Source organism: Channa argus, chromosome 5, assembly GCF_033026475.1.
Source record: "Channa argus isolate prfri chromosome 5, Channa argus male v1.0, whole genome shotgun sequence".
Taxonomy (NCBI): domain Eukaryota; kingdom Metazoa; phylum Chordata; class Actinopteri; order Anabantiformes; family Channidae; genus Channa; species Channa argus.
In genome coordinates, this window is record NC_090201.1 from 10118425 (window position 1) to 10188312 (window position 69888).

Sequence of the window (69888 nt, forward strand, 5' to 3'; positions counted from 1 at the left end):
AAGAATATCCCCATTTATATTATGAATATATTTGTGACATAACTTAATAAATTGTTTATTCTTTTTCATTAAGAAGTTGTTCGTTTTGACTGACGCTTGCACGATGCCCGCTGCACCACAATTTAACTATTTTAAAGGCTTTTGCAAAGCAGAAGTATATATGAGAAGCTGTGTTTAAAAGCATAATGCTATTATACTTGTTTCTCAATTGCTTGTCTATTTTATTATGGCGTTTACTTAGACGTAGCAGAAAAAAAGCTAAACGTAATCAGGCCTGTTAGATCATGTTATAAAAAAATAGAAAGTATGGATCAACTTAAGGACAGCATGATTAAAATTTGGATTGTGCGTGTTGGAATGTTATTGGCATCCAAAGTCTTTGTCTGCCCCCCACAGCATAATACCAAGACTGACAGTCTACTGTTCACTGTTCTTCACTGATCCTGCACATTTCAGCCTCGCAGAGCCGGTGAATTAAAACGTGTCACTTGTTATTTGGAGGAATGCATCGCTACAGCTGTTGCCTATTGCTTTGAAACAAGTAACCTAGATTTTGTTGGCGCCAGAGAAGTAAGGGATGGGGGGATTGGGGGGGGGGGGGGGGGGGGGGGGGTCGATGGGGAGGACAGCCAGTTGTGCGAACTTCAAGACACAGCAATAAATACTAAAGATTGGCTATCTGGGGTAAACTGCTTGTAAACAATCCACTAGAGTGTCAGAGTGTCATTAGGGGGTGTTCAGGGTGCACAATGAGCCAGTTTACACCTTATAGTGGAGAAGACACGCTGCTAGAGTATCCACGAGCCAATCCACATAGAAACCTGTTATATTCCAAACCAACGAAAAAGTAAAAAAAAAAAAAAAATCAAAAGTAATTTTGTGACATCAGGAAGACTTAAATAACCAGATACATGGAAATTACAGGGCCCTCCACAGCAGATTTACAGGCTTTCTATTGACTTTCCTGCTATTCAGGCAGGGGTTAAATTGGAGTAAAATAATTGCTGTAATGAGCAAAGGCAATCTTCCGCAGACTTCGGCCGGCTCCAGCGAGGCTGTAGCTCCAGGCAAGGCGGAACTTTTATCATTCCTAAAATGTCAGCAGGGGACTGGGACGGGCAACACTTCTCCTCACTGCGCTGTGATTTCCTGCTCTGCGCTGACGAGCTGCTGTCCGAAAGCAGCCACTACAAGTTAGGATTTCTCTTTTTAAGGACCAGCTTCCAAGTCTTACTTTGATAACACTCATGCAATTTGATACAATTCTGTATTTGAGTATAAAGGCACATTTAATTTTACAATCTATTCCACGCTGAATGCTGAGCGAATCATCGCCTTGGTTTTTATTGGATGTATTTTCCCCTGACAATCTCTGCTCCATTTTATCCGTGAGGCATGAATTAATATGTAATCCCCGACAATAAAGAGAAATCACACGGATCAGCGCTCGGTCTGAAAAGAAGAGAAACTTGACACAAAAGAGTTCACGGGATCCGTCCATTCTTCCCAACTCTTTCAGTCTTTTGTCCCCTCAGCTCTGTCGCCAGGAGCTAAACAGACAACAAAACTCACTTGTTTATATCATGCCAAAGATCACAGGAAGCTGTTCGACTCTGTAGTCGAACCCCTCAATCCCCGAGAAAAGAAAATGGGTTAGAAGTCGCCTTTACTACAGCTTAGATGGATTGCTGTTAAAGGAGAGCAGTCAGCGGATTGTTAATACGCCTTTAACCTTCACTCCCTGATTCCCCCAAAGACAAGGTCCCTCACCAAAATGTTTATTTATTTTATTTATGTTTTTATTAGCCTGCAGAAAATGTCAACTCGTCTAACACACAGGTCCACTGCAGCCAGATGTTCATGATAAACTTTAATACATACGTGTGTATGTGTGTGTTTGGACCCACCACGCTATTTAGCCAGATGTTAATTACAAACCTAAACACATTTTTGACTAATAATTGCTTCCCTTATGATGATAACGGGAGGGAGCTGTCAACTTTTCTTTTACCAAAAGATGTAGGTAACATTACAAAACCGTATGATCCTTTCACTAATACAGCTCTAGGACAGTTAGTATTTTACCACAAATTAATATTATATTATATACTATATTTGATATTTATTCAAATAAGTTTTGTTAATGTTGTTAACAAATTGGCAAAGGGTTTAACAGGTTTGCACATTTTATTAGACTTGTATTGTAAAATATATATATATGTTGCTCTTACTAATCACTGTCATTTTATTTAATATTGTACACAGGGCGTTGTTATAGAAAAAAACAAATTTTAACAGGATCTTTTTTAAAAGGCTAATATCCCTTGACTAAAGAAATAATATTACTTAATAATTATATTATAACCCATTGAAATGCGGGGGGAGATGTTTGACGTTACACCATCCTCAAATCAAATTTATTGAAAACCTGTTACAGGCCAAATACTTTCAAATACTACACTACCACCTTCTGTTCAGAATCGGAGTAACATAACACAAGCTCTTATCATTAGAATACAAATAATAATTGAAATAATAAAATATACAGGCTATAAATTTGGAACCTATGAAACTTAAATTGAGCTTTGGACGCCAACCTCACACTAATCTGGAGCGTAATTCCTCATTTATACTTCGAGTTCAGCCTGTACTTGGTGCTCTTTTAAACCCTGAAGGTAGATTAAATTTACACAGCGAGAGAAATTAAGAATGGGAAGAGGGGGTATAGGTAACTAAGTACATTTACTCAAGTACTGCACTTATGTACAAATTTGTAGCACTTGTACTTTGCTGGTGTTATTCCGTTTTAGGCTACTTTTACTTTGATTTTAGCAATTTTCACTTTTGAGAGTATGTTGAATACATGTCAAAACCAGCCAATGCAGAACTATTGTTTGGAATACTTTCACCACTTATAATCTTAAGTAAATTTTAAACCATATAGTTTTGAACAATTAATTTTCTATATTAATAAAACATAATAATAACTTTCTCAAGTAGGGGAGGCTTCACTGAGCTGTGAAAGTTTTAGGATGCTCTGAATTTATTTCTTCACGAAGATTTTTTTTTAATATAATCTGTTTGTTTTAAGCTAAACTAAGCCTAAGGCTGTTTGATTTATAATTTATTAGGCGTTTTATGCGTTTTTTATAATATCTCAACTTTGATCTAAATACCATATTGCGGTTGGACGCAAGAATAATGTTAAATATTTTCTTTCCCATATAGACTTATGCACTAAATATAGTCTAATTGAAATATGTCACATTGTATTAACCTGGACACCGTTGGTACGATACGCAGTCCAGTCATTCCCAACTACATGCTGTGAATATTTTTAATAGTGCAACATAAAAGTTGTAAATCAAGAGTCAGTCGCAGCAACGACAGCCTTCATCACCAATTCCTTGCGGCTGCCCATAACAAAAAAGACCTATAAATACAGAGGGTATAAGGAAATATTATAACGTTTAAAATGCAACAATCTCGGCCAAGAATATCGGCATGTATGATAAGTGGAAATCTTATAGTAGAAGTCAGCATCAGTTAAGAAAGTACTTCATAATATTGCTGAGTCTCAGGTAGCATGACGGCAACAGGCCCGTACTTGCAGATAATCATAACAGAAAATGCACTGACAACTTAGCAGTTGTTAATCATCACATATTTACTGAAGTGTCTGACCCGGATCTGTCCAATCAACTCGAGTTAATATGAAGGTGTGGCCTACAAGCGTCGCCTGGACCGTGAAGTGATTTATTATTACGCACTGATTTGCTCAGACGTGGCTTGTTGTGTCCACAAGAGGGCAGTGGTGTCAGCGCTCGTGACCAAACTGTGGCCACTAATGGTTACACATTTCCGATGAAAAATAACAGCAAATTCAACACGTTATTATTAGTATTCAGCCCATCTGCTATAGGAAGACCTCTGGCGACGCTCTATTGGATAATGACTTCAACGTTTTAATCAATGGGGCAATTTTGCATTTATAAGGTACATTTATTGTTGACAGGAGGGGCTGCTGCGGTCCAACGTGAGGATTTAGGGTTGAACACAACGCAAGTCTCCATCCATAGCCACATTAACCGAGCAGCGTAATTACAACAAGACAGGAGAGTGTGCCAATCATCTATTGGAAATTAAGGGGAAACATTTTCCTACGTGAACTAATGAGGCAACATTTCTTTTAAGATCCAATAAAAGTGCTAAATGTGATGGAAAATTGCCTGAAACCCTCGTAAACAAAGCTGATTCGCGAGCTGCATCACCTACCCTTTAATGTAAATAGGTTTCTGATCTGTAATTTACGAGGTCATTTATTTCAACAAAGCAGAGAATGATTACTGTCACCCTTCGGCTAAGTTGCTGTGTTTTATTGTGCAGCATTTTTGCATTTTTTGGGCAGTGTCACAGAACAGAAAATTGTTAAATTACCTGAGCGCCTGCGGTTCTCATTTTGCCTTAATGATAGAAAATCAGGCGGGTAGCCGAGGCCCACTAATGATAATCAATAAGCGCAGCAATTAAGTTTTATGACCGCACTGTGGGTAGATTTCTTAACGAGCCACATGCTGCTGACATGTTCGGTTTTCTAGGGTTAGTTAATTAGCACCGAGAGCTTTCAGGTCTGATGGTGTCAGAAGTGCAGCAACTTGACTCTTGGCACAAAAAGAAGAACATGCTTATTGCAACACAGACCAATTTAAACGTGGGCTGCTGGCTGTAAACTGATTATAGAATGATTAGTCGATGCTGTAAGATCAAAAACATCTTCTGTAAGTGAGTAATGGAGCTGTAATTATCTTTCAGCTCATCTTAGTGTTTGACATTGTGAATTGCACCCTTAGGGTTCTGGGTAAGATACAATTATAGCTACAACTTCGTCAAATCTTTGATGAATACATAGTTTACTGCTTTAGACACTTAATTTGTTTGGAGCTTACTAACTTTCACTAATAGAATAATGTCTAGAGGTCAAAAGTAGCCCGGTTGAATTAACTCAGTTTTGACTGATTTGATAAAAATCACACTCAAGATCGTCATTCCCAGCAATTAAATAAAAAAAGAAAAAAAGGAAATAAATACATTTTTTAAATCATCAGTATCCTTTTATAAAACCCTGTTTAACTGTGCAATAACTTTGTAATCATGTCAAGTGGTAGCTATTAACACAACAGGGAACGTTTTGAAATAGTTTTGAAGAACTGTCTGTCTGTCTGTCAGGGAAATGTTAGATGGAAAAGCAAACCTCGTCCGATGTGGCAATGTGGAACTAAGGCAAAAGCCGCCATCTTGTGGCGGATGACGGACTCTACAGTGAATTGATGACAACTGCATGAACTCTTTATTAATGACTGATGTTACTGATGTAGGAACAGCACAGCTCCTGCATAACTGGTCTTTCAGCAACCGTCAAGACAACTGAAAGCAGCTGAAATCCACTTCAGTTTTCCAACATCCTGCACAGTGTAATCTTTTCCTGCTGTTTGTGCAAATGTGGTTCTGTTGTATTCATGTGTCACAGTTAAGTCATACGAGTGGAACAATATGTTAAATCAACTGCATTTGTTTGTCCCCATTGGGACAGGGGTTGAAATTCTACATACAGAGGATAGGAAGGAGCTGACAAGATCAGCCTAAAATAGCTGTCTTCTAAAAGATACCTGAAAATGACACAGTTTAATGCCGACAGTCTCACTGGCCAGTTTAACCACGTGGTGCAGCTTGTTCTTGTCCCCTAAAGAGAGATTCCCAAACAAAGAAATGATGACAAAAGGTTAAAAAAGACTTTGTAGCATGCACAATACAAGGACAACTAAACTAAAATTGAACAGCTGAACTGAATTTAGGCTTTATTAATATGATCTTCCTCACCAGTGCTTTTCTACTGTGGCATGTGAAAAATGGCACACATTGAAAAGACTTGTGTGAGCATGTCCAAAATGCCAAGCAATTTAATTCACAGTTGAAATGACTAACAACATTGGCAGTGGCAGGTTTAGGCAATTAAAACAAGTCTTACACAGCCAGGATCTGGCTCCCTGCGAAAAACAATTCCAATTAAAGAAACATAAAAATAGAAATTGTAAAATTAATGTGAAGGCCCCATCAGGTTTCCCACTCTTTTCATAGACTGATGTTCCAGGAAAATTCCGGAACATTTTTAGCAACATAATATCAGATGTGCACAACAATCCAAGAGTCCTGTATATCATTTTGAAGTCTAATAAGTTTTCCAGTACACAGTCAAAGTGAAGAAGGACTCGTCCTTTCGCAGATAATACACAGCTGAGGTTTCAGCATCATGCTGTAAGTCTAGGATTAGGCCGCGCTAAGAGACACAAAAGCTGGGTGAGGAACCTGTGTGCAGAATTAGTGCTGGTAAAAACTAACAAACAAACAAAAAACTATTTCTTTTTCCTCCCTTTCTCACTACTGCACATAAAAGTTGACAAAGGTTAGGATGCATTGCATTATTTATGCAAGCATCCCGAGTTTATTTAGCTAAAACCTTTGAACAATTGGTGCTTGAAGTTTTGGGAATCCTTTAGAATTTATTCTAATTTCTGCATAAATGGTACTTAAAATATGTCCATGCAGATTCTAAAACTAGAAGAAGGGAACCCAATCAAACAAACCAGGTCAAAATTTACACTTTATTTATTGTGGAAAACTGTCCAGTATTAAATGTGTACTACAATTAAACCGTATGATTATCAGCTCTGGACATGAGCTTATGGTGAAGAGTCGGTTGGCTTCCACGTAAAACCTCCTGCTTCACGTCTCTCCACAGCATTTCTACGAGGCTACGCTCAGCACTTCTTCTGTTTTAACTTTTCTTTGGTACAATGTTTTGGGTCATTGTATTGCTGCTTTCCATTGACCTTCAATTCAGATTTATACCATAAGGTTTTCTTATACAATATGCTTCTACAACTCAGAATTAATATCTGTACCTGTTATTGCCAAGTTATTAATATCTGTACCAGTTATCTGTACCAGTTATTGATGTGATCTTTGTTGCAGAGTCCAAAATTCTCCTGTAACCCTCTCCAGACCGGTGAGCATAACTAGTCCTTTTCTAGGCTTTGCAGAAATCTTCCTTGCTCAAGCTACTAAACACTGCTGTCAAGATAAAACTTTTATCAACATTTGAGCAAATTTTTTATAAATCATTTCTAAGGGGTTCACAAACTTTTGTACACTGTATGTGTTAATGTGTGGATTAGCAATTAGAGGACAGTAACAAGGCTTAATTGAAGGGGCTACCAGCCTGATCTCAAATTGCCAAAAATGCTGATGCACTATACACTTCACCACAAAAACTACTTTTGTCATCGTCTAAATTGCACTGAAATCACAACAATAAGTGGATGAAAATCAATTGCTTATTATTATTAAAGGCAAAACCTACATTGAAGTTTAGCTTACAGACACACACAATGTTCAACACACAATCCTGACACATCAACAGGCAATACAGATTGCTACATCTCACTCTAACCAAGAATGGAGCCTATTCCTAATGAAAAGCTATAACTAACATCAAGTAGACGACACAATAATGTCAAAATTATTTTCCCTTACAGCACTAGGGCTGGAAAAAATGTTTCCAGGTTTTTCAGGATGAAGGGGACCACGTCAAACAGCAAATAAACTCAACAACAAACCCTCATTGAGCAAACAGGAAGAGTTGCCAAGTCCCTGCTAGCAGCAGCAGAAGCTTTTCTTGTCAAAAATTGGCTGATTGCACAGTGGGAAAAGTTTTCGGTCACATGTAATTTCAGGTGTTCACACTGTACTAACATGAATATGAATATAAATACCTGAGGCAAATTTCCTTTCTCATCTAAATATATCAACTTTTATTTTTTTACAAGATCAATTGTACTAAAGTAAGGTAACTTTTTGGGCAATACAGCAAATGTTAGGAGTTTGCTCTCTTGTGTCAAACTTAAACATAACATCTGTCTTCATATAAAAGTATGATTATACATTTGTATATTAACAGTCCTGAATTAAACCAAACATACTGAACATCAGACGTGTCACCCTGAGAGATTGGAATACTTTGTCCACTGGCCAAAAATATATAAATACATTTCCAGGAAATAATTGTAAAAAATTCAAAGCAAATTTTGTAACATATTTAAGTGACTGAAACAAATTACAGAAAATCACACATTTCAATGTAGGACACTGCAGAACTCATTTTACAATCACCAGGCAGCAGCAGGGGCTATTAAAAAAAAAAGAAAAGAAAAAAGAAAATCAGGAAGACAGATGTTTTTCCTGCTTGTTTTACTATTTCTGCCCCATCCACTGCTCATTCAGAAGCTGCAAGATTACTGCAAGATTATTGGATTGAGTGACCCTGCATCTGCTCATCACTTTCAAAATAACTGCAACAGGACCATGTTCTGATTTATCAAAAGGGACAAAGTTTTTGGTCTGTAGAATGGAAACAGACAGTGGGGACTGTGGCTTGTGTAAAACTAGACTGTACAGTCATTCTCTTAAAGCACAAGTACTAGTTTATTTTGGTTTGATAAACAAAGGCTACTCAAAATAAAGTATTTTGTCTGATACAAAGAGCAAAATCGTGTTAGTGTCAGTTAAATCTATAAGTCAATCTACAGTTGAAGCTATTGATTCTGCTAGTTTCCCAGTGACAACCAGGAGACATGTTGGATATCATTTCAGAGAATAAATGAACAAATATAAGAAAACCTGATACATGAGGAGAATATTTCATAACTTGAGACATATGTTTCATACAATCACAGAAAACGATAATAACAGACCACTACAATTCTGTATAATGTTGTAAAAATGTGTCTAAAATGTTTCTGATATATTTCTTTATGGTGTATTCTGAGGGAACATACTGTACAGCAATGTGTCAGTAAGCAATGCACAGACACTACTCACGTAACATTTTCGACCACCCTTCAAATGTTTGCAGAATGTTGTATAGTGCTCTTTAAGACATGTTAGTCAGACCATGGGTTATGGCAACTCAACATATTTCTCTTAATGACACACGCATCTTAGATCTGCCCTGGTAAATAAGCAGCGGTTCCAGCCTGCTCACAGGCATTGCTTATTCGTTTATTATTTCAGGGTTTTCGTTGGCATGGTTGGCATTCAGCAAATTTCCTGTGGAAATTTCTGGCTGGAATGTCACCACACATGTTCACTGACATGAGTCTGCAGCTAACACAGAGCCAACTAGGTGTGACATGAATCAGCACAGTGTGTCCTCATTACAAGGTGAAAATTAACAGAATTAATAGATGTATTGGTGTGTGCATTCTACATAATGGTGATGTTTTTTTATGAATGTAACAGACCAGACAGATGTCTGTAGCTCATCTCTCCTCTTGCAGAAGCTGAAGTCTGTCCTCTGCATAGTACGGGCGACTGTGTCCTGTGTCAATACCCTCACAGTCATCCGTTAAAAACACCACGTCCTGCCAATACAAAAAAACAAAGCCAATCAAGCCCGACAACAACAATGTTGAAGTCAAAAACACTGCAGACCTTTGAGATGCTCTCACCCGATAACAAATTGTGGTGATTATGGTGTACAAGTTCCGGACTTTTCGTTTCAGCAACAGCATTCCGGGACGATCCCTGCAGTGCTGGCTGGGATGGTTCAGCACCACATAGAGGAAGTCACGGAGTTTGGTGGTGATGCATGAGTTCTGGAAAGATAAAGCAAATCAAACCATGTGCCACTTAAACTATTCCCAAATTAATGTTTATTTTAACCCGCAACATTCTCAACTTGTAATAAATACTCTCAAACATTTTACTTTTGCATGACATACTTTGGCTATTAAAGCATTATTTGCATCTCATACATGTCACAAACAGGTCACTTTCTCACAGAAACAAATAAATCAAACTGCAATTCTGAAAGTGAAGGGGAAAAGGTTTGTTAGCAAGAAAAAGTGATAAACATTCCCAGTTCCCAGGAGAACAGCGCCCCCGTGTTTCTCATACGCGTCACCCATTGTGTTATACTTACGTGAACGTCGAGGAAGATCGTGGGCAGGACCTCAGCACACGTTTTCTGCAACTCAACAAACATCATCGTTAAAATATGTAATGTGCGATGCAAAAACTGGTTGACATAAACGTGCCTGCGACTTGTGACAACGCAATAAACGCCAAGGTGCGTACCGTGCGGTCGTAAGTGTGCAATTTATCCAGCAGGATCATGATTTCTTTACTCAGGCCCAGCGCTCTGGAGTAGCAGGTCGGTGGCGCGCAGTCCGACAGCCACACAAAGCTGAAGAAACACAGGAGAGTGACGAGCCCCAGCCTCATGTCGGACGGCAGCACTGCTCTTTCCAGCTGCTTGCACAGTCAACACGGTTTCAAAGCGTAAAGAGGAGGACCGGCTGCACTTTTATGGATTGAGGGGTAGAAAAAATAAAACGATGGACGATGACGTGGGAGCTCAGCAAGAGGGAAAACATATTTGGGGTCTGCTGGGTTTTGGAGATCAAATCAGTAATTTTTGGTTTGTCAATTCCTAAATCCTTCGGAGCCACGCCACTGTGCAAACAAAAGAAAGGCGACATGCAGGAAAGGTTTGATTTGTAGACTTGAGGTTCATCAGGGGAAACTGTTGATCTTATCAGCTTTAACTGGCGCACATGAAGAAACCTACAAGTCATATATCTCGACTGTAGACAGAACAGTCAAGTACAGTCCATCGAAAATCTGAAACTGTATCTGCGGGTTTGGCTCAGTTTGGGATGTTTTAGATCTGCCAACTATTCAATTCAGAAAGATTAGAAAGGTTTACTTTGGGTTGTTCTTTCCCCCAATAAACCAATTGTTGATTTATAGGCTTTGACAAGATTTTTAACTCACCAGCCCCCAAGCTAGTTTAAGACGGGATCAAGGAAAAAATACTTGCTCTGAGTCTATTACTTGTGTATGACCTGCATATGACTCTGGCTAATAACAATTTGAAGCAAGCAGAAGTAATGGAAACATTTAAAGTCAGCTGCCTTTACTTGAAAATAAAGACATATGCTACATGCAATTTACAGTAAATGTTCTATTTTTTTTTTTACATGGTCCTGGTTATTTTATGTACCATCATGATAAAACTTTTTGTCTCAAGGTAGATTTGTTGGAGCCACGGAGGCTTTTTTCAGATTAAGAAAATTCTTCTTTCTTCTCTGGGGGACATTCATATTCTCACATGATTCATGCTCTTCCCGAAACACAAACAACCTTCCTCCACTAGCAGTGCTGCCCGGCCCACCACTGGCAGAGGCTGAAGTTGTGTATTCATCTGGTGTGTTGTGTAATCTTTCATTTACTGTGTCCGTGACTATGTCTTTTGCAGCATCAAAAACCGTATTTTCAGTCATAGCTGTTTTATAAATAGGCCGCTGTGCTTTGGTAAAACGATCCTGCTTTCCTTTCTCTTCAACTAGTGGTGCTTCCTCCCTTGGAACCAAGAGACAGGACCCTGGGAGCAGTTTTTCCATCAGAGTTTTCCTCCTTTCCTGGACTCTGTGTGATTTGGAGGACAAAGGAGCTGTTGTTAGTGGGACTGCAGTATTAAAGAGCTTACTACATGCATGTGCTCAGTGTAGCCCAGCCATGTAATTCCTATGATGAAAGATGCATTTCACTTGAATAAAGGATCTGTCTATGATGATGACCATTGGACTTCAAATAAGTCTTCACATAAAGTCTTCTATTGTAACAACAGCAATAGGTAGAACTGTAATGAACTCACCGCTCTCTGTCCACAGTGCAGCTTGGCATATTTAGCATATTTTTATGCACCACGTCCTCTCTCAATTTGACAGGAAGAAGTTGATTAGACCCCGCTGTGCACCTGGTCAAAACATCATCAAATTATTACAAGGCTGATAGAATAACTGCAGACAAGTCAGGGATGTCTATCTGATCCACCATACAGTTTTATGAGTACAGATAGATTTAAATAGCACTGTCTTGTTCAATTAAACATTTAGCATCTGTAACATACAAAAGCTGTAAACTGATCAATTCACACAAAGCAAAAATAAGTGTTAAGTACACATATGAAATTTAATTGCATTCAAGGCTTCTTTAATGAGCTGCAGCTTTAAAAGATGTAACACATGCTACTTCTGAGCACATTCACCTATATGTTTTCAAATGTAAAGTGAATGGTCAAACTGAGAACACAGAGATGAAAAAATGTCAAAGCCACCATAGAGCAGAAATACCACAAATAGTAAGTGGGTGGCGCAAAAACTGTAGCAACTGACCTTTGGTGTTTTTATTGAGATAACATATAAATGTGACTTTATTTTAAGTTCAATATTTGAATTTAGCACGACAGTATCAATGAAAAATTGAACATAATTGCTAACATTCATAGACCACTTACTTTGTTGCTTGACTTGGGCAAGTAATTAGTCAACTTTTATCCAAATATGCTTTGTGTTATCATTAAAATACCATTAATGCTATAAAATTTCAGCAGATTGAAGAACAAAGGTGTTCTTTGCTTTGCACAAATTGATGAGTTTACAGCTTTTGTACACACACATTTACTTAATTGTGTTGTCTCTAAAGTGTATCATTTCACTCTGTTCCTGTTGTCATATGTCTGCCTCATCATTATTCAAATTATTTACTAAGGGATTTCCTATATCAAAAGCTCGTTCCATTAAACGCAGCTGATCAAATCTAACACTTTGAAAGCTCCTTTTACAAAAAAAGAGCTCACATCCCATTGTTTACATGAAGTGCTTTGAGTAAGATTTAAAACTTTCTGCAAACAAAGAAAGCAGAAACAAACGAGCTGAAAAAAGAAAAGAAAAACACATTTTTGAATATTGATTCAACCTGAGCATTTCTATTCTCTTGTCCCTTAGCCAGACAGCTTAGATCCATAGAGACCTCATGCATGAGACATTATTCACCAGTAAAGTCATTCAATCTCAGTGGGGGGCCAGATGTGCATGTTCCAGAGCATCAAGAAGACAAGAAAATTAAATGACGAGTAAAATAATTTATCTCACCATCTTGGCTCTGGGGAAATGGCCCTTGTGGAGTTGTGTTCAAACAGTATGTTATTGAAATTGAAGACAATGCTTAGAGATGGCAGCATTTCAGCCCACTGCTGTGGTAATGCTGCTTTTATTTAATCAGTGACTTCGCTTAGAAAACTACCTTCTTAAACCACAGATCTTGAATTACTTTGGCTGTGTTCTTGGGACAAAAGGCTTGTATTCAAATATTTCTAAAATTAATACCATGAACAATGACAATAGTTTAATCCTTTGTTTTCTTCTGAACGTAATGTTTAAAAGATCCAGGCACATTTTTGTCTAATAGATCTTATGAAAACCATAAACATATAAATAGGACAGTTGCAAGAAAAGGCAATGGCACCGTTAAGACAACCCAGATAGTTTTGAACGTGTTATGAAGTTACTATGACGTGGTGAGAAGCAAAAATGCAATTTTATGTTTTTCTGCATAAGATGGTCATGGAATGTTTTTCAACAGTATCAACAGACACTATATTTCTAACCTGATGAAACACAAACAGTTAAGTTCTTCCATGTCTTTATTGAAAACCCCCATGAATCATACAAAGTGATTGTGGAAAAGTAATGGCGAAATTGTTTTAATAACTTGATAACCCACCTTTGGCAACAACAACCACTTTCTGTAGCTGTGGATTAGACCTGCACAACATTCAGGAGAAATTATGGACCATTTTTTCTTACAGAACTGCTTCAGCTTAGTCATATCTTTAGAACATCTGGTGTGAATGGCTCTCTTGAAGTAATTTCAAAGGTAATATATTGGGATAAGGTCTTGGCTCTGACTGGGCCACTCCAAAATACAGATTTTGTCTCTCTGAGGCCGTTCTTTAGAAGATTTACAATGAAGTGCCATTGTCCTGTTGCATCACCCAGGTTCATCTGAGCTTCAGCTTGTAAACAACCACCCTGACATTATCCTGTAGGATAAACTTGGGAGTTCATTTTCTCTTTCACAATGACAAGTGGTCCAGGTCCAGAGGCAGCAAAGCAGCCTCAAATCACCACTATTTGGATGATGGTTTTATGTTTGTATGTGGTTCTCTTACACCATAGGTAGTGCTGTGAGTTCTTCCCAAACAAGACTTTTCCCATGTATTTCCCCAGAGTGTCAAATCTTTCTTTGGCAAACTTAAGGTGTGCTGCAATTTTGTTTTGGAGAAAAATTGCTTCCTTTGTGGTGTCCTGCCATGGATACCATAGCTGTGCAATATTTTGTATATAGTTGACTCGTGAACAAAGAAGTTAAACTGATGAATCCTTCCATCCTTTAGCGGTTACTCAGTTTTCTTTTTTCAACCACATTGATCCTTCTGCATTATTCCTTTGGAGTGATCTTGGCTGGGTACTCACGTATATGGAAAGCACCTGAGTAGCAAATCATCTCCATTTGTAGACAATATGTCTAACTCTGGATTTATGAATATCTTAAGTCTTTGAGATTATTCTGTAGCCCTTTCCGGCTACATGCAACTGAAGGCATATTCATAGATCTCTTTTTTGTGAGGCAAGGCTCAAATCAGCTGATGCTGCTTGTGAATAGCACACTGATACTGTTTTAGTGTTTTTGTAAGTCAAGATAGTTTCTAAACCACACATCCATTCTTGTTTTATTGACTGGACTCCAGATTTGCTATCACCTGACTCCAGCTGACATTTAATGAGAAGGTTATAGTAGCCATAACTCTTTCCACCATTACTTTGTATGTTTAATATAAAAACCCCCCCCAAAAAACAGGAAGAACAGTTCATCCAGAAAGTATTCTCAGTGCTTATCTTTTTCCACATTTGGTCATGTTACAGCCATATTCCAAAATTTATCAAATTCACTATTTTCCTCAAAATTGTTCAAACATACCCCATGATGACAACGTCAAAGAAATTAGTTTAAAATCATTGCAAATATTGAAAAAAAACAAAAAAAAAAAAACAAAAACAAAATCAGATGTAGATAAATATTCACTTCTTTTGCCATGACACTCAAAATAGAGCTCTGGTGCATCCTGTTTTCACTGATCATTCGTGACATGTTTCTACGGATTCCACCTGTAGGAAGTTGATTGGACATAATTTGTAAAAGCATACACCCGTCTATATCAGGTCCCACAGTTAACAGTGCATGTCAGAGCACTAACCAAGCCATGAAGTCCAAGAATTTGTCTGTAGACCTCAGAGACAGAATTGTGTCGAGGCACAGATCTGGGGAAGTGTACTGAAAGATTTTTGCAGCATTGAAGGTCCATATGAGCACATTGGACTTCATCATCCATAAATTGAAGAAGTTTGAAACCACCAGGACTGTTCCTAGAGTGGCCAAACTTAGCGATTGTGAGAGAAGGGCCTTAGTCAGTGAGGTGACCAAGGTCACTCTGAAAGAGCTTCAGCATTTCTTTGTTGAAAGAGGAGAACCTTCCAGAAGAACAACCATCTTTGCAGCACTCCACCAATCAGGCCTGTATGGTAGACTGGCCAGATGGAAACCACTTCTCAGTAAAAGGCACATCAGAGCCTGCCTGACTCTCAGACCATGAGAAGCAAAATTATCTGGTCTGGAGAAACAAAGGTTAAACTCTTTGGCCTGAATAGAGGAAACCAGACATTGCTCACCTGCCTGGCCAATACCATCCCTACAGTAACGCATCATGCTGTGGGGATGTTTTTCAGTGGCAGAAATGGGAGACTTGTCATGAGTAAGGGAAAGATGAATGCAGTAATGTACAGAGGCATCCTTGATTAAAACCTTTTTCAGAGCACACTGAGACTTAAACTGGGACGACGGTCAATTTTTTAACAGGACAACGACCCTAAGCATGCAACAAAGGAGTGGCTACAGGACAACTCTGTGAATGTCCTTGAGTGGCCCAGTCAGAACCAGACTGAACATCTTTGGAGAGCTCTGAAAATGGTTGTGTAACAACGCTCCCCATCTAATCTGATGGAGCTTGAGAGCTGCTGCAGAGAAGAATGGGAGAAACTGCCCAAAAATAGGTGTGCCAAGCTTTAAGCGTCATACTCAAAAAGACTTGAGGTTGTAATTGGAGCTAAAGGTGCTTTAACAAAGTATTGATGAAAGGCGATTAATACTTATATACATGTGATTTTTTCATTTTTCATTTTTAAAAAATTTGTAAGGATTTCAAACAAACATCTTTCACATTGTTTTTATGGGGTATTGTTTGTAGAACTTTGAGCAAAAGAATGAATTTAATCGATTTTGAAATCAGGTTGTATCATAACAAAATATGGAAAACTATACACTGTATCATAACTGTTTGTGTTTCAGTAGTTTAGAAATATTGTGTTTGTTAATATACGTTACTTTCGTGAATATTAGATCACAATTCACGACCAATTTATGTCTAATATTTTCTTTAAAGTATATAATAGTATGGTAAGCCCTACTTGCCAATTGATGAGTTTCCTGTCATACAGTAAACTTAAAATTTCTTAAGTAATAAACTTAAGATCCTGATATTACTTTACTACAAAAAAAAAAAAACTGACAGAAAAAGTTGATTTATGTTGTGGGTTAAAACAATCTTGCAAAATAGATTTTCTGTCGATATATTTTTGCTAAATGTTTCCATATGTGGGTCTTTGTAATTTTTAAATATTGATCTTAATAAACAAAAGGAAAGAATTTCCCCATAGGCAGATCATTAACCTCAGTCTTACCCTGAGTGCTCCTGCTCTGCAGACGATGACACTGGGTTCTGTTTAGGGCAGAGGGCATCAGTGATGGAAAGGAGTTCACTTTCAGGTAGAGTAGGGAGAAGGAGACGCAAGGCCTCAAGGAGAACTTCAGCAGACACCTGGCTCTGTTTCACCAGCCAAGCTGCAAAGTCCAGATTCTGAAATGAAGAGCAGGGCAAAGAGCCAATTATGCACAGACCTCTCTCCTTTCACTGCCATATACAGTAAACAGAAGGTTATCCTAGTATTTTCCTTTGCCAGTAAATACTTTATATTTATGGTATTTTTGGAAAAAGTCTTCTGAATGAAGAATGACCTGATCGCAGTTTGTATAAAGTCTTTTGAGCTCCATTTGTTCTTTTAAATCTTCATTGGTTTGATTGTTGGCAGTCAATTCTAGAGTCCTACAAAAAAAGAGTTTCAGAACTGTATATTTTAATGCCCTGCAGCAAACCACAAAAATTATTTCGGAGATAACACTGCATGACATGTTACCTCTCAGCCAACAGCGTGATAAGCTGATCACATTTGTAGAGTGCATCCTGGAGGATAACCACCATCCTGCAATCCTGCTGCAGCTGAAACATTTCATCTTCCTCGCTGTTATCCCACCTGTCTTCTGACTCCTCCTGGTGTGTTGTATTTGATGCAAATTTGGCTTTAGACAGCTGCAAGCTGCCCAACTCAGTCCTGTCCTTCTGAAGTTGTTGCTCTGCTTCCTCTAGGCCCTTCAATGACATTTAAATGAACTCTTATACAAGTCTACAACATTTACTAAAGTAAATGTCTCACAGCCAACCTGACAATTATTTTGTGCATCAAAGTCCATTAGTAGCCCTTTAACTATGGCTCAACACATCATGCAGTACCTACCAAGCAGTGGCTCTCTATATTATCAGCCATGTCTTGTCTGTCCAGGCTCTTTCTCACTCTGAGCTGCTTAATGAGAAGGCTGTGCAGGGTGAGCATTGCTCTGGATGTCTCCAAGACTTTGGTCCTCCTCTCAGCCTTCTGGTAGTGGAGGACAGCCATCTGCATCGCCAGTCTGTCCGCCTGAGAATGCAGATCCTCCTCTTTGTCCTTCTGCATCTCCTCTAACACCTATCAGATTAAGAAATGAACAGTACTGTGAAAACTGAAATACTAAAAAGTTAAGGTACTTGGAGTGACATAATTTATGCATTTTCCACCTTGCTCATGACACCACTCTCCAACTCCTTTTCTTTTTCAAAAAGCTGGATCCTGTCCTCCAACCTCTTCTGGAAAAGCAACAAGTTAGACGTGTCTGTTTTGTGTCTGGTCTTGCTGGTTTTCCCCTTGAATTGTGGATTTTTCTGCCAAAAAATATATCACAATATCAATGTGTTATTTAGGAAATGACTCTAAGCACACTGTTATGATGGACATTAGAAATGAAACTACTCTATAGAGGCCTTCATCATTTCTGAAAAACTGGTGAATGCAATTCTCCATTTCTTATTTAAACAAGAAAGCACCATATAAAGTTCACCATTTTCTCCTGCTGTAGTATCAGTCACGAGTTTCTTTCTTTGGATTACCTTTTGTATCATGAGGAAATGTAAACCAAAAATGTATTTACATTTTCAAAGCCAACAGAGTAAAAGGAGTGGGCATTTTAATATCTCACCATGAGCTAAAAGAAGTGTCTGCCACAGTGGAGAAAGCATCAAGTATTTTTTTTTTAACAATTAACTGTCACTAGAATCAGGAAGTATTTAATATTTTTATACAGGCACTTTAAGAACATAAAACATTAACATCAATATTACATGATTAAGTGTTTACTTTTTTTTTTTCATTGTCCCTTCGCCACGCTGCCATGGCAGTGTGGAGTTTGGCTCTGGAAACAGCGTAGGGTATCACAAGACAGCGGTCCATCACAGATAGACACTTCTGAAATTCCAGTTTCATCTTCAGCCTGTCATCCTCAGAGAGAGTGAGCTGGACCGAGCATAGACACCTAGGAGAGAAAAAGGAAAAAAGAAGAAAAACAAATGAACACACCAGAGTTACCATGAAACTGTACAATGCAATATCAGAGTAAACATCTGAGTACTCTTGTTTAAAACCCAATGAAAATGAGATGACAAATATCACTATGCAGCTTCACTGACCTGAAGAAAGCTCTGCAGCGTCCCCTGAGCTCTCTCTGCTCCTGCAGCTCTCTCTCCATGGCATCCTGCAAAGCCTCCCTGGTGCAGCTGAGTGTGTGTAAGGCTGCCTTGCCTTCCTGGTGAAGCCTCTCCTGACCCTGCACGAGAGTGCTAGCTCCTGGTCCTGCTTCTGGTTCTAATTGTAGCAGAGAGCGTTCTGCCCCTGGAGGCAAAAGTTTCAGCATAGCCTGGGATGCAGAAGGCTGGATGGCTTTTACAGCTGCTATGGCACTTTGGATCACTCGCATTGTCACCTGATGGTGGGGTAGAGCATCAATACAGGGAGTAAATTAAAAGCTGTAAAGCTCATTGTTGTATGTGGGTCTTAAGTGTCTGTCAAAGTATTTTGTAAATCTGCCTGATGTGTACTGTCGTAAAGAACCTTGCGGATTTCAGCAGTAGCCTCTTCATCCAGATTGTTGATGAGCTCTGCTTGCTCCAAGCTGTGAGATGTAAGCAAGCCCTGCCAACAATGCAGGTGCTGGGATATCTCTATCCTTCCCTCTAGACCTTTGGGCAGACCTGAAAGATCCTTCTGTCTCTGTTTATGTTGACTCAGCTGCAGAAGATGGTATGGTTAAATAATGATGGCATATTAAGATAGATGAGCAACGAATATTATTCCACAATGTAAACTGTGGGTGTATTGAATAAAAACTCAAGATGTGTGATTTTTCACCATATTAGAAATGAGCTCTCTTCTTTTCTTAATTAGGCCACAGCGCATGGCTCTCCTTTCTTGACTCAGTGCCTCATCCAATCTCTGCCTCACCAGCATCACCTCTTTCTGAGACTTCTTCTGTAGCTGGTCCAGCTGCTCTGTAGGAATAGTGCTCCCTCTGGTGGATAAAACAACAGCAAAGTTTACAGTACATGAATATCAACTTGTACTTAGTTTAGCGTTGCTTACACAGCTAAACTGCAAAATTGCAGTTATACTGCACTATTCCATAAAACACCATGAAAATTTCTTATCAGAAATTAGTAAAACTGTATATTTCATCACTTTGTAATGCAAATTAGTTCACTTCCATTTTTAAGTGTTGTAATTTTATTGCATTTCCATATTTTCTGTCACAGAAAAACTTTAAATTAAATAAGATTAAACTTAACGATATGCAATGATGTATGTTCATACTCCTCTAGAAGCTTAATGTGAAATCAGAGAATAACAAAATTCTGAAAATTCCAGTAAGCACCAACTTTCTGATGTGAGTGAACCAGCTATCCAAGTTGCTGGAGGTACTAGAGAAGAGGTCAGAAATCAGGCTGTTGAGGCTATGGAGACTGTGGACCAAGAACTTCCTTTGTGCATGGCGTTCAGCTAATACATATCGCTGATTGGCAAGAACCACATCCAAAACCTCTTCTAGCTGATCCTGGATAGAAAAGACAGACAAGAGAAATTCAAACTGCTGGGGGGAAAAGCCAAATGTTGTAGATTTCTGATTTAGAGGATTAATGCAAGTGCCAGTTTTGTATGTCTCAATGATTAGCCAAAGATTGAATCATGTCAACTTGACTTCTTTCTTGTTGCTTAGAAGTTGAGATGTTTGACTGAATAATTTTCAGTTGATTTAATCTTCAGATTTAAACGAGTTAAATAAATCATCACCAGAATGTATTTATTATGCATTATTATTTAGTTATCAGAGCTTGACTTTCAAATAGTTATTTCTAGTATGTCACATCCATAAATTTATTTTTCTTCCTCACTTGACAGGTGAAGTAATCATGCTGAAGACTCTTGGCTGTGCTCTTCTCCAACTCGCCCATCCGTGTTGCCTCATCCAGTTCCTCAGAGAAGATCTTGTGAAGCTCCACTCTGCGCCACTCAATGATCTGTCTTTGGACCTTCGCTGAGGCTTCTTCATGCCGAACCAAAAGCATGCGCTGGAGCCGACTCTGGCTCAGCTTGTGCAGCTTCTCCAGGAGGACGCTGCACTGGAGGAGCTCCTAGTAACATTATAAAATTACAGTAGGGTTATACCTTGATAAAAGCATGAAATGAAAACAATAACTCTCTCTTTATACTGTATCCCAAGTATGTTAGATTGAAAGCAATTCTTTTTTTCTTTTTCTTGTCTTTTTAAATGTTATATTTCGTTGATGTTCTTTACAGTGAAACAATATAATAATAAACAATGTAAATACTGTAGGTAAACAAATTTCTTACTATTTCAGGTTGATTTGCATGTTCACAGAAAAGCTCAGCCTGGGCCTTTTCAGCAGCTTGTCTGTGGTGCTCTGCTTCCATTTCTTCCCGAGTTTCCAGATTACACTGTCCAGCTAGAGCAGCCATGCGGGCTGCTCGCTCCTCCTTCAGCCGCCCCTCCATGCCGAGCAACTGCCCATGGAGCACACTTAAAAGCCTCTGCTGGGCCTGTGCGGTGGCCAGGCCCTGGGTCTTGAGGCTGCCTAGCAAGGAGGACAACACATCCTTGTAGATCTGAATTCGGGTGGCCTCCAGATTGTTGGTGGCACGCAGCAGGGTAGACATTTCAAGGCTTATGGGATAAAATACAGTGTGAAGTTAGGTTTCAGAGTGCACAAGCCAGATACTTTAATTGTTCATGATGGATTATGTGTGAGATTTAAAACATGAAAATGCTACCATTTTCTAATGAAAATTAGAAAATGGTAGCATATTTTTGTAATTAAAGTTATTAGATTTTAACAAACGCTGATGTGGGTGATATAGTAGCTCAGTGTTTAACAACAGTAAAAGTCAATTATGGGTTTCTGCCAAACAACAACCAGGATAACCATTTCTTATATGAAGAAAGCTGCTAGATGCTGGCTCTAAAGAAACTTGCTCTGAAATGACAGTAGTGTGGGATCTAATTACTGTCCCTTAAAAAAGTAAAATGTTTATAAAGTCACTGCCTCTTGACTGGTGCACTCACTTCTCCAGAGCCTGATGCATGTTCTGGGGGTCTTCCAGTACTATGATGTCCACCATCTTGTCTTCAAATGCTGCCTCTTCCTTTACGGTCTCAGTCATGTTGCTGTCTACATACTCTGGGTCTGAATCAACTCTACTTCTCTGAGGCAAAGATATTATTATGAGTCTAAAGAAAATCACTGACATACAGATAAAAACAAGTTTACACTTCTATAACATTAATATTTCTATGTGTACTGAAAAACTGCATGACATAATAAAATTGTTATAGTTTGCTACAACAAAGCAAAGATTTTTTTTCATTTGTGATACCCGTTGCTGAAGAAGGTTAAGCCTGGTTCTTGGAGCTATAAGTTTCATGGCAAGAAACCCCAGCAACAGCAGCACCAAAGTGCCAAAAAATCCAGCAGCAAATCCAGCAATATGGAAACCGTGGTGAGGATATATCTGAAATGGTGGACAGGAGAACATTACTTCACATTAAATCAGTTATGTGAACATGATAAATCACAGAATTTAAATAAGTAAAAGATCAAATGTGATGTTTAATTTTGCAGGTGTGTTTCCAGTAAAGGATCAATCTACAACTTACCCTGTCAGTGGAATTCACCCTCAGTGTTAGATTAGCTGTCAGTGGACCAAACATACTGACATCATTCTGAGGAATTAGGAAAACAAACCCAGGAAATAGGACAGAAAATAATTTCAGTAAATTAGAGTGTAAAATTGGAAGATTGTGTATATAGTTAAAAAGAGAAAACTTGCACACAATACCTGTGAGGCATTAGAGAAGGTGAGAAAAGCTGGAAGATCCAGTAGTTCACTTCTATGGCTCTTTATTTGAGCAGTATAATTGACAACAACCTGAGATCCAGCTGTAAAATGAAAAAAAATGCCACTGTATTATTTTAGGATAAAGTGTGTAGAAATTAAAAATATGTTCTCAATAAAAGTTAAATGCAGATATGTTTGACTTAAAACAAATCTTTGAAAACAATTTGATTCCCATACATACCTGATAAGGAATCAATAGTAAATGTCTGGTAGCCTTTTTCCACCGACTTCCCTTCAGTTTTTAAGGGCACTATTCCAGAAATGGAGTCCCGAATAGCCACCTGGGAGAGGTTGGTGCCACCCAAAGGACCCATGTTGTGAATCAGCAAGGAGAAAGTCAGCTGAGGAGGATCAACATCAGGCTTCACCTGGGGACCACGTAAAATATGAAATCACTAAATTTTTCATTCTTCATCATGATTATTTTCACACCATTATTAAGCCACCAAAATATGTTTCAACAAAATGCACCTGTAGATAAAATGTGTTGACCTTTAAAAAATATGCTGACACACCTGTGCACATTTGTGAAATCGGACTCCAAAAGCAGATGGCAGTGCCACACTCTGAACCTGCAGAAACATTCACAGCACTGTATAATTGACTACTTCCAACATAGCAATCCTTTAACAAAACATCCCTATACCTGAAAATTTAACACCGGCCAAGTAATAATCTAAAATCATACCTGAGGCAGAGTGTGGCCCAGGTCGTGTCTAGTGAGTGTGCTTCTGCGGTCCCGTAGGAGTAAGTTGTTTGGCATGTAGGTAAATGATCTGAAAAACGAGTGTCCCCGTGGACCAGGAGGAGCTGAAGAGGAGATGGATCCTACTGCAGAGAACACCACAGGCCCATAATTAATAGTTAAATGAAGATGTCATCTGCCCTGCACATACACACTAAGACTAAGGCATATATAGACTGATCTGCTAAAACATTAAGTACCCCGTGCAATTTAATGCAAACTAAGAAATTAGAAAATTGTAAAAGCAGAATTCGTGGCAGACTCACTGTATTGGATGGCATTAAATTGCATTTGTGTACTTAAAGTTGTGGCTGATCGGTGCAGGTTATAACTTATTGTACTGTTAATATAAATATTATGCAAAAAGAACAAACCATCCATTCTAGGATCTGCCAATTCTGCTTCTCTTCGACCAGGGTCATATTGCATTTCGTGGATAATGTAAAGGGTCTGAGGTGGAAAAGGAACATTCACTATTACCCATCTTATAAAATTTAAAAGCTATTAATTTTTGCAGTTTTTTTAATTGATTAATCTCAAATCACCTCGTGTTTTTCCGGGAAGGGCTGTGGTGGCAATCTGCACCATGATTCATCCTGAGAGGTGCCGTTATAACAAAGCAGTTGTGCAGCTCTATACTCCATGACTCCGGCACGTCGTGTCTCACACCGAGGTACATCGTGACAATACCGGGAATATGACGGAGATGAGAAAAAACACGACAATTGGATACTAAAGAAAAAGTACCATATTGTTACCCTATGCGCGATAAAGTGAACCTGAAGCATTCGTGCGTTGTTGCTCTCACTGAGGAGAACCGCTAACGTTAGCCAGCTAGTTTCTCGATATTGCCACTGCTAAAATCCGCAACAAAAAACATTCCCACGGCTTTTTTTTATTTGACACATTAGTAAGTGCAACGTTTCTAGCCAACACTAAAATCGTATTTACACAGTATAACTTAAAAACAAACAGTGGACGCCGTTTCAAAGACGTTTACACAACATCCACAAACTCCGTTACTGAAAAACTTCGGGAAAACATTTCCAAAAATTTGGAAAAACGGGCACCTCCTTCAGATGTGAAGTGCTACGTACATACAGCTGTTTCCGGTCATGGCATTCAAATTAAAAAACGGGCGGAACCCGTGGATGATTAAGTCCGTGAAAAAATATACATTTGCTAATAAATTATCTAAATATGTTACGTTATATTTATATTGGCCGCCTGTGTCTGAGACAGTTTTTAATGTGGGAATCTCCGTCATTTTAAACTATGGATTATTGTTGTATCTTAAATTTGAAGGCACATACACCTAGTTTCCGGCTGTGTTAACCCACCCGTGTTTGACAAAATGTTCACAGTGTTTTTACGAGAAAGGGTTTTGTTGAAATCGAGTTTTTATTCCAGGTCTTAACAATTGGAGTGACAAATCATTGGAAATATGTGTGAACAAACAATCGTATCTTGAGCCGAAAGAAGCGAAGTTTTGGTTACCCTTAACGTTAAATGTTGCTTATTGTTTCAAACCCTGTGCAGCAAAATGTTAACATTCACGGTTTTGCTGCCGAGACGCTAGGAGATGGCAGGTCAGGGACACGAAGCGGGATGCGACAGTGATGTTTTAGTTAGTTTTCCCGAGTCGCTACACATAAACCCAGGGCTGTTAACACTGGCCACAGTGTGTGGAGGACTGTCGGGAATAGTTGCTGCTGTTCTTTTATATGTCTTCTGCCTGAAGCCTTTGCTGTTGACGAGACAAGTAAGTGTGTGTAACAGATCTCTTCCCCCATCCATTTACCTCTGTTTCTTGGTCATTTTTCATATGTATTTAGCTTCGGGTATTGTATCAAATTGATAGGGTTACAATGCCAGGAGGCTGCTTGATCCTGATGATAGAGAACTGGACAACAACCACAGTGACTGTGTCAGCAACAGCAGAAAGGAGGCTCCCATTGGCATAACTAACGATAAAGTAATACGCTCTTTAATATACACTATGAAACACATTTTAGGGTTATACTGGTCGATTGTGATTAGATTGTGATGATATTAGATCCACCTGTAACTGTAATCTGTAATCACTTGTGCTTCATTAAAAGTCTCTTTACTCATTGACCAGGAGAAGAAGCAGCCACCCATGAAAAGTGATGTGGCTGCATTTGCATCTAGAGCAAAGGTGGTTTATCCTATCAACCAAAAATACAGAGTAAGTCTAAACTAAAAAAAGTTAATAAACTTGCAAAATTAATGAAACAAAGGCTTACATGTTTTGTTAACCTGCATATTTTACAACATATTTCTGTTGCAGTCAGTTGTATTATGGATACTTCACTTACTACATTATGTTGCAGAATTGACAGATGAAATAACAGTAAAGTCTTAAAGTTGCTAACATTCCACTGTCAGCCTTTAGCAGATGGAGCATCCAACCCATCACTGCATGAGCACACAAAGTTGCCAGCAGAGTCATCCTCCTCCACTAACGGTGAGACTGTAAGTCAGGAGCAAGAAAATGATGACAGCAGTCAGTTTATCTCCTCCTCTCTGGTCCCCAAGAGCCTGCAGAACCAGAGCTTCACCAGGGTATCAAACTACCCTCAAACTTTGACACAACCAGGGTAGGGACCGCTAGTTTATAAATGTAAAGCCATACACCTTACATACATCTTACAGTATGTATAGTATGGACAAACCTGGCTTTGCTGGAAGAAATAACATTTTTTGTATCTCTTCAGTTATGAAGGTAGGATCAGCCTTTACTGTTTGGCCTTGCAGGATATACAGCAGCATTGCTTTCAGCTTCAGGAAGAAAAATACCTGGTAAGTATTTGTCATTTGTTTTATATCAATCATGTAGATATTGAAGTATTTCTTAAATCATGACAAACGTCTGTTTTTGTGTTATGTGCTTATTGCTGCTATAGATGTTTCTTCAAATACTGAAGATAATCTTCAACTGCCGGTTTCCAAAAGACAAAAATGATGCAGACTTTTCCAAGAATATTTTCCAAACACAAGAAAAGGTAATGCCAAAGGTCTGTTACTGAGAAATGGATTTTCGAATGTATTACATACTCTCATGTTATGCTAAAAGTGTCTTTTTTTTCTATTGTACACACAAATTACACAGTTTTTGCATTGCTTGATTGATTATAAATAAAAACACTGACATCCAGCTTTAAAACCTAATTCAAAAGTTTATGCTATAACATGTTTTAGAAACTGAATGAATTGAAGAAACAGTTGCTAATAGGCTACACTGAGGGTGAGAAAAATGAGGATGGTCCCTGTACATTGGAGGAGATTGAGAGAGCGCAGAAAGATCTCCTTGAACGTGGCCTTCAAATGGTAAATGTAAAAGCAGAAACCCATAAAGCAAATGATTTAACAGTTGCACTAAAACTAATTCTATAAAGAGTTAATTAGACCACATTTGTTTACACAGTTTCAACTGAAGGGACAACTCATGCCCTTTTCCCTTCACAGTCCAAAGGTTTCAGCAAACAGGTGGAGGATTTGTGTCAGCATCTGCTAAAGAACTCCAGCATTTTCTCTCCAGATGAAGCCCAGGATGTGATTCTCTCTCTCATTCAGACTATTTTGTTAGTAGAGAAACACCTGGTGAACACACAACAATCAGATCTAAAGGTAAAGCAATATGAGTTTATGTTGAAAGACCATTCATCCATACTGTTTAAGTTCTAGTCCATTCAAATAGCATAAGTTGACTAGAAATTACAAAATTCTAATGACTGAATACTGTGTGTATTTTTTCATTTCGTGTAGAGGATCCAGCAAAAAATGCTTTGGTGGGAGGAGTTGACAGGGCTTCTTCATTCCCAACCTGCTTTGCTAAGGCAGGAGGTATCTCTCAGACAGGGCTTGTTAGCAACAACAGTGGAGCAGCTGACAAGTGATGAAGTACTGACCTTTAGCCAGATGGAAAAGATACTTTCAGAAGTTCAAGTGACTCTGATAGAAGGCTTTCAGGAGTACATTGATGGTAAAATGCTTGAAGTGAAAAGGTTTTTTGTTTTCGGTTTTTCGTCTAAGGTGATGATGTGTGTCAAATGTGTGTCTTATATTATACTCAACTAGTTTCTGTTAGCAGGTAGCATTGGACAAAGTCTAACCTACTTTTTAACTTAAGTTATGTACTGTCTCAAAATAGACTGTTTTCTGGGAATCATCTTAGCTCCTTAAATAAGGGCAAGTGAAAGTCAATGGGAACTTAAACAAATACATGCTTGCAAATATTTTGCTAATATGCAACTAGTCCAACTCATCTGTTTATGATCCAGAGTGCATGAGAAGAACAAAAGAGTTGGTGGATGATGAATGCAGCAAAATAGAGTCCAAGAAGAAAAGGCTTCAGAGGAAACAGACAAAGGATAAGAACCGTGCCTTGGAACTGAGACAACCCAACAGTGACATACAACAGCTCACCAAGGTCTGAATGTTTTCCCTCCATTACATCAATGTGTCCATCAGGAGTTACAGTTACCTTAATACTGTGAATAGGACAAGCAACTAATTTAATTTGTGACAGGTTATCATTGCACAGGAAATAACTTTGAAGCGTGATAATGTTGTTTATGGTGGTTCTTTAAGTTTTCTCTCTATTCTTAACTTTATGTTTTTAGTAGTTGCCTATATTGGGGGACACAAAAAGATGGTCAAGAAAGAAAAACAGAGGGCCCATGTAAATCTGTTTCCTAAATCTGAGCTATAGCCTTTCATTTCAGGGGTACCAGGAGCTGCTGATTACCCAAAGACAGCAGATGTCTGACTTGGAGCTGGAGCAGGAAAACAGGGTGGCTGAAGCCCTCTGTGACCTTTGGAGGGTAGGAGCTGAAATGCTTGTTTGTGGTTTTGGTGAATATTTGTGCATATAGCATAAAATGGAAACCAATACATTGTTATTTTATTCAAATAGGAGGATATAGGCAAATAATGGTGTAAACACATCATGTGTAGACAAAGCAATATTCCTTTTTAAATATTCTTCTAATGCCTTTAGAAACTTTTTAGCTCCTGGTCAAAGAGGATCGGAGAGCGTGCCAAGGACATCTTTCTCACCTCTGTCCTTGCCCAGTCAAAGCTGTCAGCTGAATGCTGTGAGAAGCTGTGGTTGGATCTGGAGCAGAAGTTGGCTACAGAGCTGCAGCGGGCAGAGTGCACTATTAAGGTGCAACTAGAAGACATGAGGGCTCAGCTGGATAAAGATGGTCAGGTAGACACAACGCGATGGATCAGAGACCTTTTTATTAACATCTCTAGCTTGATTTCTTCAGTATTGCAGATTAATTTGAAAAAGTATCTCTTAAATCTGCAAAAGTTTATTGTAATTCTACTGCAGTTATACTGATGCCAATGGTTCGGAATGTTTTTCATTATTTGAGCTTCTTTTCTGTAGATGTGGAGAGAGGAAATGGCTCTAGTACAGGCCTGTCTCACACATCTGAATGAACAACAGATTAAAATCCTCAGAACTATGGTGGCCAGACAGAGTTATACACTCAACAGGTGAGTGTGTAGCTAAAAACCTATCAGAAAGTACTTATTACATACTGAGTGTATAAATAATTACCTAATGTCAACAAAAATTAAATTTGCTCTAGGAACTGATTTACAAGATAGTTGTATTCTATGTGGCCATATCCACTTATCCAGTATCTAAATCAATTTTTATGAGTTACTCGGGAAAAAAATGTAATATGATCTGTCTCTCAGCCAAGTAGGGAGACTGATGGAGAAGAAACATGAGCACCTGTTGGTGGCAATGCTGAGACACTTTGTGGTCAGACACTTCTGTCTGCACTTGCTAAAAGAGATGAGGCTGTCTAAGCTGAAGGTGCTCTCTCAGACTGATTTCAGAGCTCTGGTAATGGAAGATCTGAGTAAAAGCCAGTCCTGTGTCAATTCAGTGCTCAAGGTGGGGAAATGTATGCTTTTATTAATGTCTTATGTAGCTCAAAACAAAAACAAAATGCAAACCACTGCTTAACACTGTAACACGTCCTAATCACCTATCTAATGTAATGGCTCATGTTGAAAATTGTTTTACTTAATGACAGAATAGCAGTGCCAGCCTAGCAGAGAGGCTTCTAGGCCCAGAGAGTCAGCTGGTGAGCCATAGCTTCCAGCAGGAGTTCCTCTCTGAACTGGAAACAGGGATAGAGCTTCTTCAGAGCCATGCACAGATGGTGATTGGCAATGCCCTCAGCCATGCTATCTATCAAATGATTGAGGCCCTGCCCTCTGAGTTGCAGACTTCTCCAAAACCAGACCATGGCTTGAGGGTAGGTTTCTCAACTAATCTCACATAAATTAATCTCAAATTCATGTATTCTGTTTTAAAGATTAGTTTGTCTTGTAAATGTAACTCAATTTTTTTCCCCTTTATTAGCATCGTCTGATACAGGCTGCGACGGAGAGTGTGTACGTGACCAAAGATTCACTTATTGCATTGGTCCAAAAATACTATTCCCACCTACAGGACATTACAAAAAAACTACGGCAGGATGAGTCAAACATAAAACAAGGTGAGTTCCCAATTCTAATACACATGCATTGCCATAAATCTTTTTATTTTAGAATATACTCTTTTGTCAAAAATGTATGTATTAGGTGGTAAATCCATAATGTGATTTTCTGGGTTTTCCTGGGTGACTGAGAACCTCCAGAGACCATTAGGTGTTGACTGTCTGATGCCATAATTGCTATATTTCACTCGTATATCATAGGAAAATCACTCATCATTATTATCAAATGTACTGCAAGTTGGGGAGGCATTCCTACGGAAGTGTAATATTCATGTTTAAATTATGTTCTGACCATTCACTGGGCCTCACAGATTGCTGCCTTTGCATAAATCTCCATTGGCATGTCCAACTGGCTTAGTAGGCTACTACAGTCAAGAACAAAGCCCAGTCAGTTTTCCAGCAACCATATACAATTCGAGAAGTCTTATCAATAGCCTCTGCTAAATGCTATTCAACACACTGCCTGAGCCACTGTATAAATTAAACCAAGAAAACCACGTTCTAAAAGTAACACATTATACATGATTCTTTTTAAAGTCTTAAAATGTAACACTACAAATTCTGCACTTACCTATCTTTGCCTTGGTAAACACATCTCTTCTCGCCTTTCTCTGATTCTCCTCTACAACCAGCTTCTTTAAGCTAGTAGGCTGTGACATGCTTAGACAAAACCCAACTCACCTATGCTGCACCTGCCCTACAATGCTTTCATTTCTCATTGCTGTCTAAGCCTGTAAAACTGCCTCCCAAAGCTCCCACTTCCTTCCTGGTGAGACTGTTAGCACTGCACATCACACTGCTGTCTCTTGATTCCAGCCTTGTTTTTGCACATCTAAATTCTTCTGTCAATTGGTCATAGGGAGCTCCAAAATCCTTTCTCCTTACAGGGCAACACTGCTGAGGTAGCATGCACCTTCCACTTTCAAATGTTAGTGCTACACATTCTCTAGCACACACTTTATAATTAATATTCTCTTAGGTGTCTCTGACATAATGTATATATCCCCAATGTAATGTGTTTTAACAGTTTTTAACTGTATTGTATCTCCAGCTGTGATACATAGGCAAGAGAGTGGCACTCAACTGAACAGAGCCTTGCACAAGGAGCTGATGAACTGGGGCAAAAAACCCACCTCTGCTGAGTTTCAACAGAGGTAAGATAATGTGAAAGTGCTTGTAATTTATTAAAGACTACCCATTTAATTTCTTCATAATCAAAGGCAATCATTTGTGGGTTTTGTTTGATGTCTTGGATATTAGAGTAGAATTTCACAAAAAGAAAGTGTTGGAGCAGCATGATCTGGACCAAGAGATGATATATGAGGAGCTGAGGCAGAGGAAGGTAGACCAAGATCAAATCATAGAAAGGATAAAAGGAGAGTTGTTGGTTAGTATGCTTCATGTCTGTACTTCACTGTGGGTGCGTAGGTGTATATTTACGAATAACAGTGGTATTTTGTAAGCACTGTGTTGCTGTGTCCATTAGGAGGCAGAAGAAAGCTTCATAACTGAGCTGGCAGCTTTGGCTCGGGTCTCACTCCACAGTCCAGATCCAGATGCTAGCGGTGAGGAGGACAGTACAGGTAAACAAACTTAATCCAGAAAATAAAGACATGCTTTACCCCCTTCTCTGTCTCATGTCCTTCATAATATTATATTTCAACAGGCGATCAAAGTACTAGAATTTTGGACCTACTTGCCCTCAACCCAGCATTGGATCCAGCACTGAATCCCTCACTGACTCCAACTATTGTAACTCCAGTAGTCAAATCAAAACCAAAGAAGAAAAAATGACTGAGAGTTCCATCTGAATTGAAGTTGTCAGACAAACTGTACTGTTTACATATGCAGTGATGATGTTTTGTAAAGGAAATTTCTTATTTTCATAGTTGATGCCTTCCTAAGTAATACCTATATTTGTCTATTGGTGTATTTGTATTTTCAATTCCCAATTAATTTTTTAATAGACCATCTAGTGTAATTGTGCTTATTTATACAAATTCTGCATCAAAAAGAGGTCATGTTAGAATCTTACAATAATGAAAGAAATTGACTTTGTTTTTACTTTATTTGTGTCATAAATGGCCATAGACATCAGGTAAATGAAATATTAATAAAATATAAAGTTAACCAACTTTTGAATTCGTATTCACTTTTTGTACTGTTTCACTTGGCATACAGAACTATGTTACAAGCCTATATCATCCTATATCTAAGCACATCTTTCTTATCATGCAACGACTCCTTCCCTGCAATGATTCCGGGTGATTCCTGAGTCCATGGGCTGGGTGTGCTACTCAGCAAGCTTTCAGATGAATTAGAGCTGTCCATTCTCATTGCAGCAGAGTGCTACTACTCAGTGATGAAAGCCTCGCCCTCCACTTGCTCTAATGGGGTTTTAAGTACACATCTTTATGGATGATAATGCAGAGTAGTGGTGAAAAGTCTGGGAGGGCTGAAGTCTGGCAGACAGCTGTGTGTATGCAGCAATCGCAGGCAATTTACCCGAGACCTTATGGTCTACTGACAATTTGGAGATTTAGTGTCAATTAACAAACATCAATTTTTTTCTATCCTTTATTGCCATGCTCAGCTTACACACAGCCAATTATTGACATTGCACCTAAGAAAATATGCTCCTGGTGTTGACCCACAGATGAACACAGGTGACCTGCCAAGCGTGTATCTCCATAGCTTCTATTAGACGTGTGAGCTTACTACTATTGACTTTGCATGTGTCGTCACAGATATGTGGTGAGGGGAAACCGTTTGGATGTATTTTGAGGTCCCTTAGAGGACTGCAGGGACTTGTGGGAAGATGACCTGATTTCTGATTTTCTCCTCTCCTGCCTGGGATGTGGACCAGTCGCTGCTTCAAAGGGAGAAGCCCATGAAAGCAGTGTGACAATGTATTTTTGAAGTATGGCCTCGCTTTTGGCGTAAACCTGGATTTTGTTTGTCAGTGTTGATGGACACAGGCGCGCCTGCAATTCTATTTCAATAGATTTAGGTAAGTAGAAATAGTCTCAGCATCGTCTCCGCGTAAAATGTTCATTCAACTCAATTTTCATTTCCACATTGTCATATTATAGGTATTGTTCAAGCTTACACACAAACACGAAACTGGAGTATTACAGATTGTTGCGCGTTTTTTAGACAATATACTGTAAATTATAAACTGTAGTCTAATCCAAAGCGTCCATGCCGTTTTTATTTATAAATCGTTTCCAATCCAATTAAAGTTAGTATATTTATCCTGAATTCATTCATTTATTCAGAATGCCCTCAAGCTGTTAATAGAAATGAGTGTAATAAAAATGTCTAATGAGGTAAAAGATTTGCGCAGTTCGACGGCGTCATCAGATCAGATGATCGGTTATTTTAGGGCCCAAAAATAAGGTCGCTTTCCAAATTCCCACTCAGACGGCCTTCTTAACTGAAAAAGTCTAATATTGCCCTATGCTGACTATGAAAATTATTTCTAAATGACTGCTGCTATTTCTGCTATTACTAAAAACTTAACTTAAACGCACACACACATATATTATACATATATAATAATTCTCATTTGCAAACAAATATTAAAACAATTCTAACTCTGCTTTTGTAGCTTTTTCTATAGCATGTTTTTAAATACCCTATCTCAATCATCATATGGATTGAAACAATCAGTAAAACACTTGTCATGTTTTTCAAAGGTGCTATTCAAATAAAACGTGTTTTTCCCTGTTTTCCCCACAGAGCAACTATGTCTAACCCGCAGCAGGAATACCCTGGGGTCCTATTGGGGATCCTAGAAGAACTGGCTAATATGCGCCAGTGGCTGACATTTCAGGACCTGTGTCGCATGGTCAGCAGCCGATTTGATCTCGAGCACCTTATCGAGCTCAGGAGTTTGCTATTTGATGCTGCCAGCCATGACCCCTGTTTCCCAGCCACTCTCTTTAGAGACCGGGTTACTACCAGAGGCCAAGGGTTATCACCGATAGGCGTCGCTGCTGACATTGTAACTATCTTCAATCTTATTCAGATGACAGGTGGTGATGATAGCCAACCAATGAGCGCCCAGACAGTCCTTCCTGTTGACCAGTCCCCAGGCCCCAGTCTGCCTGGAATCCACCAGCTCAATATTTCTGGTCGAGAAAGAGCACGTGCCCACTCGGACTCTGGTGGCAGGCCTATCGGCCAGCACTTGCTGTTTCCAAAATCGAATTACTCAGTGCGCAAGCGAGCAAGTCTTCCCCCAGATCCCATCTCACTTGTGTCGTCACCTCCAATCAGGGCGAGGGCTGTGTCTTTTGACCTGCCTCACACAACACTTTTGTATCCTAGTGGTCAAATTCCCAGCGAGGTCATGAAGAATATCTACCTGCCTTTGGAGACAGACAGTGAATCTAGTGGAGATTCAGCACCTATGGATGTGTTTGAAGCTGAACAGGAATCATCTGTCGACCAGAAGAGAAACGTCTTCAGAAAGGATTTCCACAATCAGCCACCTCTAATACCCCAGGTGACTGTTAGCAGTGAGTCTCCCAGTCCCAACAAGGGGCAGAAAGGGTTTGATAATCACAGCTTTGAAACTATCCCGAATCCTTACCCATCACCAACGACAGTCCACCAATCGCCAGAGCAGCAAGCTACTAAACATGAGAGCCTTGATGACCTGCAGGATTCAACTTATTTTGGACCTGGGTCAAAATGGTCCCCTCGACACCTTCAGCCACCCAGAACCCAGAAGCCCATCTGGAGCAACAAGAGTCATAGTCTAGAGGACCAAATAGGCTTGGGCATTGTTGGACTGGGGATGGAATTACAAGGACAACCAAGAAGATCAACACCTGCTATTAGCCATTTGGGGTCCTCAGGAGGTGAAAGTGGGGATAGTGGATTGCCAAGTGGATGTGATGGAGTCAAGGCTCAAGGAACCCAGACAGACCCACCAGACCCCCGGCGCCTACGTAGCCTGGTCCATGCTGATCGCCTCTCCTTCATGACCTCATTAGATGACCCTGAGTTTGGGGAGGATGACATCAGTGCCATTTTTCGTTTCTTAGATGACATTAGCATGTGCGGATCCACTGGAGTCCTGCACCCCAGCGATGGATCAGGGGCCATAAACCAGGATACCCCAGAGGCCAGACGTGGTCGTCTAGGTCAGCTCCAAAGGCTTTTCCACTCTCTGGAAAGTAGTGACGATGGGCTGAAGGCCAGTGTCTGTAAGCTTCTACTCCGTATGAGCCAGATAGAAAGACAACTGGAATCACTGAACGATGTAAAAGCTGAGATTTCCCAAGTGCTGTCCGCTCTGCAGCGACTGGATGAAAAGATCCAGCAGCCTGTTGTTAGTGGTGGACAAGGCTCTGGCGGGCGGTGGCTTGAGCCTCTTAGTGGTGTCTCCTCTTTTATGAGCCACCCTGTAACTCCTTCTGAGTCATCAGAGCCTCAGCCTCTGTCTGCATCTGGTAATCTTTTTCCAGCGACCAGCACTAGTAGTCTGGACTGGAGCCGATGGGACACTCCTGGGGAGCAAAGAGAAAGCAGCAAAGGTCAGGCAGATTCTAAGGGTGAGAAAGAAGGGAAGGTGGATGCATCAACTCATCGTGCCTCCAAAACCCAGCTTGAAGAGAAAAGCACCCCTAAATCCAAACAGGTGAATGTTTCTCTGCAAGACTCCGCAAGAGACTGGACAGTGTCATTCTCGAAAAGTAAACATGCCCAACATTTACATGGAAAAGCTGGAAAGGTAGAGTCATTTTGCTGTGTAAATGTTATGATCATTACGAAGTAATTGTCTGATGGGAGGCTGTTTTGTGAGCATATGATTATGCTGTTTAACCCAAAAACGTATCAGATTAGAAGCCTGCATAGGTACATTTGATTATCTAGTTGCTTATTCCACTTTTTTGTTATTTTTTAAAACTTTTTTTCAACACATAATGTTTGGTCAAAAACACAGCTTCTCTATTTAAATTAATATGCATGTTTATTGACGATATATAGTTACGTAATATGGTCAATGTTGCCTGAATTTCACATCTGTAGACGTGAAAATATAAATAAAAGTCCTCTTGTTTTGTAAAGTTAACACACATAAAACCTACTGTATGTTTCACCCCATTGTGCTTCTAGGCAGATCAGCACAACTAACCTTCTCTCCCAACAGTCATCCAACCTGGTGGGACAAGTGTTTAACCCATCACTGTTCCGCCACGAAGGCAGTAGTGTGTCAGGTGGGCTAATCGGAAGACCCATCTGGACTGTAGATGACAGAGAGGTGCGAAGCTCCCCTTTAGACTTACAGGTATGAAATGTTGACTTTTAAAAAGCCACAGTTTTCAAAACATTTATTTACTTTCTATTTCCTGTAGTCAATGGTTTTGTTTAAAAAATATATCTGCTGAAAATATCTGCATTTGTTATTTTTAATATATTATTATTTATATAGGATATACATTATCTTTTATACTACATCATTCATGCAGACTCGAGGAAACTGGGGTTTGTCATACAATTAGGTGTCAAAAACATGACAAGAAATAGAGTATAGCTGATTTAAAAATGTTAGGTCGTGATTTGTTTTCAGGTGATATAGGTTCATATCTGATCTCTTGCATCATATTCCCCAGGGCCAGGAGTCTCTTAACCCCAACAACATAGAGTTCTGGAGAGATGACGTTTACCCTCCAGGCTCCAATGCTCTACTCTGGCGTAAAGATGCTGGGCTGCACCGGACCAAGGTCTGCAAACTGCTTGCACTCATTGCCACTGCAGTGACAATCATTCTCATCATCGTCATTCCTGTTTGCACGATGGGCTCATGAAGACCCTCACAGGTGGCCCATGTTGTTGACCATTTTTATTTTACTTATTTTTTTTTGGAAGCTACTGTCTGTGCTGTGCCCAGGTATTTGCACATCATTCTCATGAAGATTAGTAGATGAGAGACTGTGACACTAAGACCCAAAAGCTGGCTCAGTAGGCAATTAACATATGTTACTTGCTTACATGTTTCTGCATGCAGACTTCAGTAACGCAGCACGATTTGTACAGTAGCTTACTTTGAAATCATACTGATTTACTTCTTTGTGCATTTAAAACATATTTTCACCCACTTATTTGACATGATTTGTGTTTCTAATATATTCAGGTGGAATCAAAAGGAACTAATTAAAATAATGAACAATTTAAATAATTCTATAATAAATCCATATTTTAAAACCACTGAGCCAATGCAAACCTGACAGTTCCATTTTATTTCCATATAGTGACAGCTCTTGTTTTAAGAAACAACACTGTAACAAATGCATTGTGATTCAGCTTCAGTCTCAAGTGCTGCCTGACTCATGATGGTGTTCCCTTGCAAACACCATAGGGCTTTTTTCAATTCTATGTCAGATAATAATTTTACCAACAGCTCTCCAGTTATAAATTGTAATGGAATCTGTTGACAGGAGCATTTGTATTTTCTTTTTTCTTTTGCTCCTTTACCAACAAGATCTCCTGCGTGAATAATTTTAAATCAATAAAATTATATTTGTGTAGATTTCTGTTTTGAAAAAACTGGAAAATATGAGCTGTTTAATCAAACCATGACTACATTTGGGTTGTGGGGCAAAGTGTTTACCAAGTGTCAGATTTCAATAAGTGGAATAAGAAAATTTAGTTGTTTATGTTTTGGCCTGAAGCACTGAAGGAAATAGGAAGCCTATTCCGGTCAACACTCACTAAGTGGGAGACACCACTTGTAATTTAATTGATGGGATGTTTGCAGCACACCTAGGCACATTATCTTTTGACTGTACTCACTTGGCTAGAGCTTTTCCACAAACCTACAGACTCACTTAGTAACAACATATTTATCTAAATTCCATGCACAGATGACAGATGAAAGTAAATTTGCCAGTGTTGTGACATTCCATTTTATAAAAACATCCTCTTAACAGAAGACGTTTCTTTTTTAAATTAAATTTTGGTGCCAGAATTTTAAATTCATATAGGGTTATCATTATAAGTAATGAACTCCAACACAAAAATAGTTTTTTTAATTATTATTATTATGTAAAGCTCTGTTTTGTTGCCAGAGATGTGTTGATTGAGCTCATACGTAAAACTGTAAATGCACACCTGACACCTTCTCAAAAAAATGTAGTATTGTTACTTCACAATACCAATGTTTATTGCAGGGCTAAAGTATTAAATAACATTTTCTAGGTATTTGTGTTATTTTTGTCGCTCTCTTAACTTGCTACTGTAGATATGGATTATGTTGTTTCTGCTCAACAATAGTTAAACCCTTCTCTTTGTTTTTGGGGTCTACACCAAAGTGCACAGAAACAATGAATGTCAGGTCAAAAAAACAATATCAAAATGCTCGTGTTATTTGGTCAGACCTTCAAACTTCACTTTTGTTTGTGTACACAAATATGCACAGGATGTATGAAGATGTGTTTTGCTTCAATGCATCCTCCTAAGTAGATGTATATCTGCCAAGTATTCCCCATGAGGCTGTTTGTGGATCCATTACCCTTTCAATGGTGCCTGTGACTAACCCTGTAGTCAGCACAATAAGCAGGTGCTCCCTTTGAAACTTTTGTGCTTGAGAGCCTTCTGATACTTTTTTCACTCCTGCGGATATACTGATCAAATTTTGACTTTGTTGTTAAAATATCCATGCACCTTTTAGGCAGACAGCTAAAAACCCTGTGAACTCATTATTCAGGTAAACTATGTCTTAAATTGCTTGTGAAGATAAGGTGCAGGTCTTAAGCTTTCTGTGATCATGGGGGTGTACATTGACTTGTGTTGCCTGTATGAATGAACTCACCAAAGTGGTAATCTTCCCTTTATATGTTTTCTGATCTGAATAATAATAAATGAAGACATAGTTGCACTATGTTACTGGCATGCATTTATAACATTAAAAAAAGTCTTCTGAACTTTGTTGCCCTGTCTTGCAAATTTGATTATATATTTTTCTTTTGCTCAAAGTCCTGGGATTGATTATAATTGCAGATACCGTAGCAGTAATATTTCACTCAGTTGAAATAAGGGCTGATTGGTGATTGGTGTAAAAAGAGAATTCTGGTAGTTTAATGGTCCATACGTAGGAAACTGATCATATATCAATTGAATAATTGATATAAACAGAGAAATCCTATTGACTGACAGATAATGTTGTCTGAAAACCATTCTAATGGACCTGAATGTGTATGGGACAAACAAACACAGTTATCGGGTGGCAATTGAAAAGCAATTATTATACAGGCACATGGAAATCTGTTTTATGCTTTTGTTGAGGAGTTTAAACATTTGTAATGGGCTATGGATACATAAGTGTACAGTTTTGTTTTGTTTTTTGTTTAGTGTGTGTGTGTGAATGATGCTGTGATGCATATGTGCCAGGGAAACAACAAAAGGACACAACCACTAGCTGTTTTAAATGGTTTTAAGATTTCACACAATTTACCAATAGTGTAGTATATACTTTGATACATAGTAAGGAAAGCATTTAAGTACTGTACAGACTCACCTCAGGTAAAATGCCTTTCAGAGTTTTATTACTAATGGAATTATAAATGAATAAGTTAGAAGCAGATATTTCAAAAAAATTGACCTCAAGCAAAGATCTCATTAAAACCTTCCAGGGATTCTTTGAACTACAGGCCCACCCCAGTTACACACAGAATTTTAATGCTATTTCAAATGTTGTGGTTTTTTTTGTACAGCTGATTAAGATGTGCACTGATGAGTCAATAAAATATAATTAGTTTTTAAAATTTGAACCACTGATTTATTAAGATATACACTACATTCTGTGTAAGTCTATCTTTTTTATTTATAATGCAGGCTCCAATCAAATATCTTGCTTCAAAGAGACATGTTTGACACCAATGAAATGACATGGCATTATAAGTAAGTTGCTTTTTAGTACTGCACACATAACATTTTAAAAGGCGACTTCGTAGTGAGTTATATTAATACACTATTGCCTCCTCTATTGAAAACCAGAAGAAACTTGCCATCACTGATCCTGCAGTTACATCGCTGAGTGTGCGGGGGGCGACAGAGTGCTCAGTTTGTCCGTCATTTCATACGACGAGGAAGAAAACCGGCGCTGATTTTGAACTTTGCAGGAAAGTGTGCAAACACTATCTAACAGGTGTGGCTCAGCTGTTACAGCTGTGAGAAATAAAAAAAAAAAAGGTAATCGCTGCGTTTAACATCGGATGTTGTTAGATTATATGTCATCCTAACTTTCATGTAAAGAACATCAAACAGGCAAGTGTTTTTTTTAAATTTGACCAACGAAACAGCTAACTAAGCTAGCTAAATAGCTAACAAAGTCAGGTCAGCACAATTTTGCTAACGTTAGCGTCGATAACTTTACAACGTAACATTATTTAGCTAACGTTAATAAGCGCATGACTTGGTTTGACAAACACAGGTAACGTTAAGCAACACTTTTTTTCTTTAGTATAATAATGTGAATAGGTTTCATTTCACGTATTTACACACTGATTTGGAATATGGGTAACGTAATGTTAGGATGTAAGGACGAAGATTGCCATTAATATGTTCTACGTAACCAAGATTGATGTTAATTCTAGCAAACGCAGCTGCAGTAAAATACATGATGGAGTCGTCTGTGGTGAACCTGTACAACCAGTTCCAGAGTCTCAGAAACCAGGTGGACGACCTAAATCGGGGCATTGAACCGCGTAAGTTATTTCTACACTTAGGTTAGATGTTTGCCACCTCTTCTCCCTTCAGTGAAGTAACATGGAGTTTTATGTCAGTGTTAGATGCCCTTTATACTTTTTCCCATCTCAAAATGTTTCAGTCGGTGTAATGAATTGTTAACCGCAGCTGTCAAATTCAGAAGCTGTGATGATTCAAGGATTAGGTAAGTAAGTAAAGGCTGACAGGACCAAAACTACAGCCAAGTTGTAATTGATGGTGCATCCCATGACACAAACGGGGTTGAAATGGCTATTGGGATCCCATAGTACACATAAAACAATGCATTTATATTTTAACCTACAGGAAAACACTGGTACTCATTTTTTCACTCAACAGCAGTTAGTTACTTAGTTATTAATTCTCTCTCTAACTTTAGGCAAGATTACTTGCATCAGTTCCACTGCAAGTACAGTTTCATAGCCACAGAGGAGATTTAAACACAGATACAATGCAACAGTTTCATATTCTGATGTCTTATTCAGAGTTCCTCCAGATGGCGGTGAACTTTGAGGAGTGCCGTAAGAAATGGTTGCAGGCAGGTGAGGAGCTGGTTTCCTGTAAAGAGATGCTGGCTAAAGCAGATACTGAGAAGGGAGCTCTGGAGGTCAAATTGAAACATGCCCGCAACCAGGTAGATTTAGAGGTCCGCCGGCGACAGAAGGCTGAAGCAGTCTACGAGAAGCTGGTATGTGTAACAGTGTTTGTGTCTTATTTATTTACATTTTTTTTTATGCAATATATAGCAATGTAGACATCTAGATTGGTAACCCTTTTTGGGGGGGAGTTTAACCTATGGGTCACTTTTTAAACTGTGTGTGAATTATTTTTGTCTAATTGTTATCTGTTTCTGTTATGTAGATAATACCTGTTCGTAGATTTGACCTATTTTTAATCTATCTACTGTTTTGTGGGGGGCAACAGGAACGTCAGTTACAACTGATCCGGGAGCTGCTGATTTCAGATAACAACGGTAACAGTGTTCACCTGAGTGAAGAGCAGCGTTCAGCCCTGGCCTTCCTCAATGCCCATTCCCAGACGGCACAAGCTGCTAAAAGCAACCTTAACTCCAGTCGAAGGTCAGACTCTACCTGTGTTGTTGTGAAACAGCTAAAAGTGCATGGTTATTTTCTAAAGTCCTTTAAACACAGTACATTTACATTTCTTAAGGTTTCCCTTACTAATATCATATACCTACTGAATAACTTTAAGTAGTAAATGTGTAGCATTGGCACAGAACATTCCATTGACACAGAAAGCACATCAGACAGAAAGATTAAATGCTGGTTTTGATCAATCCTGCAGGTTAACTACTATTGATGAATCAGCTTCTTTGCTGTCAGACATCAGCTATGACCAGACGGACGACTCTCTGGTACACAAATCAAATCAGAATCATACAGTGAACAGTTTTGAGTACGGAGGCAACAAGTCATTCACTTTGAGTAAAATATGATACTATCTCCACCTATCTTGTAGGACTGGGATACATCAGCAATGAAGACTGTGAGACTGCGGAAACGCCCGAAAAGAGTGAGTCATACATTCACTCAAATTTTTTTGTGTGTGCATTAATGATAAAAACATTTTCATAATTTCTTTTAGTTTAGGTGTAAAGCCAGTTAGTGGACTTATGCAAACACAGCCTGTCTTGGTATTTGCTGTAATATTTGTCATTATCCAATTTGTTTCAAAAGTTACATTTTGATTCACAGCGCTCCTCAAGAAAACTCTCGGAGATTCCTTCACAGGTCGTGAAGAAACCGCGCTCTACTGGAGGCACATCAGATAGGGTAATGCTGACCTCTGCAGCTAAATGTACTATATAACACTAATTTCTGAAAACCAGTGAATGTATGTAAAACCAAAAACAAATTTAGTGTGTGCATCAGTTTGCTGTGAAGGGAATGAAATTATTTTCTCCATATGATTCAGATGAATGAGTCTATTGTAGCCAAAACAACAATCACTGTGCCAGCAAATGGTGGTGCTGTTCAGGCTGTCTCCACCATTGAAACTGTACCTTACTGGACACGTAGCAGAAAGAGAAGTGGTGAGAATTTATTCTTAATTTTTTTATATCTTGTTATATGGCCCTTACTTGTACTACTACTACTACATAATTTCTCTAGTGGTTTTATAATTTGATCTACGTGCAAATGTGTCCTCAGTTGCTCCAGTGTGGGGTGATACAACCACTACTGACCAATATGAGAATACCAGTGAAGCTCCCAGCACTCCAGTCTTGAATTTCCCAGCCCAACTCCAAACCCCCAAAGCTAAAGGGGGAAAGAAGCACCATTTCATCCCCAAAACAGTAAGTCATTGTACTTGTTCTGTAGGTTATGTCACTCAAACTGTATATCTACCTCTCTCTTGCTAAAGAATAGTCTACTCACTGTTTACTCTATCATTAAGGTGATCAAGTCTGAGTTCTGTGCCCCATGTGGAAAAAGAACAAAGTTTGGCAAGATGTACCTTCGCTGTCAGGATTGTAGGATTGTTACCCATCCAGAGTGTCGTGAGCACTGTCCCCTGCCCTGTAGTCCCACAGTTGTTAGCACTCCAATAAAGAACACAGAGGTACAGCATGTATTTTCACTCCATATTGTTCCATTATTTTATTACTTTCATGTTACTTACATATAAATGTATCTGTTGTCTGTGTAGGCCACCCTGGCTGACTTTGCTCCAGTGACCTCCCCAAAGATCCCAGCTTTAGTTATATACTGCATTAAGGAGATTGAGCATCGAGGCCTACATGAAGTGAGTTTATTTAAGTCCTTGTTAGCTTGTCACCTTTATGTAAATGCTCAGGTTTTTTAAACAATTATAATAGATAACATCTTCTCTTATTAGTTGTCTCATGGACAACATCATACCCAGCCAGGAAATGAGAGCTGGTTTCCTTTCTCTTTTCCTTGTCCCAGGTTGGCCTGTACAGAGTCTCTGGGCATGAGCGCTTGATGAAAGAGCTGAAGGAAAAGCTGATCAGAGGAAAGACTCTGCCTGCGCTAGACAAAATAGAAGATATCAACGTAGTTACAGGGGTCCTCAAAGACTTTCTCAGAAACCTTCCAGAGCCACTGCTCACCTTTCACCTGAACAAAGCTTTTATGGAAGCAGCTGGTATGTTTCTGAAACATGGAGAATCACTTACAGAGGATTTCTGTATTTCAATGTAGCTTTCTTTATCTGTCTGTATGTTTTTGTATTGTTTTAGAAAGTATATTCAGATTGATTTAAATAAGAAAAGCCTCATGTCCATGTATATTACGTGACTGGTATTAATGTTGTTTTTGTTGTTGTTATTATTATTATTATTTGGATTTTTTTTTTTTAAAAGAAATTCAGGATGATGACAACAGCCTGGCTGTGATGTACCAGACTATCAGTGAGCTGCCTGAACCCAACCGAGATACTTTGGCCTGCCTAATGATTCATCTGCAAAAGTAATTTTTATGTCTGGTTTGTTTATTTATTTCTATTTATTTATTTTTAGGAGTGGTGAGAGCAGTTTTTTCCTCTTGTTACCTTCCACCTATTAGGGAAGAATGGTTCAAAAGAAAAAAATAGTTGATTGTACAAACATGTTGTTACCTCTTTCAACTCCTTTCTTTTCCCAGGGTATCTCAGTGTGTGGATACAAAGATGGATGTGAACAATCTGGCCAGGATTTTTGGCCCTACCCTTGTAGGTCATGCTGTTTCTGACCCAGACCCAATGACCATTCTTCATGACACAAACAGACAACCAAGGGTAATGTGAATACAAAGGGTTTTGGGAATAACTGCACTGTATACACTTTGTGCTCAGAGCTGTATTCCAGTGTTTCTAAAGTAGTATATACTTTTTTATTTTTTTACAGAAGTATTTTCTGTTTTGCCTTTTAGGTTATAGAGCGCTTGCTCAGTATTCCAACAAGCTACTGGAGCCAGTTTGCCTATCCACATTGTACAGCAATGGACAGTGCTCACCCCAGTGTTACTCCAGACCGCAAAGGTAAATAAGTAAAGGAGAATACATTTTGCTTCATATGTGTTTTTTTTTTTTTTTGCAGTAACATTTTTACTGCAATAAAATCAGTTGCAGTAAGTTATACAGAGCATTGTTTCTTTATGTGCAGTAAGCATACTGGGACCAGTGACTACTCCAGAGCACCAGATGATGAGCAAAACACCATCCTCCAGCTCGCTGTCCCAGCGTATGATGCAGACCCTGTCCAGCACCACCCTGTAAGCTGAGTCACACCGTAAAAACACAACAATAAGCAGGCCCACGTTCTTTAACTGTTGCTCAGTAAAATCCAAGAAAATTATATCACCCAAAGTTCTGTTGTTTTGTACTATTCCGTTATTATGTGGAGCTATGCATCTATGTACACAAGTGCAAGAAAACATAACAGGAGCTAGATGTCAATCAAGTACACGTGTACAGGCACACACATAAACACAGCCCTGAGAAAAGACCTAATCAACTAACGTGAAAACCCCTGTGTGAGTAGACCATTAGGGAGTTTTTTTTTCTTTTAATTTTTTAAGTAATAATGAAGGTATTTTACATTAAAAGAATTGCACTAGACTTAATAGCTTGTAATGTTTAAGAAATAGACACACAGGTGCATTTCTGTATATGGTTAGTTAAATGATGTTTATTGGTGAACTTTAGGAAGTGGGGGCAGCAGTTGTGTAGTTGGTAGAGTGGCTGCCTCGTGACCATAGGGTTGGAGGTTCGCGCCCTGCAGTTCCCAACCACATGTCGAAGTGTCCCTGGGCAAGACATTGAACATTAACTCGCTCCCTCACAGTGTTGGTTCCAAGCCTAGTAGAAACTGGGGAGAATTGCGTCAGGAAGGCCATCCGGGGTAAAAACTGTGCCAAATTAACATGCGGACTATTGATCCTCTGTGGCGACCCTAAACGTATCCGATAAGCCGAAAGGACCCCCCCCCCCCAAAAAAACAAACAAACAAGGTTAACCTATAGGAAGTAGATGGTAGGTAATAGTTTACCCATTTCCAATATTTAAAGTAACTTAGTCAACTTATTTTTTTACTTTTATGATATTTGAGCTTAAGAGTACAAATAATTAACAAATAAAGCAGGAAGTTCATTTGATATTACATTAAAATTACAATGATCATACTTAAAATACTACTCTCTGCCCCTCCCCTCTCTCTCATAACCCCTAGATTTGGGAGCAAGAGCAAAGCATCCACTGCCTCTAACCACCAAAGCAACTTCTTTGCTTCTCCACAGCTGAAGTAAGGATGGAAGAGGAGAAAAGCTCATGCATACTGGATATGGGATCATTTACTGGAATAACTGAATATATATTATGACATGAACATGTGGGAAACCTACTGTGCAATTTTAACAGTTTTGTGCTTTTTAAACTTAACCCTGTTTTTTCTCTTTGAAAAGATTCCTGCACATAAGTTTGTTGTATATCTCTGACTATTAATGTTCTATCATTGACCATATCTGTGGTCACATCTATGAGATTTTTAAGGTTCAAAGGAACACCAACCCATTTTAATTCAATAGGATTGTTATTTTCTACTTGGCATTGATGTTCAGAAGCTACATAGTCATTGGCGTTTGTCCATCCTCTAACCTGTGGTTGTAACCACAGCAACAGAGATGCACAAGCACCTATTATTAACAGAGGCATTAGACAAAGAGAAAAGAAGTTCTATTGTTGGCCAGTGTCTCTTTGTCTTTTGGCTTTGGTTGACTTGTCATTGTCCTGGCAACTGACATCTGTTCCCTGATTTAACATTTTGTTTTATATATATGTTGATTGTGTTTTGTGACAGAGTAATCGTGATTTTATTAATGCTGCAATGTAAACATTGAAATACTGGGAATAACTTTGCATTTTGCACTGTATCTAGGTATCCTCCTGAGTATAGGTATTTTCTGCAATCTGTACCAGTAGAGGCTGCTGTTGTACCACTTTTGATATGCAAGCTTTAACTAATCAAGAGAATTAACTCTGTGTCATGCAAATAACCAGTCATTATTACTAACATTCCTTATACTATCAACAGACCATTGGAAATACTGTAAATAACTTGTTTAAACTACAGCAGATATGGGGGACTCGTCTGCATGGCCATCATAAAACAAAATCCAGACCTTCTTTAATTTATGTACATAAAAACGAATTTGCCTGTGCAGTCACTGTTTTATTTGCCTCCACAGTAGCTTTTTTTCTAAAACCCAAAAAGTGACTCCACTACGGAAAAAAATCTCCACTCACCGACACTGTCTGAATCTCCATATTTTAGATTACAGTATAGAGTTAAATATAATTTATCTGTGCAGAAATGTAATATTGACAAAACATTATTTACAGTATTTTCTCATTAAAGCCAAATCTAGCTGTAATCTATCTAGTTTGTTACTTGTAACACTGCTTTGTTTTATATAAATCCTTTTATATTTATTTCATAATGTCTAATGACACGCTGTCTAACTGACGTAGTCATTTTCACCAAATATCCTGTGGACTTAATGTAAACATTCATTATTAAGCACATATCACACTGAAGTCTATGGTTGGGCTAAAAATAAAACCTTAAAAAAGTGGTTCTTTCTTTGTTGGGTGTTGCTCTTGCATGAGACGGGCATACATGGTAAGGAACCCTGCTGAAATGAGCCCCTGGATCATGCACGTGGGTTTTGTTTCAGGCAATTAAACCTCAAAAAAAGCTCTTATACCTGTGGTATACTGGTACCCTATGTTATTAATGCGGTGCCCATTGTAAAGTGTTCATTCATGTTTAACATGCTTCATTTTCTTGGTGTAAATTGAATGTTGCCAATTGTGATTCAAGATCTCCAGTAAAAGAGCAAAAACACAGCAGCAGTTATTCCAAAGCCAATGTGGCACTGAATGATAATGCAATTTGGCTCATTGTTCCAATAGTCATTACAGCTATTTCCATAATCTTTTGGGCTGAGTGGGCAGGCGATGAGGTCCAACATTATTATGAATTAAAGCATGGATCATTTATACATCTTATAGTTATTCCATTAACAGTTACTGCCGAGAGTGCTAAGCCCATGCTGAATCTATTGACATACATTTTATATGGCCTCATTCAATACAAGGCTGCAGCCACACAGGCATTTTGAGATCTAGGCCCAGCTGTTTCAGGAAGAAGTAAAATGTACGCAGAGTTCATCTAAATGAATTTGTTTTCCTTTCCCTTCTTTGCCTCTCTCTCTCTCTCTCTCTCTCACACACACTCACTCACTCACTCACTCACACACACACACACACACACACAGAGCTGCAATGACTGCAAAGAAGACCCCACCAAAAATGTTTGAATTTCAAATCAACATTAATAGTTCATTAGCCTGAAATAAGGTCTCCTGAGCGTCGCTCTGTCCTCTCATCAGGGGATTACGTGTTTATTTATGCTGTACGGTGCAGCATACGCTCGGCAGCTGCAAACATCAAACAGCTGGCTGTGTACAGTGTGTCTCTGTAGCTCCATATTCCAGCATGCCCTAGTGTGCACTGATAGAGCTCCACTCTGCTGTGGGACCAGTGAGGGCCAAATGAGTAACTAGTCCAATTAAGAGCTCTTAAATAAATTACAATGTGAGCTGGTAAACACACGACAACAACAGCACTATTTAATTCCTCTATTTATTCAGTGAACTGCAAGCAGTGATGTCACAGGGAAGAACAGTACTAATGCCATGCCTGTAAGATGAATACAATCAATACAATATTAAATTAATAAGCTTTAGTTATCATTGGTATGGACTTATTGACTGAAAATACAGCCTGCTTTTACAGCAAGTCAAGCTCTACCTTTGCAGCATGCAGAAGGCATTTGCTGTCTTGCATGTTTGAGGTGAGGGTCAATAATGTCAACACCTCAGAGATGTAAACTCAATAACTGCCAATCAAATTCACCCATCTGATCATGTATCTGATCAATAGGTTTGTTAAAGTGAAAGCCATTTCAACCCAGTGGTAGTCGTTCCAGGTCCTTGTGGGCTGCAGATAAGGTGTGTTAAGTTGTTCAGCAGAGGGTTGTGCAGGAATGCGACCCTAGAACAACTACTACTGCACTAGACCAATTTTATTTGCATTTCTTGTTTTGACGCCCTTGTGGATAGTCTTGCATATTTGTTGGAGGATTTTTCTATCTACTCAGTGAATTAGGCCAGGCGTCATGCAAATTTGCTTTTGAAATTACAAAAAAAGGGCTAGGGAGAAGTTTAGGGAACAAAAGTGCACAAGTAGAAATGGGAGGAACAGGAGCAACATCCTGCATCTTAGCACGCTAAGCATGTGCATGAAAATGGTCCTCCAGATTTGTTTCCAACTGTTTTTAGTGAATTATGTGACAGATTGTGTGATCAATATGCTTTCCATTTGGTGAATTAAACACAATACAGAAATACCAAGCTAGATTCTGCTTTTAAAACCCTGAAAACAGAGACAAGACTCATTGTCCAATCTACACCCACCTAAAGGTTTTTTTAAACTGCAAATAATTGTATGGCTTGTTGACTTTCAGTGGTCTTGCTCTGCTTCAGCTTCATCCTTCGTTCACCCCCCTTCCCTTCTACTCCCTCTCCACCCCTCCTTTGAATCGAACCACCGTCTTAGCTGGCTACCATGCGTGGTCGATACCTTGTTACCACAGAGAAATCAATTATCTCGACCAAGCAGCTGGGGAAAGTGCCAATGATGAAAGAATGCTCCTCCTTCCCAGACGATGGTCATGGTCATTAAATATGAATTTATCATTGACGGAGAAGATTTATGGAGCGAGATGGGGGCCGTTCACACGTTCTTTAGAGCTTGAGTTCAAAGTCTGGGTACAAGTGTAAACTAAATGGGTAACAAGTCATCAGGCTTGATTAAGTCTCTGGCAGTTGAAACAGAGATGTGACCTTAAACCTTCTAAAAATAGCCAAATAACATAGGCAGTGTGCAAATGACAAGACAGTCTTTTTTACAAACACGGGCAAATAAGGCAAAAAATATTGGCTTCTGATGGAAAAGTGAAAGATAACAAAATTATAAAAAAAACGTTTAGATTAAGATGTAGTGTACTCTGACTGCTAGCTGCATGAAATGCCATCGCATTCATGGACAGTTCAGGCTCTCTTGAGTGTGATGTCTGAGCACTATTCACTCAGCTAAGAGCAGATGTGGCAGTGATGGCTGACAGGTAGGTGGGCATACCTGTCCATTTGGGTCACTAATGAGCAGTTCTGGTGATTTGTCTGACAGCTTCTGCTGGAAGTGGGAGAAGAGACCCCACACCACTACCATCACCATGACCGGAGAAAAAGAAAAGAGAGGGAGAGACAGAGAGGAGGGTGAGCCGAGGGGGGAAATGTGTAATTCGAGCTTTCTCTTAAAGAAGCAATAAATTCCATTTTAATGGGGCACCACAAGCAGTAGCAGGCACTCAGCAGTCTGTTGTGTTTGATGCCAAATTGTGCAGAATAAACAGATTTGCTGTGCAGCTGGTCTAAACACACACTTTCTCTCTGTCTCTCTCTCTCTGACTTGCTCTGTCACCCCCTTTTCGCCACTCTCTCTTACACACATCCCCTCACCACACACACACACCATATCCTCATCCTCATTCCCCTGCTCCCTCCGTCTCTCACCGCCTCCCTTTCCCCCATGGACATAACAGACAAGAATTAAAGAAATCATTGCAAAAAGATGGCAAGTGCTTTGATTTATTTTCTTCCACTTAACTAAGTACTCATCTCCAGCTGTCACACACAGTGTCAAGGCAGAGTATTTGTTTTAACAGGAAAAAAAGAGAGTGAGCTTCGTGCCGCTAATGAGAAACAACACGTCGCATCTGGCTCATCTTCTGTTCAGAAGATGATTCTTCCGAGGTCTCTGTATTCAGAATCAGCTCTGCAGGCTGACCACATGTGACATAATGCAACAAAAGGATGTTGCTGGCTGTCAAAAATCCTGCAGTAACATTTGGAGAAACCTTTAAATAGTACTTCAAATAAGCTGTGACAATACAAGAGCAGCTGTGACTGTATATGAGTTTAGGGCGTTAAATGTTTTAATCTGCTAATTTGGGTCAGCGTTAGTGTTGTTGTTAATATGAAACAATGTTAATATGAAATTAATGATTAGAGCATCAGTATTTCTGGTTTATTAATAAGACTGAACTCACACGTTTGTGAGGCTGTGCTTTGACAGAAAGGTGGTTTTAGCTATAAATACCTAGAAATATCAGCACTCTGATGCACTCTGCTAACATGCAGATAAATTGGTAAGCAGGTATAATAGTTACAAAGTTCACCATCTTGGTTTATCATGTTGGCGTGCTGTCAAAAACAGAAAATACAGCAGAGGATGGGGGCACTATCATTAGTTTCGCAGCCTTTTAGTACCGTGAATTAAAAAATTTTAAAAGTTAAGTTACCAAATTTTGTAGCAATCCTTTTAAAAGTTATGAAGATATTTCACTCAAAATCGGCGACTGTTGACCTCCCTGTTGTTACTGCTACGGGTGGAAAAGTCGGGGGGGTTCCCTAAAGTTAGTGTGGTTTATCCTCAGGGGATAATCTGTACAGATTTTTTAGTTATGTAAAATATCATCAACTTTGACTTTGCCATCCCTAGATCCACGTTGCTAAAATGAACCAAAAATGCTCTATAAAAATTTTCGATGACAAATTTCTTTCCAGCAGATTGACATCATAACCCATTTGGCAGCATATACTCACTAGTGGGTGCATCAATACACACACCAGCACACCATGAACTGCTCCTATTGTTTCCATGATTTATGTATTGTTTTTAGAAACTGAGCTCTCACATGTGCATGTACATGCACATAATCAGCCAGTGCAGCTGGGTGTTTGTGTGCACCCTCCTGCATGACTGCGTCTGAATCCATGTAATTGAATGGGAATGTTTGTGCACAGGTGCATGATATGGAATAGTGTGTGAGGGGCTGTGTGCATGAATAGCCGAGTGTTTTCTATTGAATGTGACCAGTGACCATGTGTACAGGTATGTGTGTGTTTCTGTTTTCAAAGGGACGTTTTTTTATTCTGCCTCAATGAACATAGGTAGAAATATTGTGGCTATAGGCCACTGTATATATATATATATGTGTACAGTGTATACATCTTCTGATCTACAAATCTCATCTTAGTATTTTCAGTATTTCGTCACCTCTTTTTGATCTCTACTTGTGATCTACACTACACCACTTATTCAGTTTAGATGTTGATTGTTGGCAGGACCAGTAAAGCATTATTAAGTAATCTGGTCATAATTATCTGGGCCTACAGATGTCAGAATGTCATATCATTTTTTAGCATTAATTTAAAGCCCACAAAATGATTTTAACCACACTTTCTTAAAATGCTGCTCATGGTTTTTGTGTTGGCCACTAGATTGCACTGTTGTACCCTATAATCCACCCCAGTGTCATGAACAGCTCCTCTGCAGCCTGTACACACCCATTCATTCCGCTCATCTCCACAACTCTATCATGTCCAGTTTCACCGTGGTTGTTATGATATGGGAGTTGTACATTATTGTCAGTTTTTATATTATTTGCACCACTGACGCTTTCATTTGAAAAGGTAAAGTTTTGTTTTCAATGAGACAGCCTGCTCAAGTGACTGATATGATCATCTCCTTCCCCTGGATTTCACCTCAGGGGAAAATAATAAATGAAATGGATCAGAGTTCGTACATTAATCTAAGCTGAGCAGCGAACAGTGTGATTAGGAGCCTTATCACGTGTAACTCACACTTTCATGCTTTCATGTTAAACATCAGAGTGATGGCCATTTGCACATATAGGTTCTGTTCTTTTCTCACCTCCTGCATGTGTTATTTGCTGCCTTACGGTAAATGTTTGACAGCCATTGTCAATTTTCCACGTGATTTCTTTTTCTTGTTGAAATGCAGAGAGAAGCGTGTGTGCAAGTATTTAATTGTGACTTGGCTCTGGATGTGCTCTACTGTGTTGTAACATTCAACACATTTAATCTTCCAGTTTATTTAACACATAACACAATGATGCTTTCAGCTCAATCCGGCTTGTTGTGATACGTGAGCACATATTTAGGGACTGTCCCTAAATTTTTAGCACTCAGACTTTGGTATAATATGACTGCAACACATGAGGTTTTCCCTCATCTTTAGGTGCTGGACTAGGGTAAAACAGAGCAATGCATAGTCACAAAATGGATTGTGGATTGATTTGTGAACGTTTTGATGACCTCCTATGACCTCCTGGCATCTACTGGTTTTGTCAATTAAACACAATTTGAGAAGAAGACCAAAACCCCTTGGAGTCTACGACAACAACTCAAACTGAAACTTATGTGTTCAAGTGGAAATTTAACCTGCCAGTTACACTATCGATTTCTCACACGGGTAAACACCTGTTGCTTTTCAATTAGCAATCAAGGCTGCAGGAATAAAAGGGCCAAAGGTGGGTTCTCACTCTCTGGGTTTCAGTATTTTCTTGGAAGGTACGTATATAAATGAAATCCCCAAGAGTCCTTGCCCCTTTTATACAAGCACTGAAGCATGTGGTGATGTAGCTGGTGAAGCATGACAGGGCTGGATTCAATCCTTTTCCTGCTGCTTGGTCAGAGAGCATTGCCTGTGATGTCAGTAAGTTCCTGTGGTCAGATAAAAACAAAAGGCAGGGTGCAACCTAATATATTTTACTCTTTTTTCTTTCAACAGTACATGCCGAGTTCCTTTGTATTAAACACCTTCATTGTATTTATTTATTTTTTACATAAGTTGAGCATAAAGCTTTTAATTTTCTTTTTTTATTGTCATTTTGTTGCAAACCTTTATATTTCAGTGTAAAAACATAGCAGTAGTAGTTACTGCCTAACGTATCACATCCTGGTACAATCATATACTGTACACTGGACCGTATAGAATAGACTTACTTCAGAGTTTATTCACTTCTTGTCTTGTGATTTGATGGGCAGTGTGTCTTATTTTGAATGCAGAGTTCGTGGGTTGTTTGTGAGTTTTGAAAAAATTGAGCCCTATTTTCAGAAAACGTGCTTGGCTTGATCCAAACAAACAACATAGTAAAATCTAGGTTAGATTAGCTGTGTTACAGTATATTGTTATGAAATCAAATATTACATTTTTATATACACTGAATTAAAAATGTGACCATTACTGTTACCAAAATGAATCATTTGTGAAGTAGACTTGTCAAAAAACTCTTATGCAGCAAATGTATTTCCTCAAATCAACATGTGACTAAAACCCTCAGCACCCACAACAAGATTCGAAATAGTTGAATATTCTGATAGTTGATCATCATGGCACAAGAGCTGGAGCTTTCCGACTACTACACATCAGATTGAAAAAACTGGAATGAATAGTGGAGCCAATAAACAGTCAGGTAAGAGCACAACTAAACATAGTTTATATAAAAGTAATAATTGAGAGATTCAGTTAAAGCAGACTGCAAAACACTTTCTTCAGATATCACACCAACAATTTACCATATTTTGTAAAATCTTGTCTAGCTACCTTAGTATTTTAATAGTGTGTGTGTGTGTGTGTGTGTGTGTGTGTGTGTGTGTGTGTGTGTGTGAGACAGAAATAGAGAGAAGACTCCTCAGAATCGGGATTCTTACTTTAGGAGTCGTGTGTATTATACAGTCAACCCTTAATATCACCCTACGTCTTGCCAGTAAGTTGTGTAAAACAAATATTACTCTTACTAATAAGTATGTTGTAATATGTTTCATAGGTGGCGGGCTTTGCAACCATAACCAGCAATTTCTATTCCCCTCTAGTGTATTCAAAAGAAGACAGAGATCCATTTCCTTCCAACTCCTCCATAACAGCAGATTCGTACCAGATTGACCAGACTCAACAGAATTCAAGCCAGTTTTGTTCTTGCTGCAACAACCTCCTGAGAGGACTTCTGAGGAAATATAAAGCCTCAGAAGCAGAGGTAGACATCTTAAAAAACTTGGTCATTCAACTGAGTGGAAGCAAAAAAGGAAATGATAACAATCCTGAGGACTCTGGATCTGGCTCGCTAGGGGAATTTCTTGATCTAGAGTGAAGCTAAATTTCAGTGCAGACCACAGGGTATAGGGCCTGAAGCATGTGAGGTGCAAAAGTTTGGATCACCCTACATGCAATTTCCAGGGATGCAAACTCAAACCTAAACCTAACATAATAATAATAAAATTAGTACATTAGTATTAGTATAATAGTACAATTGTAGTATATAATATATAAAATATATAAAATATATATATATATATATATATATATATATATATATATATATATATATATATAATATAATAGTTTGCATCCACGTAATAAATGTATAATAGTACAATTGTAGTATATAATATATAAAATATATAAAATATATATATATAAAATATAATAGTTTGCATCCGCGTAAATAAATTTATTAAAAATGAATTAATTTCTGATGAAGGAACAGTTCTTCTAGTTAAATGTACATTACATATGTACTGTACATTGTTTCATATACTGATGAAAAATTCTTTGCTTTACTCTTTTTGCTATTTCCGAGTTAGGGGATGCAAACTTTTGCACCATCTGATTAATTAGGGGACAGTGTGGACAGTGTGCTGGTAGTCAATTTGTTTGTCAAAGGTCATTAAAATCAGGAGGTGTCAACATTTTTCTATTGTGAACTCTCTGGTGCAAAGGGACAATACCTGTTGAATGTGGATAAAATGCTATATAGCACTGGGTTGTCGTGTAGGCTGGATGTTTACGGTTTTTTATTCAGTATTACAGCAGCTTATACATTTCCCCCAGGAGCTGGTGGAGACCAGACCAGGGGCAGAGTGAATACAGCAATACATAAGATAAAAATACATAAAGGAAGCACAAACATGGGGTGGCTGTAGCTCAGTTGGTAGAGAATTGGTCCTAGTCTTCCTGGTTACGTGTCAAAGTGTCGGTGGGCAAAACACTGAACCCTGAGCTGCTCTCGGTGGGTCAGGCTGGCACCTTGGATGGCAGCCAATGTAATTGGTGTAATCTGATGAAACTACATGTATTTCTATCTATTTTCCATTAATTTTCACATAATTAGAATATATATTCAAAAATAAACGTTTTTTAACTTTAATTAGTAATCTGGATTTTCTTAGTTTCAAATGATAATACTTACTATTTCGGGGGATTTCTTGACAGATGACAGCAGTGTTTGTCACCAGAGGAAGAACTGATAATATTGGCTAAGACATATTTTGTGGTTTTAACTAGTTTAACTGAGGGTCTGGCCAGTTCTACCATTAAACAAACCAGCACACAACATATTGTTAAGAGTAAGTTTTAAACACAGCATGTAAGTAACACAAATACTGTAAAAAGAAAAGGTTTTCTGTAACTGACACGCCTCCTCTGATGCCTCTCACTGGTTTGAGGTAGAATGAATGAGGGGGTGTGACCATTGATACTGTCTATAGGTCACACACTTCCACAAGCAGCACTGCATACAATAAACTCAAAGATTTTCAACCTTGATAAAGTAATAGCTTAATTTGTATCATAAAATTACACTTTGTCATTCTCTTTATATATTACATATGACATGAATCTCATATGAAATTCCACCTGGTAAGAAGAAAAAACAAGACCTTTCATGTCAAAAACAATTTGAGTTGTTGTTGTATTTTTCCGAGCTTGACTATAAATGAGAAAGGAAATAAAAATCACAATTTCATACTTTTAGAAAAGAAATTTTATTTTGCTTACTCCTAATATAACACCATTCTGTATGTTCTCAAACCCATGTACACACACATAAGAGTCAATTAATTCAACTTTGTCCCAAAACTTTTTAGAGATCACTGAGTCTCTCTTTGCTGATAAGTTAGTCAAAGGTAAACTGACAGAAATGAGAGCTTCTTCTCTCATCATTTCTCATTAACACTGCTGGCTTTGTTTTAATTAGTCCTTGTGACTGACACCTGTGTTCCTCTGACACTGTATTCCACGCTTGTATTATCCTCCTTCCCAGCTGTTGCTTGTCAATCATCCCAAAGTTGTCTCTTGTCTCGATTCCTTAAAATAGAACCACACGTGGAAAGCTGGGTCCTAGAGGTTTGATTTTCTTCTTCATTTTGAACATTTTCCTGTCAGTAATTTAATGTGTCCATTTAAGGAATGAACTTTTCAACAGAACAATGGTAAGGAAACTTAGATATTTAATTGTAAAATAAATATTTGAAGTAGTTTTTTCAAACTAAAATTTCAAGTTACAAACAAGCAGTACATTCATTTGAGTTTACGGCTCCCTATGTTCACATGGCAGCTGTTATGGTCCAGTAAACATCTTATTTCCTTTCATGTGGCTGAAAGAAACTTCTGCTTGAGTTATTTAACAGGTAGTGTTTCATGTGGTGTGATATGTGCAATTTGACACAAAAATTTTTGTTTTCTAAATGTTCATTTTTAATTGTTCACTTTATTGCTGTTTATCTGTAGATTATAGGGCATAATTAATATTAGGCATTAATATTGTGAACCTCATTATGTACATGAATCATTTTTGAATATCTATAAAGTAGGAACCTTATTTAGCTTCATAATAAATGTGGACCACATCTATTGGTTAACTTAAAGTTTTTTGTTGTATATGACAGCACAAAGCAGTATTACCTTAGCAGTATTAAAAAGCTGGCCCACTCCAAACTCCAACTTTTTCCCAGAACCACAGTTGTGAGCTGGTTGAGTTCACTGCCTAAATATAAACAGAGGCCATGACAGATTTCAGACTGTGCTCTTGTGGCAAACACAGAGCTGACTGTTAGCCACTTTTGTGCTGTCTCAGTTCCTCTGAGGGTGGCAGGAACTCCTGCAGATGGTCAAGCTTTCTGAAATGACGCAAGACAGTTCTATTTTAAATGCTGATGACAGGATTGTGTGTATTCATATGTGCTAACGAAACACTGAGCCACAGGTGCTATACACACAAGTAAGAGTCTGCTGCATGACTGAGAGGTAACATGTCAAATGAAACACAGACTGGAACTAAGTGTGGTAGAGGAAAGTTGTAGTGGGGCTGTCATCATTGTAGACTAGCTAATGAAATAAAGTCTAATAACAATTTCATGTCAACATTCCATCCATCCATCCATCCATCCCTTGTCTTAACTGCTTATTCTGTTCAGGGTTGCAGGGGGCTGGAGCCTATCCCAACTATCATAGGGCAAGTAGTGGGGGACACCCTGGACAGATCCCCAGTCTATCTTAGGGTCAACACAGAGAGACATCAACAATTTAGAGTCAATAACTAACCTAACAGTCATGTCTTTGGACTGTGGGAGGAAATGGAGTACCCAGAGTAAAGAACATGCTAGCTCCACACAGAAAGGCTGCAGCATTACAAGTATTGCATGAAAATAAATGAACAGCCAGTTCTCATTCATGAGGTGTGAAAAAGCACTGCTTTGCCAAGACCTTCTGAGATTGGCGCTTGGAGCTATCAGTGTAGGTAACTAGAAACACTGGCACTTCAATATTTGACGCAGAAGTTGATGACGTAAAATAAGAGAAAAAGTCTCATAGGGAGGAGGATGTTGTTCGATTCTAGTGCGAGATGATGTTTGCTTTTTTGATGATTGTTACTATAGTAAGGAAGTATGTGTGTGCCTTTGTCACTTTTTGTAGTGTTTTGTGGATTTAAGTAATTTAACTCATAACTTAACCTTACCTTGAAGTTTTTGTGCCTATCCCTAAGCGTTGTTGTTTCTTAAAGTAACGTTACCCTATTGTTTTCCATAAAAATAACGTAGTTCTTTTATGCATATAAATTCGTTCCTGTTGCGTAAAAAGTTGACGCACCAGGAGCGTCCAATACCAACGCCAATGTGCACCTGCATCATCAATACTGGACACAGTTGTTCCCAGGGCTGCAAATAGCGGCCTGCCTGGAGCATCCACCAGCAACTCCGAAGTGTACCTGTGGCATCTATTTATTTCACCAAATGATGTACAGGTTGATGCCTTAGGAAGCGACAATATCTGACGCTGTGGGTTGAAATTAACCAATAGCATAAAGTGTTTAATGAACAGCTACTGTAAACCCTGGCCTCAAAGAACAGTGATCCATCATATCTTCCAAACATCTGTAAAACTTGTTTGTAGTGTTAGGGTCTAATTGTTATTTATACAATTCAAGACAGTTTGCATAATGATTGTATTCTTATAGTTTGTAAAAAAATAAAATAAAACTGTATCAGAAATGTACAACAACATCTGAGTCAATGGAAATACATTAGAAAAAGGAAGTCAAATGTGTAGCTATTCTTGTTTCATACAGTTTTCCAAAAATAACTAAACACAGTAACCGAGACATCCTCAAACTGCCTTTTGGGGAATAGAGTTAATTAAAAATACATATGACAGCGTAATGTACTAGAATTTTCTAAGCAACACTTTATAAATAGGAGATTGTGCTTTGCTGTTGTTTTTGCTTTTTCTCCATGGGAGAAGCGGAGGCAGACAGCTTTGAGTTTCAGATTTTTAATTGACAAGAAAGAGGCTGCCATTAAAGTTAAGCTAACTAACAACAGCCGCTGAATTCTGACAGGATTTAGATTTAAATGAGGACCTACTATTTTGGGGTAAAACTTTTGGTAAAGACTTGACAAACTGTTCCCTAATCAGATCATAAAATCTTATAGAGACTTAAGTAGTACAATTGGCAGCATGTCAGTACATTAATAATGTGAGTGCAGATGGAAAACAGAGGTGAAAGGTTTACAGGAAGGTCAGAAAGTTGCTTGAGTTTTTTTTTCTAAGAGAATGTACATACATTTTTTTCTTCTTCTACAGAATCTCCATGGAATTGCTTTCTTCTTTCTTTATTCTAAATGTCACTATCCTGAATCCTGTAATTGGACCATTTGTAGCCTTGCCCTGCCTCTGATGCTTGTGTAATTGTAAACTGTAGACAGTGGAGAATATACCACTCCAGGCTTAATGAACAAAATGAGATCTCTCTGCAGAATAAAAGTACAGCAGGCAGGGTCAGAGATCAACACCAGCTTTTCAGCTGCTAATTGGCTGAGCTTGTGATCTCTCCCAAAAGGTCCTCAGAGCCCAGAACCTTTCTGGTTTTAGCCATCTTCTTATGACAGCTTAGAGCCAGCAATGGACCCAAGCCTACTGCATGACTGGACATAACAGAGTTTTAAACAGAACACATTGAGACTGATACCAGGGATTCCAATGGAAAACACCCCAGGCATAGTCTGAACTTAAACAGAAGAAGTAAGATATATTGGGACTATGGATGTTATTAAATAGTGTATCGTTCCTCATCAAGTTTCTTCCTACTCTGTGTAATTAGTCTGTAAAGTAAAGGCCTAAATTAAACAGGATAGATCTACACACCACCATCACTGTAGAAGAATCAAGAAAAACATGGGCAGCACGCCCACTATTTGGCTCCTTTCTGACTTCACTGAGGGAAAAATCAGGAGGACAAGAGGTTCAGAGCTAATCTTCCAGCAGTCAGGTTGCAGGGACAAGCTAGAGATAAGACGAGGGCTATAGATAAGGCTGGAGACCCCTACAGCAGAACCACAAGCTGCAAGGGTGCTAGATCTTTGAACCTGATACAAAATGAAAGGAAGAGGCTCTGGAGCTCAGGGGCCAAAGCTCCCAGAAAATTAATTACAATGATATTCCCACATAGCCATTTTTAGCTTCTGATGGCATTCCCCTCGCCTTCATCGAGCCTTGGAGTCCATGACAAGCTGTTGTGGAGGTTCGAGTGTCAGGGTTAATGTGAAAAAAGGAGCGGCACCTCAGTGAATCTCTCTCTTCCTCTTTGTCTGAGCTCTTTTCTTAATCACTGTACTTTGTTTCTTTCTACATGAGCTTGACACTGACCTGAAACACTGACTATTTGTATTTTTGGATTTTTATTTATAATGTAAGCAATATTTCCTTATTACTGTAGCTATTTTGCTAAAAATTTACTCAACTGACAGGAGAAATACTTAACAATACTGAATGCGCAATAAAAATTTGATTTAAATTTAAATTCAATACAGAATGTACCCTAAACTAGGACTAATATATAGTACTAATAGCACCTACTCCATATACAGTAAAAAGAAAGAATCTAAATAGGGTCAGTAGAAAAATAGAATACTTCTTAATGAAGAACACTAAGGACGATAGTTAATACAAGTATGTAGTAAAAAACTAGACAACAAAAAATCTGGAAACAGATAAATAATAAAAGTCTAGTGTGTATTATATACCATTTTACTGCACAAAGTAAATAGTTAGTGTCACTGGTGAAAAAGTGGGAGATTCTGTCAAAGTCCACAGGAAGTGAATGACAGAAACCCCTGAAAGAATATTTGTGGCAAATGATTTTACCAATATCCTGAAATCACAGGTACCAACACAAAATCCCAATAATCCACCTTATGTGCAAGACAACATTTTGTGCTGCACTGAGCACAGCAACATTATTGAATCTGACATCTTATTGTAACCCATGCTGAGTTTGGCAATAACCTGTCATGGAGCAGAGTGCAATATTAGGTCATTATTCTATAACCGTAAATGTTCACACTTGTTAAGTGCATCCGCTAAGAGTAGCTGGTGCTCTGACTTTGCAGACGGTTTGCGTGTACTTGCAGCAGTGTTCATGCAGGTCCCACTGGGACTTATTAGAGGGAATGGTGGGGCTTCTCACAACCTCAGCACACTTTCGCTGATTCCCTTCACAACAGTCAGTGGAGAAAAGGCGAGAGAGGTTCACAATTACCAGGCTCATGTCACATGGACTTCAGACACATTCTCACTACGGTAGGTCTGCAGCTTTCAGTAGAAAGGTCACAAGCTCGTTTGAAATTCTGTTTTCAAAGATTCTAATCAGAAAGTGGATAGTGTAATCCACAGTCATGGCCATAAAGATTTTACTGTGTAAGGTGTTGGAAGAAGCAACAATATGTCGGCATCTTGTTATAGCCTTAAGTGATGGCAAAATCAGTGGATGTCTGTCATAGATGACAAAGGAGGTTATTATCGAGCAGATTTATGGGAGGAATTTTGACATTATTTGACAAACGACAGTAAAGAAAGGACAGGGGGAGAACAAGTGGGCATGTAAAGGGCTCAGAGCCACAGAGATGCCCGTTCTAATGACTAAAACTGTGGGAAGGTTTTCAGCACACTTTGAAAGCGTTGAAGAAAGCATTGAAAGCAGATTGTTGCATAGCGTATATAAGTGAGTTCCAGTTGAAGCTTATTTTGAGATAGAATTTTAGTCCCATCTTACACTAAGACACATCTGACTACAGCATAGAGAGCTGTACCACTTGCCACACAAACCATTGTCTTTGCCACTTTGTACATTTGTCATACTGAAGTGACAGAGTACATTTACATCATTCTGTCGTGTATTACCAGACAGTGGATGAGAACGGTGTTAACAGGCTAAATGTGTTAACAGGCTACAGTAGCTTTACGGCCATATTGTCCTTTTGACTATCAAACTATGTGAATTTTAGCAGTGTAGCTAAATAGAAGACGAGATATGCAGATGCTGATGTGTTGAAGTTGATGTCATAAGGTAAAATTAGAATAAAAATAAGCTACAAGCTAAGAGGTTTCATTTTTATTTACATTTGTCCTGGTTGAATTTATTTGGTTGTGGTTGTTTAATTTTTGATACACAATAACATATTGACCAATTTTAGCTTCATACTATGAGCTACAGTATGCAGCTAACCAACTAGAGAGTAAGACTCACCCATTACCCTGATAAATTTGGAGTATTTGCTGAATAATTAAAATATGTTGTATGATGGATGAAATGGATGGTAAGTATTAATGTGTATCTGAAATATACATTCAAATTTTCATTGGGGCACTGTGCTGAACCACACGTGTAATCAGGAAACATGAGGATGTTTCTTTTCTATTTTGTAGAATGTTTCCACCCCATGTCCAAAGATGGCTCAAGTAGATGCCTTATGCTGAAACATCACACAGAATTTATCATTGTCATCTAGGGGCGACTGTAGAGCAAGAGGTAGAGCGGTCGTCCAGCAATCCCACAGTTATTGGTTCAATCCCCGGCTGCTCTGGTCACATGTCAAAGTGTCCTTGAGCCAGACACTGAACCCCAACTTAGTTGCTCCAGGTGAGTGTTGGCCAGCTGCATAGCAGCTCCCCCATCGGCGTGTGAGTGTGAGTGTGAATGGGTGAATGAGAAGCAGTGTAAAGCGGTTTGAGTGCCCATAGGTAGAAAAGTGCTATATAAGTGCAGACCATCTAAAATGTATTGTTTGGTTTCAATTTGGGATAAAGAGCTTTAAACTGTAAATGTCTTTTTGTATTGGACGTTTTGTATATCTGTAATGTTCAGCTTATTGTAATTTTTTCATACTGCTCCACCTTATTTCTTCTTTGAGTCTGAGAGAAGCTGGCATCATTGGAAATGCAGATCATGGGCAATTTGACAGGAAACTCTGAGGTAGTTGTGAGCATTCCCTTGTCTAGATAATGGGTTTAAATGGGATATTCAGTTGTGTGCATTCTGGTTAATTGGACATCAAACACTGCATGTACGTGAGAGATTAGACTTTTGAGGAAATGTCAGAATGGAGGAGACGACCGTATTTGCTCTCTATCGGATACTTTGTTCTAAATCTGTATTATTGGACAAGAAAAGCTTCTAATTCAATTTCTCGCTTTAATTTACTAGGGGAGGATTAAAAGCAACTCCTGAGAGATGTAGCAGGATTATGCTGTAGCACTTTCCTGCTGGTAAGTTTTTCCTCATTCTATGGGCCATGGTGATAACTCATGGTGCCGGAGGAAGTTGCAGACAAGACTTGGCAAGTGTCCTGACACCCAGAGACTGCCTTTTAATTTCTACCTAGACATAACTAACAGTAATTTGAGTAAGCACACGTGTTTATGAATAATTTTATTAATGATTTACTGAGAGGAGCAGGAACACACAGGTCGTATCATATCCATGCATTCTTTTAGTAAAACTGTTTGGTAGCTTAAATCAAAATGTACTTGTAAATAAATATGCTCATAAAAATGACAATATACACTTATATACTCTACACTATGGTAGAATTTTTGAAGGACTATTGTATGGGTGGCATTATATTACACGTTTTGACATTACTGTGTTCATCCCTGTGCAGTACCCTCTTTATTTGATAGAAATATCAAACATCGACCTGTACAGTAAAGTATTCTCCCATAACAAGCAGACAAAAGTATGTGTGCCAACATAGACACCTTTCTTTGCTGATCATTTCTAGAAAAGTGTCTAAACTTTCCCCATTCCCATTTCCATAGAGCCCCATATCACACTGTGGGAAGGGAAAGAAATAAGCAGCGCAGCTTCTGCCAGCCTGTCGGATTTGAAGTTTATTAAGTATATCAAACCAGGGCCGGCCCCCTCAGGGAACATTTGCAATCCAAAGCTCTGCTTGCTGTTGCTTCCGCCAGCATCAAGCTGTCACAAACACTCCACTTAATTTGCAAAGCAATGCACAGAGGGGGGAAAAATAAGAAAATAGGAAACAAGCGTCATTTTCCACCATGTGTGAGTACACCATTTGCATCTAAATCAATCTGATGAAAGGTGTTGGTTTTTGCTCTTGGGGAGAAGTGATGCATTGGGTTATTAAAGAGTGCTAGGTTTTACAGTTTGCTGTGTTGTATGAAATAGCCTCAATATAAGGACTGCACATTTTCTAAAAGAGCTATATTCATTTTCATATTACATTTACCAGCACAAAAACAGAAAACAGAGTTGAGTGTAACAGACACAATACTGTACTGTATCTCTCCAATATCTGGCACTGATATCTTGTCAGAAAAAAGCTCAACTTACTGTTTGGGGTCTGTTTCCTTCCTGGTACTGCAGCGAGTTTTATTGATTGATTGATTGATTTTGAGCCTTTCCTGGCCAGCCATGCAAGCAGCAGCTGCAACTGAGTCTGTGAATTTCGAGCAGTCAGCCCCACAGCCACCACCAACAGCTTCACAACCAACCTGCCCACTCACAAGCTGAGTGCCTCTCCACTCAAAAAAGCTGACAGACCGTCCCAGCTCCACACTCCCAGACCAGATATGCAATTTATCAGCTGGAAAACATGTAGGAGGGCTAAAGGTGGAAGAGCCCTCTATCTAGTCTCGCTACACCAGCCACTGCTCAGTATGCTCTACCTGGGCTCATTTCACCCTCCAGCGGACAGCGGAGTATATATGGGCCCCTCGGTAAAAGACCTGAGGCGATCCCACCCAGAGTCCCTCCACCTCTGCTCCCTCCTTGCCTGAGGGGGGAATCAGACTGACAGGGCCAACAGGACAAGGAGTTATGATGCTCTTAACTTCTGTGTGTATGATTGTGTGACTGTTATTACACCTGTGTGTTCATGTGTTAGTGCTGGATTTGCCCATCAAATTGTGGACTACTTAGAATGTTCAACAACAGTGAGACCTCCTAACAATGAGATAATAGAACTTTTAAGCAGGAAAATTGATTATTCTCACCCAGAATTAAACAATTCATTACCGCCTTTCTTTTTATAACTATAGACTAATTACATTAGCCATGATGGCTATGTCATAAGTCTGTCGTGCTGCTTGCATAGAGCAAATGAATTGACTTCCTAGGGAAGCCATTTGGCCCATTTTTAAATTGGTTCTGGGAAACCTATAACACATAAATTATGTTATGGCTCGAGGTTGTGACCCATGCAATGATCATGCAGACTGGCCCACTACCAAGACATTAGTTAAATGAGAGCGTGAATGTCTTACAAGCTCATTTCTTGTGTCTTTTATCAAATGCTAATTCAACCACCGCCTCTGCCTTTTTGCTTTTTTGTTGCCATCTTTTCATTGTGACACCTCCTTTGCCAACAGAGTCACATAAGGTCTTACTGGACAGTGTGTTCTTACAAAAGACTGGCTTTGTCTCCATTAGTGATAAATAGCGTGTTCTGCCTTTATGGCATATAATAGTATATATAGTTGCATGATTTTTCTGTCACTCTGTATTTGTTTTTTAGCACAGCACTAGCGGTGCTGCACTAGAGATGGGAATGCTGGTCTGTTGGTTGGTCACACTCACACATACAAAACACTGTAGGAAGGTTCTTGCAAAGCTCAAAGGGGTTAAAATACCACATTTTCACTTTGCCTATTGGCTCCAATAGCTAAGAAATGCAAGAATTCACAATGGCATTGCTCCCTTTTATTTCTCAATAACACAAGTGAACAATGTCAGACCTTTAACCAGGTTCCAAAACACACACGCAAAAGATCTGTCATTGGAGCTATGCACGTAATGAAGACAGCGTGTGCCCGAAGCAAGAAAAAAAAGGAAGCTGTCAACTTTACTCATTGTTCCTTTGGTTTTATTTTACTTTAGAAATGTTAAATGAAGAACGGCAATGTGGAAAATCTGGCATTATATCAAAGGAAGTGCTGTATAAATTTGTGGACATGTGCATCTGCATTGACATACAGTGAATTTGAATGGATTTGTCATTGTTGCATGCTATTGTTGCATGCTTCAGGGGTAAAACACAAGGTCATGGACTTTGAAAAGCAATTTGGGGTCATCAAAAAAGTTGAAAATAGGTAGATTTCAAATGCTTAATTGGGCAAATTTAGGCCTTGTTACCACATGTTCTATATATAATACCTTTCTCATATAATGCATGTTAATATATACTGTATGCTAAACAATTATTAATACACATATTAACAGTACTGTTCCAATTCTACACAGGAATATGAGAGAAGTTATTTGCACAAGATCTGGGTATAACATTTCTATGTATATATAGTAAGAGCAGGCTGTGTCTGTTACTTTTCTTTTAGTCAGTACCCTAAGGCAAGGGTTAACCTCTTAGCAGGTTTATGCATGCTGATGAATGCTAATGCTTTTGAAGTAAAATTATGCATTGCTTTAAATTTTTAACACCTACAGAGTTAACAACATATGGTATGCAGCAACATGTGTTGGAGTGTTTGTACAGAGGGCTTTGGTTCGAGCACAGATTTTACACAGAGGGGACTGGCAGAGGTTAATTAACCTCCAGTAATTAACATTTAAATAATGACACATTTATTTTCAAACATGTTTTTCACAGCAATTAAAAATAAAAAAATGTAGAAAAGCTCTGTTTTTGATAGTGCTTAGCATTTTATTAAAAGCCAAGACAATGACTGCTTAAAATAACGACAACTGACAGAGAACATCTACAGGATATATGTGTGTAGATTCAATCTCATCAACCATTTTGGTCAGCTGGTATCAGTCTTGCACAGCATTGCACTGCTAGAAATATCTATTTACACCAATATTATATATTGATTATTAGATGATTATTAGATAATTAGAAGCCCACTGTGCCATTATCACCTGTGCCAGAAGCTGTCATCTCTCTATCATGCACCTCTGGGAAGCCCTTGACCCCTAAAGAACTGCACTGACTTGAAAGAAGAGACTTGCTCTTTGGAGGTGCAAGCTGAGCCAGCTACTCAGAGCTGAGGCTTCTATTGGCAGTACCACCACTTGTATTAATGTGCAACCATCACTCTCCCCTGCATCTAAATGTTTCATTACAACCAAGGCGCGCACACAATTTCGTGGCCTACTATATGGGGCCGCTCACCAGCGAGTGTGCTCTCTTAAGGGAAAAGTAAAGCATGACAAATTGAAATAAATGAGAGAGGGAGAAAGGGGAAAAGTTGTGGTGGTGGTGGAGGCGGAGGAGGAGGGGGAGGACAGCAAGGCCTTTTCTCCATGTGGCCTTGCAGGAAAGAGAGTCATGCATTTTGCTAATATTTAATGTCTTGTGGCAGTCAAAATCCTTCTTCTCAGTAATTCATCCATTTGTATTAGTGATGACCTGCTTTTGTTATCAGCCGTTTTCTGTTGGTTTAGAGACAATTTTGACATGAGTGGGGGCACAAAATTGAAAAATTTAATTTGTGGGCTTCTAAGAACATTTTAAAGACTCTCAAAATTTGATTTAAAAACAAACCATGTTCTCCATCATAGAAACAACCAGTCTACCAATCATTTAACACTGGGTCAGTATAATATCTTTTCAGTGCAAATATACTGTAATACAAGTCAAAAAACCAAACAAATAGGATTTCTTTATCATCTGTAAACCATGTGAGATTTACAGTATGATCAGTCATATTACACATTCTTGATCTGTGCTATCTTTTTTTTTTGTTATCTGCTGTGAAGCACTGTGACCCTTGGAACAGTTAAAAAATGACATGTCAGTTCTGATAATCTGACTGATTATTACCAGACTCAAGACTGCGAGACAAGAATCTGTTCAGCCGTCAGACACGATGATAAAAGCAGACTTCTGAAATTGTATGAGCATCAGGGGTATATTTTTATGATCGGTCCTTACAGTGTCCTTACAGTGTGTCTGAGATTTGTGAGATTGTACAAGTAAAAATAAAAAAATGACAGATACTTTAGTGCCAGACAACATAGAAACACACACAAAACAAAGAGAAGCATCATAGAAAACAATTAGTTCAAGTTGTAACATGATGTTTTAGGATTTGGTTCATATTATCAGAGAAGAGGTCTGAGTGAAACTGACAGAGGCGATGTTTGCACAGGTGCATTTTGAGTCAGTATGTGGCAGGCTGTTTGCAGTGTGTAAGTATGCGATTATCGCATGCACACTCACACACACACACACATACACACACACACACACACACACACACACACACACACACACACACACAAATGTGAGCTCCCCCCGCAACCTCACTCAAACCCCTATGGCCTAAAACCCTGTAGGTCTCATATCAATGAAGCCACACTGATATTTCACCACGGCAGGTGTGTTGCCATAGCAACAAGGCCCTTTCATCTCCTACTTCCTCATTGGGTATGCATATTCCATTTGGCACCTTCATCCCCTCTTCAACCACCCCAACAACCCTCCACCCAAGCCAGTCAATCACATTTTAGTCTCATCTCTCACCTCTGATTGGCTTGTTTCTCGCATGCCCTCCTTCAAAGTATTGACCTTCATACTTCGGCTGACTGCTGAATGACAATGAGAAGACAATCACTTGTTCGGTTGTCATTGCACGAGAAAGACAGACCAAGAGCGGGAAGAAATGTTAGAGAAAGCCCACCTGTTGCATCTGTGAGTACCACACCATCAGGCCTCAGGAGGCACATGAAGCCAGCACTTTTGAAAAAAGCCTTAGTTGAGATCAGAAATTGAGAAGAGGCTTATGGATTTTCCTCTCTGACTCTCTTCCCATCCTCACTTCCCATATAAAATACTTTTTTTTTTTAATTCACCAGGAAGCCACGGTAAAGATGGATATGGAAACAGCGACAAGACATGAATAGAAAAGAGTAAAGAAGTTTTGCTGTGATAGCTGCAAAAACCCTGGATCTTAGTCTGCTGTCTGAAAGCATGTTATGGACAAAGTATAACTGATTGTTTTGAATGTATAGCTATTTGATGGTATACTGAAGTTTGACAGATGGATTATATACAATATGTCTCATAGTGCACATTTGTACCTGTCTCTGCAGGTTTCTTATTATTTTTGGGCTTGTTTTTGTTTTCTCCATTCAACTTCTTTGTGGGATCCCAGGGCACTCAGAGGTATTGACTTTCTCTTCTCTCGCCTCCCAACCTGCGAGCTCAGGTCATCTGCTCCGCTGAGCTCCAAAGGCTGGCTGTGTGGGAGGGGAAATGTAGCAAACTATGTCCTGATCATCTGGTCAGTTAGCTCCTCTTATATCCCAACTCATCTAGTCGGTCCTCAGCACAAGGTCTTTTAGCAGCAACTATTGGGAATTCCTCTGCTGGTGCTCTGAAGCCAGCAGGTTGATTAGAGAGGCTGTCTATAAGGTCAATAACTTTTTGTCTGACGCGCGATTGACATTTCTTTCACAGTGGTAACAATTTGATTTGGTAGAGCAAATCTAACAATAGAAACAGTGTATAGAGTATTAGCTATTTCATTTTATGTTATTTTTGATGAACGTCCCTGCAGGGCTAATTTTCCCTAAGGTAAAAGTCTACAGGAGTCACTTTTGGACGCAAATTTGTAAAATATT

The 69888-nt window shown here is 38.9% G+C and overlaps 6 protein-coding genes and 2 long non-coding RNA genes across 12 annotated transcripts in view; 6 read left to right on the forward strand and 2 right to left on the reverse strand.

The window, feature by feature from the left end:
* The window catches only part of msx1a (muscle segment homeobox 1a), a 2048-nt gene extending 1973 nt beyond the window's left edge, over window positions 1-75 (forward strand). The window contains exon 2 of the mRNA XM_067505789.1: window positions 1-75. This exon is cut by the window's left edge and continues 1226 nt beyond it. The gene's annotated coding sequence lies outside the window, so the exon portion shown is untranslated.
* A 5866-nt stretch (window positions 76-5941) lies between these two features.
* On the reverse strand, window positions 5942-10870 carry LOC137127380 (cytokine-like protein 1). Its single transcript, XM_067504272.1, has 4 exons — window positions 10192-10870; window positions 10037-10081; window positions 9564-9710; window positions 5942-9476 (listed from the first exon to the last, which is right to left on the reverse strand). The coding sequence occupies exons 1-4, from the start codon at window positions 10336-10338 to the stop codon at window positions 9375-9377; spliced, it is 441 nt and encodes a 146-aa protein (XP_067360373.1). The 5' UTR covers window positions 10339-10870; the 3' UTR covers window positions 5942-9374.
* On the forward strand, window positions 9872-11692 carry LOC137127381 (uncharacterized). Its single transcript, XR_010914417.1, has 2 exons — window positions 9872-10183; window positions 11466-11692. It is a non-coding gene; the product is annotated as an uncharacterized lncRNA (long non-coding RNA).
* On the reverse strand, window positions 11012-24507 carry LOC137127377 (limbin-like). 3 transcript variants are annotated; one of them, XM_067504269.1, is made up of 23 exons: window positions 23979-24507; window positions 23808-23883; window positions 23377-23516; window positions 23204-23260; window positions 22870-23056; window positions 22629-22729; window positions 22447-22512; window positions 22167-22301; window positions 21856-21995; window positions 21126-21456; window positions 20666-20905; window positions 20153-20328; window positions 19629-19788; window positions 19332-19508; window positions 18911-19203; window positions 18582-18756; window positions 17966-18109; window positions 17649-17876; window positions 17271-17503; window positions 17092-17179; window positions 16758-16933; window positions 11774-11875; window positions 11012-11544 (listed from the first exon to the last, which is right to left on the reverse strand). In XM_067504269.1, the coding sequence occupies exons 1-23, from the start codon at window positions 24219-24221 to the stop codon at window positions 11142-11144; spliced, it is 4071 nt and encodes a 1356-aa protein (XP_067360370.1). In that variant the 5' UTR covers window positions 24222-24507; the 3' UTR covers window positions 11012-11141. The 3 variants fall into 3 exon arrangements, with proteins under 3 accessions (XP_067360370.1, XP_067360369.1, XP_067360371.1); XM_067504268.1 differs by having other exon boundaries at window positions 23377-23519; XM_067504270.1 differs by lacking the exon at window positions 23808-23883 and having other exon boundaries at window positions 23377-23519; window positions 23979-24165.
* A 250-nt stretch (window positions 24508-24757) lies between these two features.
* On the forward strand, window positions 24758-32110 carry LOC137127378 (evC complex member EVC). Of its 2 annotated transcripts, XM_067504271.1 has the most exons (20): window positions 24759-25195; window positions 25295-25408; window positions 25556-25642; window positions 25843-26054; window positions 26172-26256; window positions 26361-26459; window positions 26656-26784; window positions 26923-27084; window positions 27223-27439; window positions 27738-27886; window positions 28182-28280; window positions 28457-28669; window positions 28853-28962; window positions 29170-29371; window positions 29514-29738; window positions 29846-29981; window positions 31033-31135; window positions 31242-31368; window positions 31468-31564; window positions 31648-32110. In XM_067504271.1, exons 1-20 carry the CDS (start codon window positions 25016-25018, stop codon window positions 31773-31775), a joined length of 2874 nt encoding a protein of 957 aa, XP_067360372.1. In that variant the 5' UTR covers window positions 24759-25015; the 3' UTR covers window positions 31776-32110. The 2 variants fall into 2 exon arrangements, 1 of the variants encoding a protein (XP_067360372.1); XR_010914416.1 differs by lacking the exon at window positions 31648-32110 and having other exon boundaries at window positions 24758-25195; window positions 31247-31368.
* Window positions 32111-32699: 589 nt separating this feature from the next.
* LOC137128280 (major intrinsically disordered Notch2-binding receptor 1-like) lies at window positions 32700-38880 on the forward strand. The gene is made up of 4 exons (XM_067506147.1): window positions 32700-32991; window positions 33723-35724; window positions 36145-36282; window positions 36608-38880. The coding sequence occupies exons 2-4, from the start codon at window positions 33730-33732 to the stop codon at window positions 36800-36802; spliced, it is 2328 nt and encodes a 775-aa protein (XP_067362248.1). The 5' UTR covers window positions 32700-32991; window positions 33723-33729; the 3' UTR covers window positions 36803-38880.
* Window positions 38881-40083: 1203 nt separating this feature from the next.
* Window positions 40084-46941, forward strand: LOC137128106 (rac GTPase-activating protein 1-like). Of its 2 annotated transcripts, none has more exons than XM_067505817.1 (17): window positions 40084-40184; window positions 40589-40699; window positions 41204-41406; window positions 41643-41797; window positions 42024-42093; window positions 42198-42251; window positions 42434-42511; window positions 42654-42771; window positions 42890-43035; window positions 43137-43301; window positions 43389-43484; window positions 43649-43847; window positions 44065-44170; window positions 44345-44477; window positions 44612-44720; window positions 44845-44953; window positions 45910-46941. In XM_067505817.1, exons 2-17 carry the CDS (start codon window positions 40612-40614, stop codon window positions 45983-45985), a joined length of 1905 nt encoding a protein of 634 aa, XP_067361918.1. In that variant the 5' UTR covers window positions 40084-40184; window positions 40589-40611; the 3' UTR covers window positions 45986-46941. The 2 variants fall into 2 exon arrangements, with proteins under 2 accessions (XP_067361918.1, XP_067361917.1); XM_067505816.1 differs by having other exon boundaries at window positions 40099-40259.
* Window positions 46942-54002: 7061 nt separating this feature from the next.
* On the forward strand, window positions 54003-55006 carry LOC137128222 (uncharacterized). Its single transcript, XR_010914524.1, has 3 exons — window positions 54003-54141; window positions 54343-54435; window positions 54542-55006. It is a non-coding gene; the product is annotated as an uncharacterized lncRNA (long non-coding RNA).
* Window positions 55007-69888: the final 14882 nt, after the last annotated feature.

Bases quoted from the DNA above. Each gene is read 5' to 3' on its own strand.
- LOC137127380 (XM_067504272.1), bottom strand. From the start codon at position 10,338: ATGAGGCTGGGGCTCGTCACTCTCCTGTGTTTCTTCAGCTTTGTGTGG. The intron at 9,711-10,036 runs GTAAGTATAACA...TTATCTTTCCAG, and splicing joins CGATCTTCCTCGACGTTCAC to AACTCATGCATCACCACCAA. The intron at 9,477-9,563 runs GTGAGAGCATCT...TTGTATTGGCAG, and splicing joins TCACCACAATTTGTTATCGG to GACGTGGTGTTTTTAACGGA.
- LOC137127377 (XM_067504268.1), bottom strand. From the start codon at position 24,221: ATGCTTCAGGTTCACTTTATCGCGCATAGGGTAACAATATGGTACTTT. The intron at 21,457-21,855 runs GTGAGTGCACCA...TTATCCCATAAG, and splicing joins ATGCATCAGGCTCTGGAGAA to CCTTGAAATGTCTACCCTGC. The intron at 20,329-20,665 runs GTGAGGAAGAAA...TTTTCTATCCAG, and splicing joins ATGATTACTTCACCTGTCAA to GATCAGCTAGAAGAGGTTTT.
- LOC137127378 (XM_067504271.1), top strand. From the start codon at position 25,016: ATGGCAGGTCAGGGACACGAAGCGGGATGCGACAGTGATGTTTTAGTT. The intron at 25,196-25,294 runs GTAAGTGTGTGT...TCAAATTGATAG, and splicing joins CTTTGCTGTTGACGAGACAA to GGTTACAATGCCAGGAGGCT. The intron at 29,982-31,032 runs GTGAGTTCCCAA...TTGTATCTCCAG, and splicing joins TGAGTCAAACATAAAACAAG to CTGTGATACATAGGCAAGAG.
- LOC137128280 (XM_067506147.1), top strand. From the start codon at position 33,730: ATGTCTAACCCGCAGCAGGAATACCCTGGGGTCCTATTGGGGATCCTA. The intron at 35,725-36,144 runs GTAGAGTCATTT...CTCTCCCAACAG, and splicing joins TACATGGAAAAGCTGGAAAG to TCATCCAACCTGGTGGGACA. The intron at 36,283-36,607 runs GTATGAAATGTT...CATATTCCCCAG, and splicing joins GCTCCCCTTTAGACTTACAG to GGCCAGGAGTCTCTTAACCC.
- LOC137128106 (XM_067505817.1), top strand. From the start codon at position 40,612: ATGATGGAGTCGTCTGTGGTGAACCTGTACAACCAGTTCCAGAGTCTC. The intron at 42,252-42,433 runs GTGAGTCATACA...TTTGATTCACAG, and splicing joins TGCGGAAACGCCCGAAAAGA to CGCTCCTCAAGAAAACTCTC. The intron at 43,036-43,136 runs GTAAGTCATTGT...TCTATCATTAAG, and splicing joins ACCATTTCATCCCCAAAACA to GTGATCAAGTCTGAGTTCTG.